Source organism: Panicum hallii, chromosome 2 (assembly GCF_002211085.1).
Source record: "Panicum hallii strain FIL2 chromosome 2, PHallii_v3.1, whole genome shotgun sequence".
NCBI classification, from domain to species: Eukaryota; Viridiplantae; Streptophyta; class Magnoliopsida; order Poales; family Poaceae; genus Panicum; species Panicum hallii.
The window spans coordinates 36,707,628-36,776,140 of record NC_038043.1 but is presented as its reverse complement, the minus strand read 5'-3'; the positions used below and the strand labels follow the sequence as shown (position 1 = coordinate 36,776,140).

General features: G+C 43.7%; 7 protein-coding genes across 22 annotated transcripts; 4 read left to right on the top strand and 3 right to left on the bottom strand.

Moving 5' to 3' along the window:
• The first annotated feature begins 10,946 nt into the window (after nt 1-10,946).
• LOC112879706 (E3 ubiquitin-protein ligase WAV3-like) lies at nt 10,947-15,874 on the top strand. The gene is made up of 3 exons (XM_025944080.1): nt 10,947-11,264; nt 12,668-12,760; nt 14,169-15,874. The coding sequence occupies exons 1-3, from the start codon at nt 11,121-11,123 to the stop codon at nt 15,516-15,518; spliced, it is 1,587 nt and encodes a 528-aa protein (XP_025799865.1). The 5' UTR covers nt 10,947-11,120; the 3' UTR covers nt 15,519-15,874.
• A 2,169-nt stretch (nt 15,875-18,043) lies between these two features.
• LOC112883570 (THO complex subunit 3) lies at nt 18,044-23,322 on the bottom strand. Its single transcript, XM_025948886.1, has 11 exons — nt 23,130-23,322; nt 22,193-22,288; nt 21,622-21,751; nt 21,239-21,327; nt 20,607-20,675; nt 20,373-20,430; nt 20,115-20,214; nt 19,247-19,333; nt 18,727-18,805; nt 18,498-18,630; nt 18,044-18,258 (listed from the first exon to the last, which is right to left on the bottom strand). Exons 1-11 carry the CDS (start codon nt 23,244-23,246, stop codon nt 18,221-18,223), a joined length of 996 nt encoding a protein of 331 aa, XP_025804671.1. The 5' UTR covers nt 23,247-23,322; the 3' UTR covers nt 18,044-18,220.
• A 2,933-nt stretch (nt 23,323-26,255) lies between these two features.
• LOC112881833 (glucose-1-phosphate adenylyltransferase small subunit 1, chloroplastic/amyloplastic) lies at nt 26,256-30,754 on the top strand. The gene is made up of 10 exons (XM_025946718.1): nt 26,256-26,632; nt 27,249-27,545; nt 27,950-28,219; nt 28,332-28,511; nt 28,729-28,832; nt 28,925-29,036; nt 29,200-29,298; nt 29,375-29,494; nt 29,818-29,959; nt 30,406-30,754. Exons 1-9 carry the CDS (start codon nt 26,399-26,401, stop codon nt 29,932-29,934), a joined length of 1,533 nt encoding a protein of 510 aa, XP_025802503.1. The 5' UTR covers nt 26,256-26,398; the 3' UTR covers nt 29,935-29,959; nt 30,406-30,754.
• A 529-nt stretch (nt 30,755-31,283) lies between these two features.
• LOC112881832 (pyrophosphate--fructose 6-phosphate 1-phosphotransferase subunit alpha-like) lies at nt 31,284-36,754 on the bottom strand. Of its 3 annotated transcripts, XM_025946716.1 has the most exons (19): nt 36,413-36,754; nt 35,374-35,546; nt 35,149-35,261; nt 34,724-34,798; nt 34,521-34,634; nt 34,195-34,262; nt 34,027-34,110; nt 33,861-33,914; nt 33,637-33,717; nt 33,466-33,559; nt 33,270-33,343; nt 33,076-33,186; nt 32,943-32,987; nt 32,817-32,873; nt 32,610-32,717; nt 32,395-32,511; nt 32,195-32,298; nt 31,721-31,886; nt 31,284-31,545 (listed from the first exon to the last, which is right to left on the bottom strand). In XM_025946716.1, exons 1-19 carry the CDS (start codon nt 36,503-36,505, stop codon nt 31,408-31,410), a joined length of 1,869 nt encoding a protein of 622 aa, XP_025802501.1. In that variant the 5' UTR covers nt 36,506-36,754; the 3' UTR covers nt 31,284-31,407. The 3 variants fall into 3 exon arrangements, with proteins under 3 accessions (XP_025802501.1, XP_025802500.1, XP_025802502.1); XM_025946715.1 differs by having other exon boundaries at nt 34,027-34,262; XM_025946717.1 differs by lacking the exons at nt 35,149-35,261; nt 35,374-35,546 and having other exon boundaries at nt 34,027-34,262.
• An 11,814-nt stretch (nt 36,755-48,568) lies between these two features.
• LOC112883533 (putative methyltransferase C9orf114 homolog) lies at nt 48,569-56,291 on the top strand. 2 transcript variants are annotated; one of them, XM_025948838.1, is made up of 11 exons: nt 48,569-48,868; nt 49,728-50,101; nt 50,185-50,391; nt 50,478-50,544; nt 51,239-51,297; nt 52,260-52,338; nt 54,057-54,175; nt 54,280-54,359; nt 55,387-55,456; nt 55,705-55,782; nt 55,862-56,291. In XM_025948838.1, the coding sequence occupies exons 2-11, from the start codon at nt 49,847-49,849 to the stop codon at nt 55,925-55,927; spliced, it is 1,080 nt and encodes a 359-aa protein (XP_025804623.1). In that variant the 5' UTR covers nt 48,569-48,868; nt 49,728-49,846; the 3' UTR covers nt 55,928-56,291. The 2 variants fall into 2 exon arrangements, with proteins under 2 accessions (XP_025804623.1, XP_025804622.1); XM_025948837.1 differs by having other exon boundaries at nt 48,569-48,875.
• Nucleotides 56,292-57,809: 1,518 nt separating this feature from the next.
• Nucleotides 57,810-64,080, bottom strand: LOC112883294 (putative pre-16S rRNA nuclease). 3 transcript variants are annotated; one of them, XM_025948577.1, is made up of 7 exons: nt 63,908-64,080; nt 60,435-60,664; nt 59,262-59,319; nt 58,700-58,771; nt 58,528-58,623; nt 58,228-58,320; nt 57,810-58,097 (listed from the first exon to the last, which is right to left on the bottom strand). In XM_025948577.1, exons 2-7 carry the CDS (start codon nt 60,584-60,586, stop codon nt 58,041-58,043), a joined length of 528 nt encoding a protein of 175 aa, XP_025804362.1. In that variant the 5' UTR covers nt 60,587-60,664; nt 63,908-64,080; the 3' UTR covers nt 57,810-58,040. The 3 variants fall into 3 exon arrangements, with proteins under 3 accessions (XP_025804362.1, XP_025804361.1, XP_025804363.1); XM_025948576.1 differs by having other exon boundaries at nt 60,435-60,624; nt 63,908-64,079; XM_025948578.1 differs by lacking the exon at nt 63,908-64,080 and adding an exon at nt 60,733-61,225 and having other exon boundaries at nt 60,435-60,624.
• Nucleotides 61,323-63,503, top strand: LOC112883295 (isopentenyl phosphate kinase-like). Of its 11 annotated transcripts, XR_003226793.1 has the most exons (7): nt 61,323-61,373; nt 61,656-61,753; nt 61,853-61,895; nt 62,000-62,038; nt 62,298-62,359; nt 62,944-63,116; nt 63,219-63,503. XR_003226793.1 is itself a non-coding variant. In XM_025948580.1 (4 exons), the coding sequence occupies exons 1-4, from the start codon at nt 61,424-61,426 to the stop codon at nt 62,417-62,419; spliced, it is 402 nt and encodes a 133-aa protein (XP_025804365.1). In that variant the 5' UTR covers nt 61,328-61,423; the 3' UTR covers nt 62,420-62,519. The 11 variants fall into 11 exon arrangements, 1 of the variants encoding a protein (XP_025804365.1); XR_003226789.1 differs by lacking the exon at nt 62,000-62,038; XR_003226788.1 differs by having other exon boundaries at nt 62,298-63,116.
• Nucleotides 64,081-68,513: the final 4,433 nt, after the last annotated feature.

The following is a 68,513-nucleotide window of genomic DNA, read 5'->3' as shown; positions in this document are numbered from 1 at the left end:
AGGATGGAGCTCAGAGAGTCAGTCAGAGAGACCAGAGAGTGTGCTGGGCTTGCACCATTTCCACCTGCTCCTGTCCCACCTCAGTTTGAGTTGCCTGACCTTTCTGGGACAGAGCAGAGCAGTGACTCAGGACAGCATTCCAGTGACGGAGGACGTGCAGTTGTATCTTCTGATGATGAGTGATTTCTCTACTTTCTCTTCTCTTTTTGGTACTTGATGCCAAAGGGGGAGAAAATTAGAGGGGTCAAACTTTTGTCGACGCCGTGTCCCTGTCCCTGCTGCGTTTCATGTCAGATCCGATGACAGTATATGTTAGGTTGTGAGTTTGAGAGTCGATCAAAACTCTATTTGTTTAATATTGCTACCTATGTGACTCTATCTATATCGGTTTGTGTGCTGTAGCATACTTCATATTTATGCTAGAGATATTATCTTTCATATATGTCTTGCTGTGAAATTTTCATGTTGATCTGACTGATGCAAATGAGTGCGGCAGTGCTGCACTCTTGTTCAGCAGTACTGCACCCCATTGCAACAGCCAGATCCTGTTATTCTCTGAACTGTCACATGCATCACGTATTATTATTTTGACACTGTGTTCAGCACCCCACAGCAGGCATGGATGTAGGGGGAGGCCCCAAATCACATCTAAATATATGAACTTTGACCTTTATGTCAAAATTGGAATTCAAATCCAACTCATATATTTAGGGGGAGGCTCCTACATCCATTTCTCGAAAAATTCTCAGTTATAATTTATACCTTTTGTAAGCTCTAATTGGGTTGTCATCAGTCACCAAAAAGGGGGAGATTGTAAGTGCAATCAAGCTCTTTGTGGGTTTTGGTGTTGATGACTACCTAATTAGGGAACTAATGAGATTCATCGAGATGATATGCAGGTAATTTAAAAGGAGGAGGATGTACAGGTTGGAGGATTCCCCAAATCGATATGATGGCTATCTTGACTCATGAAGGCTTAATTTATTTTATATTTTGAATATTGAGTTTAAGAAAAGCCGTACTATAAAGAGGGATCCAAGAACAACTGTCCAATTGTTGAACCAAATGCTCAAATCCTGAAAACCACATCCTCATACTCAACCAAAACAGCCAGCAAAATTTCACATCCAGCAGAGTCGTTTTGATGGGTGCGGCAGTGCCACACCTTGGTGCGGCAGTGCTGCACTTAATGTACTGTTGGAACCAGAGGGTTATAAATTCCCCAACGGTAACAGACCTCCACACAGTGCTCCCAAACGTTCAGATTCACAGAAGAAAGAACCAGAGCTCTTCTCTCTCTCCTCCATTGCTCCCAACTCTCCCCCTCAAGCGGATCTCCACATCCAACCACCAAATCTTGAGGGAAAGGGCAGCAAACTTCGATTGGAGAGCGGATCTACTGATTCCCCCACTCAAAAGAGCATTTGGTTCACGTTTGGCTGGCGGTTCTAGGATTTGTTACTCTTGGAGCTTGCACCTAGCCGGCTAGGCGTCGCCCTTGAGCTTGCCCCTTCGTGTGGCATCCTTAGGAGGTCTGTAACCTTCTCTTGCAGCTAGTAATATCTCCCCTCATCTCAAGAGTTCACTCTCTTGACTTGAGAACGAGGAAGGGCCGACCTGTGTGGTGAAGCTCAAGCCTTTTGTGGCAGCCTCAACAACATGGACTTAGGCCAGCCTTTGTGGCGACGCCGAACCACGGGATAAATCTTTGTCTCGCGTGCTGATTTGCTTTATTGCAAGATACTTTCTTGTTCTAGGTTTGAGGCCGATCTACTTATCTACTATGGTGTTCTCTGTTCTAGTTCCATATATGTGTTGCTGACACCTGCAGGAAACTTAGAAATTAACTCGATCTACTTTTGGTTCGTCAGATTTTGAATTCTGTAATTTGTGTTCTGGTTGAGCACGGCAGTGCCACACTCACCTCTAACGAGAATTTGGAGTTGATTTTTTGCAGGCCTATTCACCCCCCCCCCCTCTAGGCCTCTTTACTGGTCCAGTGATCCTACACTGTGACTTGATGGCTATCTGGAGCTTGAAGTTGAGTGTGAGGGCTCCCAGCTCCATTGCCCACTTGCAGATGCGCCCAGTAGCATCTCGATTGTGGAGAATATCTACCAATGGGAAGTCGGAAACCACCAGGATATTGTATGCATTGAAGTAGTAGCGAAGCTTCCTGGAAGTGATGAGTATACCGTAAAGTATTTTCTAAATCGTTGGGTAATGAACCTTAGATTCACAGAGGACTTTGCTGATGAAGTAGACTGGTCGCTGCACCCCAAAGGCGTGGCCTTCCTCCTAGCATTCCACCACGATTGGCGTGCTGACGATGTGAGTAGTCGCGGCGATGTAGAGTAGCAGATTCTCGCCTGGTTGGGGAGCCGTCGGGATGGGTGGCGATTGCAGATGGTGCTTGAGATCTTGCAGTGCCTAGTTTGCCTCCTCGGTCCACTTGAACTTGTCGTGGAGCTTGAGCAATTTGAAGAAGGGTAGTCCCCTTTCTCCAAGTTGGGAGATGAATGGATTCAACGCTGCCATGCAGCCTGTGAGCTTCTAGACATCGTTGATCTTTCTTGGAGCATCCATGGCTATGATGGCATTGATCTTCTCCGAGTTTGCTTCAATTCCTCGGTGACTAATAATGAACCCGAGTAGTTTTCCTTGTGGCACACCAAAGACGCACTTCGTCGGGTTAAGCTTCCATTGAAACCATGGGTTCTTCCCCGGATCTTCCTCTCGTGGTACCTGCAAAGGGTTTGCTGGTAGCGAGCAGAGCGGACCAAGGCCGTCTCCCATGCCTCTTCCAACAAGCCGACTATGTCCTGTTGAGCCTCCACGACTCAGTCGGGGTCAAAGGCTTTGACCCTTGGGGCACCATAGTCTAGGTTGGAGGGTAGCACCGCTTCTGCCCAATATATTAAGAAGAACGGAGTGAATCCTGTGGATCGATTGGGAGTGGTCCTCAGGCTCCAGAGAACAGCTGGGAGTTCCTGGACCTAGCGTCCAGCAAACTTTTTGAGTTGGTCGAAGATGCGAGGCTTGAGTCCCTGGAGGACCATTCCATTCTTCCTTTGAACCTGCCCGTTGGTGCGTGGTGTCTGACCGATGCCCAGTCAATCCTGATCCTATATCCGCAAGCTAACTCCAAGAACCTCCTTCCTGTGAAGTTGGTCACGTTGTCTGTGATGATGGTGTTGGGCACACCGAACCGGTAGACAATGTCAAGGAAGAACTTGACAGCCTCCTGGGAGTTGGTTTTGTCGATGGGTTTCACCTCGATCCACTTGGCGAACTTGTCCACCACAACAAGCAGGTGAGTGAAACTACTCTGGGCCTTCTTGAGAGTCCCAACCATTACCAGACCCTAGACCGCGAACGGCAAAGTGAGGAGGATGGTCTGAAGCGCCTGCGCTGGCAAGTGGGTCCATCGAGCATAGAACTGACACCCCTTGCATGTGTGGACAACTTCCTCTGCGTCGGCGCAGTGTCGTAGGCCAGTAGAAACCTTGGCGGAAAGCTTTGCCGACCAGCAACCATAGGGCCGCGTGGTGCCCACAGATGCTACCATGGATCTCCAGGAGGAGTTCCTTACCTTGTTGGGTCGGGATGCATTTCATGAGCATTTCTATCCCCGATGGGCTGCGTTTGTAAAGGTCACCGTCAATGGCAACAAACATCTGGGTGCTTCGAGCAATCCTTTGTGCCTTGGTTCTGTCAGCTGGGAGGACCTCATCGAGGAGATAGGCCAAAAGAGGCGCCCTCCAGTCGGAGTCAATGGCAATGTGGAGGCCATTGATAAGGCCCATGTATTCAGCAATGTTGTTCGAGGCTGGGAACTGGAGGCGGATCGCGTAGCAGAGCTTGTTCCCCTCGAGCGAGATCAGCACCACACCGGCCCCCGCGCCGAGTCCCAAGACCGATCCGTCAAACTACAGGGTCCAGTATTCATGGGCGATGTCCGGAGTCGGGGTTTGGACCTCCGTCCAATCGGCCAAGAACTCGGCGAAGGCCTATGACTTGACGGCAGTGCGAGGGGCGTACTTCATGTCATAGCCCATGAGCTCGAGTGCCCATTTGGAGATCCGTCCCGTAGCATCGTGGCTGTGGATGACCTCGCCGAGCGGGAATGAGGTGACGACGGTGATCTCATGGTCGGTGAAATAGTGCTGCAGCTTCTTAGTCACCATAAGAGCTTCCGTACTTGTGTGTAGCGGGCCTTGGTCTCAGTGAGTACCTTGCTGACAAAGTACACTGGTCGTTGAACCTTCAGCGCACAGCCGGTTCCTCCCTTTTGACTACAAGAATGGTGCTGACCACGTGGGTAGTTGCTGCGAGTTAGATTAGGAGAGGTTCATGTCACTCGGGAGCAACGAGGATTGGGGCCGAGGTTAGGAACGCTTTAAGGCTATCCGGACTTTTTGAGGAGCTTGTAGAGGGGCATCCCCCACTCGCCCAGTCAGGATATGAACCGACTGAGGGCAGCCAAACAACTGGTAAGCCGTTGTACGCCTTTCACGTTGCGTATGGGACCCATTCTGGTGATAGCCGTGATTTTTCAGGGTTGGCTTTGATGCCACGCTCGGACACTATGTATCCGAGTAGCTTCCCCTTTGGATCCCCGAAAGTGCATTTTTCAGGATCCAATTTGATGCTGAACCTTCGGAGGTTAGCAAATGTGGCGTCCAGCGTGGCGATCAAATCACCCGCGCGAGGCGCTTTCACCACTACGTCGTGCACGTAGACAGCGACTACAGGTTTTGGCGGTTCGAGGTGGTCGGGCTGCTCAGGCAGATTGATCTGATCGGCGAAACATTTCTACATGCAATGCTGGTAGGTGGCGCCAGCATTTTTTAGGCCAAACGGCATGGTGATGTAGCGGTACGTGCCAAATAGGGTGATGAAAGAAGTCGCGAGTTGGTCGCACTCTTTCTGTCGTGATCTGGTGATAGCCCGAGTAGGCATCCAGAAAAGAGAGGATTCCGCACCCCGATGTGAAATCAACTATCTGGTCTATGCGCGGCAAAGGGAAAGGATCCTTAGGACACGCCTTGTTAAGGTTAGTATAGTCAACACACATTCTCCATTTCCCATTCTTATTTTTTACAAGGACGAGATTGGAAAGCTAGTCGGAGTGATACACTTCCTTGATGAAACTAGCTGCCAAGAGCTTGGCGATCTCCTCGCATATGGCCCTGCACCTCTCCTCATCAAAATAGCGCAAGCGTTGGTGCACGGGCTTGGAACCCGGCCTGATGCGGAGCTCGTGCTCAGCGACCTCCCTCGGGATGCCTGGCATGTCAGAGGGCTTCCATGCGAAGTCATCACGATTGGCGTGCAGGAAGTGGATGAGCGCACTTTCCTATTTGGTCAGGAACTAGGTCTCGATCCGCAATGTCTTGGTCAGGTCGTTGGGGTCGACCTCGATCACCTTGGTATCCTTGGTCAGGTGAAAGGCGCTGGACGAGGTTGGCTCATTACGGTCGGGAGCGTCCTCCACCATCGTCTCGCGAAGCCTCTTAAGCTCGGTGGAATTGGCAATGATGGTGGCGAGCTCGAAGTGCTGGTGGCTACAGTCATATGCCTGTTTGATGGAGCCGCTCACCATGACGACATCGTTCAATCCTGGCATCTTCAGCTTGAGGTAGGTGTAGTTGGGGACCACAATGAACTTGGCGTAGCACGGATGCCCGAGGATGGCGTGGTATGACACCTCAAAATCCACCACCTCAAAGATCAGGGTCTCGGTGCGGAAGTTGATGTGGTCACCGAACATGACCAGTAGGTCTATGTTCCCTAGGGGGTACGCCCTCATGCCCGGGACGATACCGAGGAAGGGGAAAACGGAGGCGCGGAGCTTGGACCACGAGTTGCCCATGGTGTCGAGGGTCTCAACATACAAAATGTTGAGGCTGCTTCCCCCGTCCATCAGCACCTTGGGCAGGCGCTTATTGCCGACGATGGGGTCGACAACGAGCGGGTAGCTCCCCAATCGGGGAATGCTGGGAGCGTGGTCGCCCCGATCGAAGGTGATTGTAGTGCTCGACCAACAGAGGAACTTGAGGACGGCGCTCTTGGCAGTGCAAACCTCTCGAAGTCAGATGTTGTGTTGACGCTTGGAGCAGTCGTCCTCAGGACCTCCGAAGATCATGAGGCACCATCCGGCTTGGGGAAGCTGCTCCCTTCCTTGGCTGCGCTCCCTGATTTTTGGGTGCCTCCTCGTTGCGGTCCCCGACCTTACGCTTGCTAGGCTGACCCAGCATGCGTTTGAGGAGCTCACAGTCCTTGAGCTTGTGCTTGATGGGATAGCCGTGATTGATGCACAGCTTTTCTAGGAGCTGCTCGAAGTGGTCAGTGTTGCCCTATCGCTTGCTCGCATGGTCTACCACCGCGACCTTGTTGGGGTTGGGATGACACCGGTCCTTCTTCTTCCTTTTCCCCTGCCTTGAGGAGGGGCCCTCATCCTGGTCCTCCCACTTGGCCTTGCCTTTGGCCCAACCATCGGTGAAGATCGCCCCGACTGCCTCCTCACCGGAGGCGTGGTTCGTGGTGATGTCCAGGAGCTTGCAAGTGGTGCGCGGCTTCCGGCAGCTGTGCTTGTGAACGAGGGACTTGCAGGTGGTCCTAGAGAGGAACGCACTAACAACGTTTGTGTCAACGACGTTAGGGAGGGAATTGCATTGCTTGGAGAACCGGCGGATGTAGTCCTGCAAGGACTCGCCAGGCTACTGTTTGCAGCTCTTGAGGTCCCAGGACTTTCCACGGCGCATGTACGTCCCCTGGAAATTCCCAATGAAGACTTGTTTGAGCTCTGCCCAGCTACAAATGCTGTTGGGTGGCAAGAATTCGAGCCACGCTCGAATGTACTCCCCGACACAAATAGGGAGGTACTGGATGATGAAGTAATCATCATCCGCTCCTCCGGCCCGACAAGCAAGCCGGAAGTCTTCCAGCCATACAGCGGGGTTCGTCTCCCCAGTGTACTTGGTGATGTCAGTGGGCGGTCGGAAGCGTGACAGGAATGGCGCCTTCCGGATGTGACGACCGAAGGCCCGCGGGCCCGGGCCATCTGGACTGGGGCTCCAGTCGCCATCCTGATCGGCAGGTCGGCCACCACGCCTGGGGGGGCGCCTCCTCGTTCTCCCCCTCGGGTTGGTTGGCATCACCTGCGTCCGCGGCAGCCGGTTGACATGGGCGTCGCGACGGGCCAATTGCCACAAGTGGATGATGCTGCGTGCGTCCTAGTTGGGCCTGAGCTGGCCAGACACCGGCGGGCGCTGCGAGGCGGGTGCCGGGTCGGGGCGCGGCCCAGCCGCGGCGTCGCGACCTGCCTGGGGTGGACGCCCTTGCTGCTGGTGGCGTGACGCGGAGCTTTCCGCTGCTGCACGGCGGCACGCTCCACCAACATCTGGATGTTGCGGTGGAGCTCCTGCTGCTGAGGGTCTGCAGGGCAGGTTGCACAGGAGCAACGCTGCAATGGCAATGTTCTGCCCGGCCCGCGCAAACTATGGGGGGCCATTGGCGTCTGCGATGATGGCATGTTGGACTTGATGGGTACGTGCCCGCGCGCCGCCTGTAGCGTTACAAGCATTCGGCTCGGAGTTGCGTCGGGGGTGCACCGACGCGGGTGGCGGCTGGTGCTGCGCCGCTGGTGTAAGTCCTCATCGCGCTCCTAGGCGTTAGCCACGGCCTGCGTGCGCGGGTCTAGCGGGGTGTGCATATCCTCGGTCTCCACCGGGACCTGCAGTCGCCCCTGCACATCCATCATGGCGCATTCCTGCAGTGCGGGACAGCTAAGGGGTGACAGGTCGTCGACACTGGACCCTTCACTCAGGAGGTTGTCATCAGAGAAGAGATTGTGGAATGAGGCAGGACCATACCCCGTCATGCCCACGAACTCGATCGCGAGCGGGGGCAGTGGTATAGTCCTCCGGTGCTCCCTGGCGTAGCTGCTCGTGGCGTTTGTGAGGCCAAACGGGAACCAACCGCGCGGTGAGCGCGGTGGGGACAGCGGGGTCCCTCCGGAGAGCTGGTGGAAGACATTGCGCAGTGAGAATAGGAGCAATCCCATGTCATTCGCCGAGGGGTTGGCACCGAGCTTGAGCTCAATGTGACGCACAAACGCCTCAGTGTTGAGGTCAGCCAGCGGCTCGGTCGAGGGAGTGTCTTCCTCGAGCGAGGTCAATGGAGTGGCCTCCTTGCGGAGGCGAAGCGTGCCGAGACGATCGGTAACAAAGTCCAAGCTTCCAAAACGAAAGGCTTGGAAGGGCGTGAAGATGGGAGGTGCCCACAGCCCAGCGCGCGGGGCCATGGGAAACTCCAAGGAGCTGAAGTGAATCGTATCGCCTAGACTCGTAAAGCTAAAGGTATCGAAGACGAAGGCCATCCGATCGCTGAGATGGTGAACGCACAACGTCTATCCCCACGGACGGTGTCAAACTGTCGGTTCCAGAAATGGCCGGCAGCTAAATCTACTCAAAGTGTATGTCGCGCGTTGTGATCGGAGATGGCCTAGCACACAATGACTCAAGATTTATACCGGTTCAGGCAATCTTGCCCTACGTCCAGTCGGGGGTCGGTCGGATGTATTGCTTGAGCCCGGGTGCTCGTGAGAGTTTGGGGAGTTACAAGTTTTCGAGTGGAGGATGAATCTTTTGGATTTCGGTTCCCTTTCCTAAGTGGCTGACCCTTCCTTTTATAGTTAAAGGGGGCCCTCCTTACAGGGGGACTGGTATATCGAGAGAGAGAGAGGGGGGGGTTTCCTTGCCCCATCGGTCGGGGTCATCAGCTCTGTCAGTCGGGACCACCAACTCCGTCAATCGGAGTCCTTGGACGGCCAACGCCCAACTCTTGTGTCGCTGAGTGGCCGTCTTGTTCTGTCCTTGTGCGTCGTACTTTGTCGGCCGGGGAGCGGGCGTGCGCCCATAAGGACATCATGGCAGTCACACTCCGTCCCCGGCGCTACGCCGTGTCACTCCGTCATAATGGAGGCGTGTTCGCCGTATCATGATGACGTTGCGCCCTGTCCCTTCGCGAGGACGGGTAGGTGGAATAGTATCCTCCTGCTGTGGCAGCATGGGGGACTGTAACCCTTTGTGGATGGAGTGGTTGGCCCCATACGACAAGTTAACTTTGGCATGCATCTTTATCCGCCACATCTGCTCCCGGGCCCTCCAGTATGCAGGGTCCAGTTGGCCTCGGCCTTGCCGTTCAGAGACAGGGATGCGTGTAAGGCGGAGCCTGGTCGGGGATCTGAGTTGGAGCCGTGGTACGGACCCAGTCCCCGAACGTCCCCTCGGTCAAGGATGCAAGCCATGTTTTTTCCCGACCAGGTGGTCGGTCGGGATCACAGGCCTAGGCGTCTGGACAAAGTCACGGCCCACGAGGATGGTCGTTCGTTCCAGGCGCGGTCTTGAGCTTGCCAGAATGACAGCAGGAAGTGGGCCCATTAGGATCCCTGAATCCGTGGACCGATCACTATGGTTTCTAGCGGTGATTGATCAGTTTACATTTTACTATCACATTATACATAAATCATTTACCATTGCGAAGACATGTTGAAGTTAAAACATAATCAAAGACATGTTGAAGTTAAAACATAGTTGAAGATTTGTTGCTTTCTTTCTTGTCTTTTTTTTGTGAAGAAAGATACGTTGCTTCTTTGTTCACAGTTGCGCAACAAACGTGCATTAATCTCTACACCTCACGTAACCTACACGGTCAAGCATTGCTAACACCTTACAGCAATTTTAACAAACGACCTTGCATTAGCTGGGATGACAACAACACTTTCTTCCCGCAGGCATCACCCACTCTGGAAAAAGATCACCCAGCGGTTTCATAGAAAGATCAAACATAACATACACGTCTCCCTGCTAAAGCCATTTATTTCTAAACTGAACCCACCTACTAAATACTAACCAGGAGTCCTATCACCTTTTGGGTTAGTAGTGCTAATCCACACTTTTGGTAACCGGTTGCAACTAATCCAACAACTGCTGCTGATACACACGCACCAATGCCGATGCACATATACTGCCATGCCATCATCTACATCTGCTCCTGTTGTCTCCTTCCTCTTCTTTCTCACACCACTGGGTTCAATGCAAGGTGAGCTCTTGAAATGAAACAAAGAAAAAAAAGCAAAGAAACAAAAGACGTAGCAAAACAAAAGAAAAGGTCTCAACTGAACATTTTGGGCATTGTGCCGCTGTACTCTGACTGACTGATGACTGACCGGCTGACTGACCGCTGGCCAGTCACTTTCTCACAGTCACAGGCCGTTGTGGTGAGATGGGCGGCTGTGATTTGGCCTTGCCTGCCTGGGCAGCCGGGCAGTCGACGGCTGAGATGAGGCGTCCGGTGTGGTCTGGTGTGAGTGCGAGTCCAAGGCAGTCACGGCAGGCACCAAAAGGTTTTTAAATGCCGTTCCCGTGCCCAAAGGGCAAAAGGTTGGCAGAGGAGTGGGACCGCGGTGAATAGCAGCTCAGCAGTTTCAGCAAGCAAGGTCTCTTTGCATACAGATCCAAGAAATGTTCAGAATTATATCTGCATAGCATTCTATATACTTGCAATTGCAAATGGATGGAACATTAGTTAGGTACACAGTACTCCAAGTATTTGTTTTGAAAATAATATTCAAAGTGATGGCCACAAGTATTACGAAAAAAACAATTGTTGAGGCCCCGAAACTGGGATTAGTCTCGATCAATGGATTTACTGATTTATTTGGAAAACTGATGTCAGTTAGCGTTAACCCCTCTATTTTAAAACATGGGCTGACCCAGTATGAATCACCAGTTCACCACTTGTTTTCATTTGAAGAGTAGGTCCAAAATCCAAATGAGAAAATGACAAGTTGCAATTGCCAACTCTGCTCACCTCAACAGTAGCAGAGAGAGAGAGAGAGAGAGGAGAGAGAGAGAGAGAGGCGTCATCTTTCTTGCACAGCTTGCTCCTTGTACAAAAGCCCACAAGGCAGCCAGAGGGTAGCGTTTACACCTCCACCTAGGTGAGTCTGGGACAGCAGCAAGACCAGAGGAGAGAGAAGCAGAGTAGAGTGAGGAAGAGGTTATGGTGGTGTAGGCAGCTGAGTGGGTAGGGGAGGAGCGAGAGAGAGAGCAATGGTGGGGGGATGCGCCGGCGGTGACGGCGCCGCCGAGGGGACGCTCGCGAGGTGGCGAAAGGCGGCGGCTAAGCGGATCGGCCTCTCCTGCGCCTCCTTCTTCTCCTACACCACCACTCCCTCCTCACCTTCCTCCAAGACTGTATGCGCCCTTCTCTGTCTCCATCTCCTATCCTCTTGCCTCCAAGAAGTGGCTCATCTTTGCTGCATTGTTCACAATCTCATCAGACTTTCTCTGTTTTTTTTTGGTTCCCGTTGTTTTGTCCTCAAGAAAACAAGATTCTATGTCTATTTGTGCAAGTTCCTAGTTGACTGCAGTTGTGTTATACAAAAAAAAAGGGGCCTCCACTTCATTGGATTCAATTAATTTTGATTTTCCACCCGCAAAATCAATGCATCTGTCTCCTGTCCCGTTCTGGCTTCTAGTTTCTAGCTCTTTTCCCTCTGTCCCTTTCAGCCCTTTCTTAACTGCATTTTGGTTTTTTGCACCCTCTTCAGTTTTAGGTGTGGTTGTTGCGGCGTGTTTCCATCGAAAGCAGAAGTTCTTATGCCTCTTTTAGATTCATCTCATCCGACAGAAAGAGTGCCCCAAATGCCTTACTTGTTGGTTGGTTTTGGCATTTTCTTTACTGTAAAAAAATGCAAATACTGACTAGATATGGATTTCAACAAGAATCACCATCCTCAGCCCACATTGATTTTTTGGACTTGCACACTTTTGCCTTCGTTTTATTCTTAGGTGTCACCAGTAATCGTTTGTCAACCTAGCTGGTTTGCAGTTCTAGGTACTATTCATCCATTAAAGGGAATTATTGCTCTGGCTTTCTGACCATCTTATCTTGTACTGGTACCCTGGGAGAAATATTAGGACTAAATTTGAAATTCTGATGCACCCTCCACAACGTCCAACCATACCAAGTTACGGTTACCTTGTTCTCTTCAAATTTTGACTCTTGATCCAGCCATCTAAATAAGGTTGAAAAATCTGGACATGTAGCATTCTGGATCCATTATCATTCATGTGAGGGGCCACGCATTGTCTTGGGTACTGTTGGTACCTTTTCCCTTATTTGAGGATCGGTGGCGATTGTTGCAAGTTGCTGTGCATAGGCCACATATTTTTATTAGAGCAGTAGCTGTTCCCTAGAAATTTCCCTCCTTTCTTTAAAAAGGGCATTCTTTTCTTCCGTTCTTTTGCAACATTCACCTTCCTTAGGAGTTAGGACTATAGACCAACATGTTATCCAGTAACTTGGCTGTTAGCGGTTAACAGTGCAAATGTTTCAGCAGTGTAAGCAATGACTATATGATGGGTATGTGTGTCTAGAATTTCTTTTTGAACTCACATGTGTCCTTGATATCATTGATAGATAAATAGTATATGAAAGTACACAAATATGCAACAGGACAACCTTGCCTGTCTTTTTTTTTCCTGTTTTTCGTATTTATTGTCCAAGCAATCTGAACAGTATCTTGAATGCAGCTGTATTGCAGCGTACATGTATATCCTACTCCATAACTCATTGTGGGTTGTGATATATGCAGATCTCATGCTCGGCACTGAATGCGCCTGCAGACAGCAGTGATGGAGAGCAGCAAAAGATGGAGGAACCCACAAGTACCAGAGTGGCTGACAAGGTACCAGCTATATGTCCACTTACATCCCCCTTTTTTCTATTCCCCCTTTTTTCTATTTTTTACCTAAATGTTCGATTTTTTATTTGGACAATCTCAATAATGGAGATTTTTTTATTAAAAAAGAAACTTTTCTCTAACTAATGAACTAGTGAAGAGATCGGGATCATATTTTCCTAAGAATGATTACCATAGCAAGAGACAAGCTAATGGTTTAGATAACAAGAAACAAACTGATTAGTTGTGGTAACTGTGACAAGCTAAAAGGTAAATTGCTGGTAAGTGGTGATTATAATATCTCGATGTTGTGCGCTTCACTCTAGCCCCCCTCTAGAATGCTCAAGAGTGAAGGTTCTCTCCAATACAATCTGTTTTTTGAAAGAAAATAATTTATGAGGTCATTACGTTGAGGATTAAGGCTCTTCAAACAGAACAAATATGGTAATAATCTTTCAAATATTGATGATCAAGACATCTGTAGTTTCTATCTTCATTCTCAATGGTTTGAAAGGATGACAGTTGCAATTCCCGGGTGTATAAAAAGGCTGCATACATTCATTTAGTGCACATAATAAGTCTCAGGATCATCCACACTTGCATCAAATAGTGGCTCCTATAATTGTGTTCGCCTTTTGTAAGTTTCAATAATTTGGTAATATGGTGTTGTGGTACTTTTCAGCTACTGTTCATGGACACTTATGTGGTCTTACTGCTGCATAAAAGTAAGAGCAGTCACTTATGAGCACCTTGTCATAGTAGCAACAGTGACCAACAGGGGATATCTTGACAAAAAAAACTAGTGCCTTTTTTAATTATTTGAAAAGCAATATCATTTCAATTAGGTAGGCCTTTTGCGATTTAATACTAATATTTTGGTGTGTTTTTTTATAATTTAAGATCAGAAAGGACATTTACTGATCTATGTTCTTGCAATGTACACCTCTTCACCAGCTTGGTTGCAGTGGCATTACACAATTTGTGTTAAAGATAAATTTTGAATCGCAAAATGTTCCTAGGACAAGATGTGTCTGAGTTAACAAGTAATTTGGATTCTGGTGAACTCTTTTTTCTTTTTCGTGATGAGTAGTCCTATTTATTCAACATAGGCCAGCTTGCAATGTATGCGGTATTGCCATATATTGCCCTGCCAGCATCTCTATCAAAGTAATTAGTGATGAAGGCTGGTTAGTTTTGGAGGTTATGGAAGTAGGCCTTAGAGCTAAATGATGCATTGAATGAAGTGCGCACAAACAAAAGATTCTAGAATGAGAATTTTTATTATTTTAGATTAATCCTAAGTTTTTGCACTTATTTGTTTGTGGCCTTTCATAGACATACAGTTTACTTTCTAATAATTCTCATGTGTATTCTGATCGCATCCAATTGCAATATGTTGTGATTTTAATTTCAGAATCTTTGCGCAATATGTTTGGAGCTCCTCAGCACCAGCAGCAGTGATGTTGACAATGTTGAGAGTCCAGCAATCTTCACAGCACAATGCTCCCACTCTTTCCACTTTCTATGCATTGCCTCCAACATCCGGCATGGCAATATCACCTGCCCTATCTGCCGTGCACAATGGTCTGAGCTGCCACGTGATCTGAAGGTTCCACCATTGCTGCACAACCAGTCGGATCCAATCCTTCGAATCCTTGATGACAGCATTGCATCATCCCGTGTTAACAGAAGGTCTTCCATACGTGCTGCCCGCTACAACGATGATGACCCGGTTGAGCCTTACACTTTGACTGAGCATGTGGACCCATGTCTTCGCTTTGCCCTTATCCCAGCTCCGGTGGCAGCACATCATCATCTCCTCGGGCATTATCCCTGTGGACATATGTTGCCACTACAACAGCACTGCCAATACAGCAGTTCCTTCATGCTTTCACCACCACAGATAGCTTCACCAAGTGGGCAAAGGCGTGCTTACCTCTCTGTCAGTCTTGCTCCGCAGCCAGCCATGGACTTGGTCCTGGTTGCCAGTCCTAATGGACCACATCTAAGGCTCTTGAAGCAGGCAATGGCACTTGTTGTTTTCTCCATGAGGGCAATCGACCGGTTAGCCATTGTCACAAATGCTACCACCGCAACCCGTGCCTTCCCCTTGCGTCGGATGACATCCCATGGAAAAAGAATGGCATTGCAGGTCATTGAACACCTCTGTTGTGTTGGCGGAACTGATCCTGTAGGAGCTATACATAAAGGCCTGAAGATTTTGGAGGACCGGGCGCATCAGAACCCAAGCAACTGCATCCTTCACCTGTCTGACCATCCAGTCCGCAGCTGTGTTGGGGTGGACATGAACCATTCCAGCATCCCGGTTCACCAGTTCCATGTTGGGCTCGGTTTCGGGGTGCAGAGTGGCTTTATCATGCATGAGTTTGAGGAACTCCTGGCGCGGTTGCTTGGTGGTGTGATAGGTGACACCCAGCTGAGGATAGGGGAGCATGGGGGAATGGTGAGGCTAGGCGAGCTGAGAGGTGGCGAAGAGCGAAGGATCCCGCTCGACCTTGTGGCAGACTGTGGCTTCATACTGGTTGGCTACAGTTACCTGGAGGGTGGAAGAGAGGATCAGCTGAGGACGGGTGAAACTGCAGTTGGATTTGAAGAGAAAGGTGACAACCGGTACTGCGGAACGAGGGATATGGGACTGAGCATCGGCGGCGAGAGGAGGAGCTGCTGCGCAGAGAGGCGGGACTACCATGACCCATTCATGGCGCGGCGATGGGCAAAGCATTTCAATGTGTACAGGGCCTGAGTAAAAGAGCTTGGCGATCAGCTGCACAATATGATTCTTGTTGGTTTCTTTTTTGAATTCCTGCAAGCATCTGAAGGCGGTGTGTGCTTTTGGATTCTTTTGTTGTGAATCTGAATCCCTGTAAGATGCCTGTCCCCGTGAAATGTGTGCAGAGTTTTTTCTGTTGACATGTTCTGTTTGAGTGAATCAGAATGTGAAAGAGACGGTACTGGAAGGCAAATGGTACTGTTTGAGTGATTTTGATAATTATGAACGTCAGGAAGTTGAATTGTTGTTCTTCGGAGGCGCTGCCATTGTATTTGCATTATTGAATTAGAATGTGTTCTCTCTTCATTTCTGCCTGTTGGCAGAGTAAATTTCTAGCAAATATTACATGAAATTACCACCAAGTCAGGTTGCGTTGTACCTGTACCACACAGCTACAGTTCCCACTTTGACCCTTGAGGTTAAAAAACGTGAAGTCTTGTTTTACTTTTTCCCCTTTTTTTAATGGTTATGGTTTGGGTAAACTGGATACAAAGATAAATGAAACCCCCTCCCCCCACACCCCCCCCCCCCCACCCACACACACACAACACTCACCCACCCACGCCGTAGGGAGAGTTCTAGCTACGCGCCGTACATAGAACTTACATTTGTATGCCTTTCAAAATATAACATTGAATTCGTACGGCTGACTTCTTTTAACACTCAATTTGCATGCCTTTTAAAATATAACGTTGAGCATGCGAGTTCAAAGGTTTTCTACTCTATTTCTCTTTTCTATTCCTTTTCCTTTTCATTTTCAAGGGCTAGCAAATGGAAAGGAATGGTCCTGCCTTATCATCTACACCGATTGAATAAGGCCCGACCGTACTTTCCTCCATTCTTCTCCGACGCCGGCCGGCTGCTCGAGCAGCACTCCAGGCTGCGGAACACCATGCGCCCAGATGCGCTCACGCGGCGCCGAGCATGCCTGACAGATTAAGGGAGCAGGCGCCGCCGGTATCAAGCGCCCCAACTAACTTGAGTGGGAACTGCAGGGAGCAGGCGCCGCCGGTATGTTCGGCCTCGTGATCGGTAGCCTCCCCTGCGTCGACGACCACGCCACTCTGTGCTCCCCTCAGCTCTCGTTGCAGCTCCGTTGCTTGACTGCCCATCCGGTGATGGACAAGCAGCTGCAGCATGCCCCGCCGACGAGCAACTACAACTTCAGCACATCGACGGGAAGAAATTTCTTAAAAGAGGGAAATGCTATTTCGACTACCTGCTATTGGAATGAGCTGTGCTATTTGCATACGTTTCCTTGCTTGTTGAAGAATACGACCATTTGCGCCAGCGTCCTGCCGTGACAAGAGTCCCATGCAGTCCGCCCCGCGTTGCCTCGCTCTCGTCTCCGAGTGGAGCCGCACCGAGCTCCGGAACCGCCGGATCGACCTCCGCCGGCACAAAATCGACACTTGCAGCAACCAAACCGGCCTTCTCCTTCCTTGAATCGACCTCTGCCGCCGCCGGAAGAGAGACGAGGCCGACTGCAGCAACGGAGCCAAACAATATCGCTCCAGCTCGAGGAGAGCTGCTATTCTCTCCACCGGCGGCGAGGAGGAGTTCCACTACCGCCGGCGAATCTGCTTCATCCGCTTCGGTTCTTGCAAAGGGCAAAATGGGTCTTGAAAATGAAAAGATAAAAAAAGAAAAGAAGAGGCATAGAAAAAAGGAGTGGAAAACTCCTAAATTGAAAGAATTCGCACGCTTAGTGATATATTTTAAAAGATTTGTGAATTGAGTGTTAAAAGAAGCGAGGCGTGCAACTTCGATGTCAAATACCGAAATATCTCCCCTATAAGAATGTAATTCTCGCTTCCTAAGAAGTCAAATAAGTTCAAATTTGATCAAATCTATATAAAATAATATTAATATTTACATTACAAAGTACCATTAGATTAATCATGTAATATATTTTCATACTAAATCTATTTGGAGACATAAACGTTAGTAATGTTTTGTATAAATTTGATCGAATTTAAAATCCGAACGGAGGGAGTAGCTCACACAATATCAAATTCTATCGTCGACAGGTGAGGCTTGTCTTCCGTTGAGGACGCAATGTTGATTTTTTTTTTTGCCCCCTCTTCCAGTGACACCTTCACATAACTTTACTTTTATTATTACAGAAATACATTTCAGTTGGATTCCCATATGATGAAATTAGTGCCCTGGGTATCATACTATCTTCTTCTGAGAATAACATGTACTCCCTCTTCTTCTGTGTAAGGCGTATTGGCATTTGAAAATGTCTTTGAAAGTCTTTGGAAACAAACTTTAACCATTAATTTTTCTTAGAATACATGATTGATTATTACAAAAATAACATTATATTAAAGATATGTAAAATATTAATATATTGGTACAACTTTTAGACACTAAAAATGCCTACAATTTAACTAAGTGTTATTCAAAGTTACAAAGGTTGACCTTTTTTTAAAAAAATCTAATGTTTCCCAAGTAAAGAAAAAGGAGTGAGTAGTATGAATCCTATTAACACAAAAGAAAAATGACAAAAGTCACATGGTATTTCTATGGTACAATGAAGCAATACTGATCAGTTTAAGCTAGCATAACATTAATTAACATCAAGGTTGCATTGAACGCCCAAAAATGTATCAACGCAAATAGATCCCAAGTAAATCTACGAGAACTACATGATGGGAGTCGAGTCAGTATCAGTTATGCGTTTCAAAGCCGAATATCCGGAAAATACCTGCAAAAAAATTCAAATGTAAATACCTACTAAAAACTTTGGATCATCACCACCAAAGCCTTATCAGCTGAAACAGGTGCATATCAGTAAAAAAAAAAGTTACTAGAATCCCTTGGACAAGATAATTCTCCACAATAAGATGGCCCAACAGATATAGCTGTTAACAGGTGGAGTTTTAACATGTTTCCATCATTTCTTTCTACATGCCAAACTAAAGGATTGAACTGCAGCAACCATACCTTCATCAGCTTGGTATTTGTTCTTGTCGTCCCCTGCATAGGCCAGGAGGTTGTACTTAGGATTCCATTCAACACTATTCATAGCTGCTTTACATGGAATCTGATGAACCGATCGTCCAGTCTCAACATTGGCCTGATGGAAGGAGAAAATGTTAAAAGAACTATACTTTTGAATAAAAAGTATTTGTTCTCAAATTAAAAGGAAATCTCGCTGAGTGTAACCACTCACAATATCAATGAAAGGGTCCTCACTGGCATATGCAATGAATTCTCCAGTATGATTGAAGCTAACTGTTCTTACTGGCCACCTAAGAGAAAAGGAAATTAAAAACATAGACAAATATTTGTGAGCTCATCAAAACTAAAAACATAAATATTGTGTAGTTTGCAGTAAGAAAACTACTGAAATTGATGCAAAACCGCAAGCCATAAACACCCACAAATTTCGTCACTTAACACCCCACCCTAACCCCCAGAAAAAAATCATTAACAACCAATGAATACAATGCCAAAATACCCCCACTGTCGCACCTTACCACCATTTCATTATCCTGGATAGGCAGGGCTGCTGCTTTCCCACAAAAATTCTCAAATCCTAACTCATATCTTACTAAAAAAATACAATATTCCATCGAATGAATAATTATGAACACTGAGAAAGTGAGAATTCATGTACAGAATTATAAAATATTCAAAAATATTGTTATGACGTCATGCAATATTGCAAGGTAAGCTGAAGGAAAACATACTCAAGTTTTGTGAAGGTTCTAATGCATAGCAACTCCTTGACATTCCAAAGACTGACAAGTGAATCTGCACTTCCAACAGCGAAGTACCTACATTAGAACAATTTGTAACTGTCATCAGCAAAACACCTATAATAATATCTTTAAATATCAGAGCAAAAGTAAACCAGACAACTGGCAGAACTGGGTACAAAACTCTGGCAGCTACAGAAATGCTTGAGAACTATTTCCATATCCTTGTGGATCAAAAATAACTAGAAATAGAAGCTTTATAAATTAAGTAGTTGAGTACCATCACAGAGATGGCAAAACTGGAAAGTAACATCAAATATAAAGCTGCCAGACAGGACCTGGTATACCAGATACATTAGGCTGTTTCTACAAGTCAATCTATGTGATAGTTTGTTGAACCTCACAGTAAGGTCACCATATATAGAGCATAGACAAATAATCTAGGTCAATTGGCATGCTAATTTGCACCTTCGTTATGCAAATTCTGAATTCATTATTGTACATGGGCCTAGCAATCCTATCCTTTAAAACTCACTTACAAGTAAGTAATATCCTAGTAAATCAATCACTCCAAGAGTCCAAGATTGCTACAATATACAATTTCAAAAATTATTATATTATGATAGCCAGATTATAAGCTGAATAGGTTAACTTGGGCTGGTCATAATCGGAATTAAAGTCACTAACAATGCAAGCATCTGTGTAAAGCATTTATAGTGCTCATTTGACAATGTTAAGTCAAACAGCAGACTAGACAACCCAACTAATCTAGTGTAAATTACAAGTACCCCAGATATAGCGGGTAGGCATATCACATGGATAGTAAGAAATGAATGAAGAACCTTGAGAAAACAAATACCTATCAAGGGGATCCATTGCAATGCAATAACACCCTGCTGTATGAGCATTCAATTTGCAGGGCTTCAAAAACTCAAGATCTTTAACCACCTCAATGTGTCCTGCATGAACAACAAACCATGTGGAAACATCGATATTATTCACTGGTCTGATTTAGTGCACATGAAACCTGCCAATATGTAAATACACTGTTTATTTATTCAGTATTATTGTGATCTTATTGATGCAGAGTGAAGGAAAAAGTGTCTTAGTATCCTACCTAGCCCAGTAGTGATGAAGAATAGATCTCCAGCTTTATTCCATGCAATCTCATTCATCTTGAGGAAAGCAATATTGTAATTCAGAAATGTTAAATGACTGAAGCAACAATTGATCCATGGAAACACATTACAAAAAGTAAACAAAAATGTGAATCGCAAGAAATTGAAAAGGCAAAGCTCAGAAAGGTATATAAATCAGCAATGTCTAAATTAAAAAATCAAGTCAAATTTACCTCATAATTAGCCTTGTGTTTTTTAACAACTTTTAACGTTCGAACGTCCAATATCGTCAGATCATCCTCCTACACATTAAAACAGCTGTTACTGTAGATGTATAATTTGATAAAATTAGAAATTTATAAACACAGAGTGGACAATTTAAAGAATAATGCATGCAGCTTATTATACAAGCTTTTTTTCCCAAAACAATGTCTGATTTCCACAAGTATCTTAAATCATTCACAATCTCAGGATATTTATCATCTATGAATAACAAAAACAAGCAAAACACATTATGATTCCATCTAATAGATAGATTAATATGTATACATGTATATCTTCAGGCACATAGTTACATTTTATATTGCAATGGCACAGGTGCAGGATTCAGCAACGCAAAAATTGCGGCGCTTACAGAAATGAAAAAAATGCAAGTTATTAATAGGTGCACAAAATTAAAAAATAAAAAACTATTTAGTGTTGCAGAATTGGTCATGGTATGGTACTTACTGAACTTGCACAGGTTATAAACCCAAAGAATGTGACCATAGAATAACCCATCTTTTGTTATTGCATAAGCAGATTAATGCAGTTCAGTTTTCTTATAAATGTGTGCCAATCCTGGTGTTACCAGAAATATACGAACCTTATTTCCAACAGCTATCTGAGAACCATCATGTTTATATGTGATGTTGATGTTTTCTCCACTTAGTTCAATAACTTGACATTTTCCACCTGAAAAAACACAAAGTGTGAGGAAAGCAGGATAAAAACAATATAATATGATTGACAGGTAAACATCCACCACAACAGACCATCATAACAAGAGAAAAGAAAGTACAATTTATCATCATACGCCAGATATCAAGTAATGCAATGCATTATATTTACCATGTAGCTTCCGCATAATAAATTTATTACATAAGAGATTTTTCCACATAATATTCCTTGTGAACAAATTCAAAAATAGATTTCATCAACTTAAGACTCTGCATTTTAGCACCATCAAGGATGAAGTGTGCTACTTACTTCGAGCATCCCAAAGACGAATAGACTTGTCAGCAGCTGCAGTAGCAACTGTATCAGGATGATTTGGATCCCAGCACAGCTGATCTACACTATCTGTGTGGCCTTTCAGTTCAATATCTTTAACCTTCGACTGTGCAATAAAATTCAATGATTTAGCACAGGTTGCAGTGAAGAAAATTTCGATGGTATAAAAATTAAGATAAAAATCCACTCCGATGCACAAATAAAGAAAAGTAATGTCATTCTTACAGGTGATGATAAAATTTCTGCAATACTCAAGTTGTAAAAATAGGATTGTAAAAAATAGTAGCATTCACCCTTCTTGGGCATATCACACCAAAAATCGACATGACTACGTGAATAGAGAACCGTCATACTACCAATGCTTTCTTAAGGTTAAGGTCACAAATTGCTGTCATTTTGATAAGATGGGAAATATACAAATAATATAGATCTTTTAAATTTATCAATATGACTTGTAACAAAAAGAGGGACATTGTGTATGACAACAAAAAGGGGTATCCCATTCTGTAAAAAGAAATTTTGTGGTGATGAAAGGAGAGAAAGTTACATGGCCATGAGGATCAATGCTCCAAACACGTGCAGTATGATCAATCGATCCTGAAGCAAGCTTTGTGCCTAGGCAGTTCCATGCTACAGAGTGCACCTAACAACAAAAATACCAGAATATTAAAATCCACACTGATAAGATTACCAAATAAATGCAAAAGAAAAGAGTAAGAAAAGAGAAACCACCACGTACTCAGCTAAACTTTCTACTGCCAGGTACTAGGTAGAGGAGTTTTTCTTTGAAGATCATTATGAGGACGGTTTAGCAACACAATCAACAATATGCTAGAACAAACCAAGAAATCCCACCACACTATCTTTTTCTTGTGAATGGAAAGCTAGCCGTTTCTATTTCTCCTCATTGCAACTTTGCAAAGCTAGATAAGCACTGGAAGTCAATATTTGAGCAACTGCTCCTTTGCTGCAACAGAGTTCAACCAAAAGACAGGCAATACTGCCTATTACATCCAAACTCCTTGGCAAGCATTTGTGGCTGCAGCTAAGATCTTTTTTTTTCCAGCATGCCTCAACATTATTACTCCTTTCAAGTTTCTAAGGAGAAGAGCGAGACCAATGTCCGCGCAAATTTCGTCACAACTTCTTCTTTCGGTCCCATGACAAGAGAAACCATACGCAACAAAAATAAAAAAATAAAAAAACAGGATAGGGCCACCATGATCCCGCTTAGATCCTTATTAGAAAAAAAGCTAGAAACCAAACCGGAGGACCCAAGGATTGCAAATTTCGCATCTTTGTTCCTCATTCTGCTTGTGATATTGGGCACTAGGGCCTTTCCCTACGAACTGGAACCGAAAGATGCAAAAGGTTGGAACTTGGATTCCTTTTCTTCTTGCGAGACTTTGGGTTTTAGGGGCTCCCGAAGAAACTGCGATGGCTTCTCTTTTTGGGGGATATTGCGGGGGCGTGAGAGGCCTTACCTTCTTCTTGTGGCCGTAGTATTCCCTCGACACGAGGTCCTTCAGGTTCGCCCCCGGGGTCAAGACGGCGGCGGCGGCGCCACCGCTGCCCTTCCGCTCCTCTTCCCTGCCCTCCATCCTCTCTCTCTCTCTCTCTCTCTCTCTCTCTCTCTCTCTCCCTCTCTCCCCCTCTCCCCCTGCTGTTCTCTGTCAGGCCTTCTCCGTCTTTGATTGGGGAGTAGAAAGAGAATCCAAAGTAACAGTAGTCCATGGTGGACTTGATTTGGGCTTGATGGGCTGGGCTGCATTAGGACTTTGGGCAACTTTACCATGCAAGTTCTTATTCCAGCGTATCTCTTAATATGATTCGTGCACCGAAGGCTGGCCGGCCAGCGTGGCCGCATCGCCGGTTCATTCCCGACCGTTGGATTGGCCAGACGGATGGTTCAGATCTAGGTTCAGATCCTGCGAGTCTAGATCATTTTGCAGAAAAAACTCTCGATTTTTAGATAATAAATCAACCCATAGTCCGACTTCTTCTCTCAGGTAATTTTACGAAAAAATCCACAATTTTTCTCAAAATCAATCTACAATCTGACCTTCCCAGTTCAAGGATATTTGCACAAAAAAATCTTAAATTTTTATAAAATCAATCCGTTGTTCTAGTCCTCTCTGATGTTTTAGAAAAACTCTCGGATTTTAATTAAATCAAACCACAAATCGTTCCATTCGTTACTTCTACACGAGCAATATTATACGTACAATTTGAACACAAAACGCGTTGAAATAAAAAATTGTTCAATATAGAATTTGATTAAAAATTCAAAAACTACAACTTCACTATAGAGCAAATTTTAAAATTCAAAACGCTTTCGCAATTCATTTGCACAAATAATTGTATGTGATCCGTCGTACCTATAATATGGACACCAAAACTTCTTTAAATTTTAAAATTCAAAACGTATCTCTTAATACGATTCATTCACCAAAAGTTGGCCGGCCAGCGTGGCCACGTTGCCAGTCATTCCCGACCGTCGGATGGGCCAGGCGAACGGTCCTGATCTTGCGAGTCTAGGTCATTTTGCAAAAAATTTCCTTGGCCTTTAGATAAATTAACCCGTAGTGTGGCCTCCTCTCAGGTAATTTTGCAAAAAAGCTTATAATTTTTCTTAAAATCAATCCGCAGTCCAACCTTCCCAGTTCAAGGAAATTTGTAAAGAAAACCTTAAGTTTTTAGAAAATCAACCTGCTGACCTGATCCTCTCTCAGGAATATTTTCAGAAAAATCCTCGGAATTTAATTAAATCAAACCACGACTCGTTTCATCTGTTACTTCTAGACGAGCAATATTATATGTACAATTTGAATACAAAAATGCGTTAAAATTAAAAGTTGTTCAATATAGAATTTGATCAAAAATTCAAAAACTACAACTTCATTATAGAGTAAATTTTAAAACTCAAAACGCTTTCGCAATTCGTTTGCACAAATTCTTGCATGCGATCCGTCGTACCTACAATATAGATAGCAAAACGTCTTCAAATTTAAAAGTGTTCAATACAAAAGTTGCTCAGAATTTCAAAATATACAGCTTTATTATATAGTATAATTTTAAATTCAAACCGCTTTTATAATTCATCCGCATAAATAGTTACGTAAGATCCATTCTATCTACGGTTCGAACACCAAAACGTCTTTACATAAAAAAGTTTTAAGTATAAAGATTTCTCAAAATTTCAAAACCAAAAGCTTTGCTACACAACAAATTTTTAAAATAAATGATGACCAAAAATACATAATTAAAAACACTAAATATAACAAAAAAAATAGTTTCATTTCATACCAAAAATAATATCCTACTTAAATAGTAGTATCACGATAATAGAGAGTCCAAAATATACACTAAGTACAACAACGGGCTGCAGATCATGACATCTATATATACAATAATTACTAATCTGTGTATGTATTTAAAGTTTGTATCAATTATAATCCGACGATACGAAATATGGGCCCTACGCGGCAAAGCCGCGCGGCTTTCTAGTTACAATATAAGCTTGCTCCTGTGTCTAAGTCTGTCACGCACCATACTTTTTATAGAAACTACTTGATTGTAGATCATTTTGCTAAATTTAGATATATAACTTATTTATTAAAACGATCTATAATTTAAAACGAACGCAAGAAATATAAAACATCATATTAAAGATCAGACACCATTCCAACAATATATCATAAATGAATAAGAGTGGAAGGAATATCTATTAATAATGAATCTAGTAATGATAATATTGTGTTGTAAATCTATAGAAACCTTTTAAATACTTTGTTAAAGTTAAAAAGTTCGACTTTGAAAAATCTAAATAAAATTATATTTCTGGTCGGAGGAAGTACTACTGTTATATTGAATTAAACCGAGTAGTTAGCGAAAAAACGTGCCCAACTTAGCTTACAAAATATTCTGTCTCGGTACTATATACACCGTCACTTTTCACTTTTCCTTTTTCCCGGTCCACAATGTTGTTTGCTTTGACGAGGACAATTTTTCACCAACCAACCATAACAGAAAAGGTTCTTATACAGAAAGTTAAAGTTGCAACAAACACCATATATAGACAAATATGAGGTGTCACTAAACTTGCACACCACACATGATGATAAACATAAACTAAACGCAACCTCTTATATAGACGAAGTCAGTTAGGACACGTGCCCCCCGTCCATGTGGGCTCCAACAGTACTCACACGTATTACCATGCTACGAAGCAAACACACACACACCCCACTCAACCAGTACTTATTCATAATCTTTAGTTCTTTTAAATGAGCATTAAATCCATCAGTTATATATGCTACTCTCAAGTCTCAACCCTATGATTACAAGAAGGGCATCTGCAAAATTAGTTGTGACTGGCTTTTTTTATTTTCAATTACAAGTATATATGCCTCTAGAATGATGTGAGAAAACGATAGCAAATTTCCGGTTGTTGCATAAAAAGGGAGTTCATGTTACATGTATACCCTTGCCAAAGAAAGCAGAGTGAAAGGGAATTCGAGCAGAAACTCGCAAGGGCGTTTTGGTCATCTCACGATCTGTGCTCTATAAATGCAGGGAAATCATTCTCCGCCGATCGCCGCGAGAGGAGAGAAAGCAAAACGCCAAACAGTCTCTGTGTGAAACTCGCAGCGCCGGGCAAAGGACACAACACTCCACAGTGTCAGTCACTGCACCCCATCACGCCACCCTCCCTTCTCGGCCGTTGCCGCGAGCGAGCTCGGACCCACCGCCGATGGCGACGGCGACGGGCGCGATGGCCGCCACCTCCCAGGCCCCGATCCCTGCTGCCGCCGCGTTCCCGGGTGGTCTCGGCCTCGGACGCCGCCGGGCGGCCGCGCCAGGGTGGCGCGCCGGCGGGAGGCGCCTGCGTGCGTCGCCGTCCGCCCGGAGGCCGTTCGTGTTCTCGCCGAGGGGCGTGTCGGACTCGCGGAGCTCGCAGACGTGCCTCGATCCGGACGCTAGCACGGTACGCGATCAAAAATGCGATCTTGCCTCTTAGAATACGTCTTTTCGCGTCGGCCATCCCTTTATTTTTCTCGCCTTTTGATCTTCCGGTAGTACTTGCTGCGATTTCGAGGTGTACTTTGCGCGTTTACGTGGCAAGAGGCTGAATCTTTCTGCGTGATTTGGCGAGAATAGTTAGGCAATCGAAGGGTCGTTCTTGGAAATCGTATGGGGTAGTTGACGTCTCTTTATTTTGTTTCAGATGGGTAAAAATGTTCGGTTATACTGACTGTTCATGGCGTTTTTCTAAACATAGTTTTCTTGAAATTTTTATGATCCAAGAAATGTTCGAAAGATGATGGGGATACTTGCCTATGTTTGTTGTTGGATGACACACCTCATCGATGATAGTTGTTGGGAGGCCTTTAATTTATTAATCTAAGATCTGGTGCGTGGTCCATGGATGTCATTTAATAATCAGGCCGAGATCTAGAGACTGTACCTTGCCGTTCAATTTATAAGATTTCCTGACAAAAATATGATGTGTTACTGCCGGATCAGTCCATCTGTACTCGGTTACTGAATGTTCTGTCACATTTTCGTCCCCTGTAATTCATGTGATCCTTGTGTTCTGGCAGAGTGTTCTTGGGATTATCCTTGGAGGTGGTGCTGGGACAAGGCTATATCCACTGACGAAGAAGAGGGCAAAGCCGGCAGTACCGCTGGGCGCCAACTACAGGCTCATAGATATCCCAGTCAGCAACTGTCTGAACAGCAACGTGTCAAAGATCTATGTACTGACGCAGTTCAACTCTGCTTCGCTCAACCGCCACCTCTCGAGGGCCTATGGGAACAACATTGGTGGGTACAAGAACGAGGGATTTGTTGAGGTCCTTGCAGCACAACAGAGCCCAGAGAATCCTAACTGGTTTCAGGTATCTTTGTTCATTTGTTGACTTGTCATCAGTTTATCATCATGGAATATTGTTCATGCTGACAACTGGAGTGCTAATGTCTGATACCAAGGACATCTTTAATCTGCTGCCTTTCCAACTTCTGTCCAATATTACTCTCTTAGATGTCTCACCTTAATTCTCTTTTTTTTTTGACCTTTTGCAAAACAAGATACAAAATCCTTTTTGTCTAATTACTGCAGTTTGCCACATGGGCATTTGATGTTTAATAAGTGGAATTGTCTTTAGAAATTTTAATGAATATAGAGGTTCTCATAGTTACACTGGCTGGAAATCATACAAACCGCAACAATAAACTTTAAATTGACAGAAATACAAAAATCACACAAACCTAAACAATTGATTTGTTTTGCTTCCCATCTCAGGGTACTGCAGATGCTGTACGTCAATACATGTGGCTATTCGAGGAGCACAACGTCATGGAGTTCCTTATTCTGGCTGGAGATCACCTGTACCGTATGGACTACCAAAAGTTCATTCAAGCACATAGAGAAACAGATGCTGATATAACTGTTGCTGCACTACCAATGGATGAACAACGTGCAACTGCATTTGGCCTTATGAAAATTGATGATGAAGGGAGGATAGTTGAGTTTGCTGAGAAACCGAAAGGAGAGAAGTTGAAATCAATGATGGTACAAACATAAGTCCTTTTCACCTCAATACTTCATCCTGACTGCAAGAGCTATTTACTTCTGTGATTATGCTTTGTTAATCTTCTGCTTTTTCTAATTTTTGCACTTGTAGGTTGACACCACTATACTGGGTCTTGATCCAGAGAGGGCCAAGGAATTACCTTATATTGCTAGTATGGGAATCTATGTTTTTAGCAAAGATGTGATGCTTAGGCTTCTCCGAGAAAACTTTCCTGCAGCAAATGATTTTGGGAGTGAGGTTATTCCTGGAGCAACAGAAATTGGAATGAGGGTATGCTACGCTGTTGAACGTTTTTTTGGTTTCTTTACTCATTTTAAAGTTTATTGTTGCGGTTTGTATGATTTTTGTATTTCTGTCAATTTAAAGATTGTTGTTACATCATTTATTGAGACATTTTACTTTGCAGACTTAGTAGTCATGTTTCTTTGCTCTTATATCCATATATGCAAATTATTATATTTGCTTATGATGGTATTTTGTGTCATAGGTGCAAGCTTACTTATATGATGGTTACTGGGAAGATATCGGCACTATTGAGGCATTTTATAATGCCAACTTGGGAATAACCAAGAAGCCTGTACCGGATTTTAGGTATGGTTTGCACATGTGCACAAAAGAAATTAGGAGGGTGTATTTTTTCTAGATCCACTACCTACATCTTCTGATCAAACTTCTTTGTGCAGCTTCTATGACCGTTCTGCTCCAATTTATACGCAACCTAGATACTTGCCTCCTTCAAAGGTTCTTGATGCTGATGTAACAGACAGTGTCATTGGCGAAGGCTGTGTTATTAAAGTAAGAAGCTTTTTCACATTTTCGTTTATGCAATGCATTTTGGCATCTTCTAAGTTGATTTAAGTATCTATTTGTCATTGCATCTTTGTAGCTTCTCACATTTCAATGAATAGATTTCCTAAATTTGTCATCTTATTTGTGCACCTCATCTTCCTTTGGCTAGCATTGCACAATCAACCATTCTGTGGTTGGACTCCGTTCCTGCATTTCTGAAGGTGCAGTTATAGAGGACTCTTTGCTAATGGGTGCAGACTATTACGAGGTAAGATAAAGTGAAACAGAACTCTAATAGTGTGCCATGGAACTACTGTGAGACTTTGTCATGCTTTTCTGTTCAGACTGAAGATGATAAGAAAGTCCTTTCGGAGACTGGTGGTATTCCCATTGGTATTGGGAAGAATGCACATATCAGAAAAGCAATAATTGACAAGAATGCTCGTATTGGAGAAAATGTGAAGGTATTCTGCTGATATCCTGTATCTATTTGCTATTTCTACTATTCATTATTATGGAGGAAAAAAAGAGGAAACAAGCAAACATCTTGATTTACGCAAACAGGTTTCTCTTGGTCTTTTTTACCATTACTAGTAGATAATGATCTTGTTTGCTAGTGATAATGCCCTCTGTTACTGAAATAAAATTGACATATCCAGTGAATTCCTATGCCTTGTTGTAAAAACCTGTTTCTGACTTCTCCAGAGATGATAATGGGCAAAAAACTTTGTGCACTGTTGTTTTTGTTATGTATGGATTATTCTTAAATGGTTTGTTACTTTTACAGATAATCAATTTTGATAATGTCCAAGAAGCAGTAAGGGAGACAGAAGGATACTTTATCAAAAGTGGCATAGTCACGGTGATTAAGGATGCCTTGATCCCTAGTGGAACAGTCATATAGAGTCAACGGTCACCATGTACATAAGGTTATATCTCCTACAGAAACCAAAGTTTCTTATGTTGGTGCTACATGGAAGTCCCTATAAATCAAAACAAGCACTTTTGCAGCTTTTACCAAACTTCATACTGTAACTGGATTGACTGCACTGCTTAGTGCCTCCATGTAGTTTAGTAGTTGGGTAATTGTTTGAATCTTTTTTGCAGTATGCTCAATTGTCACTTATTTCTTGTATCTGATATACTTTGCAAATAGTTCACGCTGTCTGCATTGTGATTAATTATATTCATAGACAGACTTGTGTGGGCACCAAATGATTCCATTTAGCTAGTGCATAAAAGTTTTATGTGCACTTGTGCAGCCCATCCCAGTCCACTAGGGACCGTGCACTATGGGACAGAAGCATCTGCTAGGCATGGAACAATATGTTCTGCAACTGTTATTTTAACCCTTTCTTGCTGTGTTGCCCTGCAGGTTGGTTTGCAGCAGATGGTGATCACCGATGCACATTAAGTCGTTTCCATCCCTTCCAGACCATTTTCCATGTTGCAAAATCACCAAGTTCCGCATCAACTTGCGAGGATATAATGAAATAATAGAACGGAGTTACTCAAAGGCGCCAGTTTCCAATCACTAGCATGAGGCTCTGTTCAAAATGTATTGTTGAGTGGAATTTGGATATCTTGATATGTATAATGTATCCTTTTGCGTTTTCAGACTTCAAAATACAATGTTCTTAGACTCTTTGTTACCTTAATATGCTCCCTGCATTGCCCTGGGAATGAGGATTAAATATGCCATACATAATATGATTTTTGTCTGAGATTTCTGTAGAGCTTACTGTGAAAATGATCATCTTGGTCGGTTGTGTGACTTGCCTGTCTTTTTCTTACCTTCTAACAACAACTACTCCGGTGCTTAGGTAGCATGTTAGTCTATATAGTATGTCTTTCCTTCAATTTGGCAAAAATACATGACAAGGTTTAAATCAAAATGCCAAGTCTTGTTGTACATACAGAATAACACAATACCGATGGGCCTGCACCTGAGAAATCTGATAAACAACCATCTCCCAAGTGCTGGTTACACTGAAGAATGGCACTTGGATGTGTAATTAAAACCTGTACGGATAGAAACATAGTTGCATTCATATTGATTTTTCAAGATCATATTTACTGGAGAACATGTTGCTCAGACATGGTCGATTCTGCAGGCAAATTCCTTGTAAAAAGTTCAAATTATGTGAGTGGAATGTTCCGTGTAGCTTAGGCACAGAAGCTATCCTATGTAAATTGTTTATTGATATGAATGGTAAGGTTCTATCACTCGCCGAAAAGGAAGATGTCGCAACAAAAAGAAGCTACCAAAGAACGGTAGCCATAGAAGGTACTCTGGATTCAGCGTTCATGACTGGACTGATGTCATGTGGCAGCCAGATTTTCCTGACTAAAGCCGCACATGTGACAGATTCGAAAATCAGTTGAAGTGGTAGAGAGGAAGCTCAGCATTGAGGGGAGCCGACATGACCTTGAGCACATCGTTTACTGACGCCATCGAGCTTATTGCTGCCTTCAGAATCTCCCGTGAGCATCCAGGCTTCAGAATGATCCTCACCTGTGCCATCAGGTTTGACAAGTAAATATGATCTTGAAAATATGAGATACGTATCATGTATGAGATACATATCAGAATGATCCTCATCTGATCTGGAGAACATGTTACTCAGGAGAATCTCTTCTTCTGAAGCTAGATACATATCAGATGAATGCTTTTTCATAAATGCACAAACCTTTTCCAAGTAGTCTTGCAGTATCTCGATATCGCCCAGGTAGTCTTGACCTTCAATTGTCAACGTGATAGGCTTGGTGTCTGCGCCAGATCCTTCGAATTGAATGCCTCCTGGAGTTCTGTAGAAATCATCTAGCAGAAAGCTTGAGGCTTTCTCTCTCAGGACCCTGAGTAGTATGAGAGAAAGAAGAGTTTGTTTATACTTTTCCTGTTTTTTGAATTTGAATTCAACGATGTTAACACCAACGAATGTAGTTATGATTTCTGTTGCCCTAAAAGTTAAGAAAAAAATCAATCTTTCCTTTTATCTGCCATCGTCTATTTCTGTCCATGAACATTTTTTTTCTTAATAAATTATGCATTTTAGTGGAGGAATGGATGCAGCACTATTTTTGCAGATCTTTAATAGGGTTAAAACATTTCAAGGTGCAGCTTTTAGGTGATCAAGTAAAGAAAGAGGAAATTCCTGACTTACCCATATGATTCCGCTTTCAGGTCAATTGGTGAAGGATGAATAACTGGCCTCCCTATGGGAACAGCTCCAGGACCACGCAAGTGCCTCCTCACACTCATCATTGCCTGTTAAGAATGGGAAATCATCACATTGCTGTCTTAAACCTTGTTACTAGACCATATTTCACAAATAAAACAAAGCAAAAGGCTAAAGGACAATACTGTTAGAGGAACAGCAGCGCATCGCCACTTGTTTATTGAGTCCTTCAAATTTGTTACAGTAGCCATGTAACCATTCAATCCAGTTGCTACTATTTGCACACAAATATGGCCAAGAACCTGCATTCTTTAATGTTTAGATGTGTGCCATACCTATTTTTGTTCTATAAAAAACGACATTGTTCGAGAGAATGACTTCGTTTATATTTGCTTCTTACATAAGCATAGTTGCAGTCAAAGTTTGATGGTAGTGATCCTCGAGCTTGAGAACCAAAGAAGTGGCACACTGAACTGAATTTTCTTCCCTTGTAATAATTTCCTTCTTTCTGAAAATCACGGAACAACATTAGAACAAATATAAACTTACCGTTCATCAGAAAAAATGTAAATATGTATGTACAATCTCATAATGCAGTGGAACTTACTGTTCTTTTGTTCATTTGTGCTTCTACTAAATGAGCTAAGAGCTGCTCCGTATCAATCTGTAAAAGGAAATGTCGTCAATAATTGCGCAAGATAAATTTTGATGAAGAGCTGAGCATTTCTTAGACCTGGGATAGCTGTGCCGAGTTATCAGATTCTTGATGCAGGACCAACTGGACACAAAATGTTTGAGATCTTCAGACCAGCATTTTCAAAGTGACCTATTACTGAGTAAATTCAATTAAACAAGTCATGCAAGACCTCTCTCCTGATGAACGGTGGCAAGAACTTGAACAAGGCAGCAGCCCACGGAGACAGTTGAGATGGAATCTCGTCCTCAGGAACATTATTACTGTGGAGATTATTGATTTCCTAACATTTTTAGAATGAAAACTGATGAGATTTAACAGAACCACATTGTTCGTCTTGTCCTTAGTGTAGGAATTAAGATGTACCTGAATGAGTGCATACATTTCTGGTATGCTTTCGATTAGTCCCTCAGGAATAAGTAGCACTCCATGGTACTTCCCTGAGAATTAATATCTCATATACCAGATTATCGTAAAGTATAAATGCTTGTGTTAATTTAGATATAAAATAAAATATTCTTTAACAAGTTTCAACTCAAAATAGCCAATGAATTGTGCACACCTTGTGCCGCCCGTGCTTCTACTCCCTCGCATATCTTGTTTGTAATTTCCATCAATGTGAGCTTTGACAATGCCACCTCCTCTCCTAAGATAACCTGAATGCAGACAATTAGCAACGATGCAAAGACAGCGCTAACATATTATGGAGTAGTATCAGTTGATCAAACCAGACCATGTTAGGGTGCGACTGAAGCGCACATTCGAAGGCAACATGAGATGCTTTGCCACCCATCAAGCGAACAAAATAGTAGTACTGAAAGAGAAGAAATCGGTTGACTGAGATGCTTTGCCACCCATCAAGCGCGTATTAACAAACAATCAGTTGTGCACTACTGACTCTGAAAAATAAATGAACATAAATTTTCAACGCATTATGAATGAGATATCACAATATACCTTCCCTGCTGAGACCGCATCGAGGCAAATATTGCTTATTAGCTGAGAGTTCACCTGAAAGCAAATTATGATGATATAAAGTTTTCACTTTTCGGGATATGACATCTGTATACTGCATTTGGAATTTGGGATTTCTGCATTGCAAGTAATATGCCACAGGATTCACCTTGCACACGGTATCGAAACCAACAGTTGTTTCCACAAACTGATTCTTGAGATCACCACTCAGGGTTACAGGTACACCTATAACCTGTAAAATTTGTGTGCTCTCTGAAAATTTATTTCGGATTGCAAGATAAGGATCGGAGGATGTCTGCGAGTAATGACTCCATAGTTTTGTTTTGCAGTTATGCGTCGCAAAGGTCTCTGCAAGCTGAGCAGCATCTGAATTGGAGGTCACCCCTGGGAATTAAAAACCTTTGTGAATCACATTATTTATCGTGGAAACCGTGATGGTATTATGATACATGCAGTCAATAGTATTTTTTTTTCCAAATTTATCTAGATCCGAGGCTAAAATTGAAGTGGTCTCATGCATTTTATTTTGATATCATGGAAGTCACATCTATCTATCAATATTGAATTCCATTACCAACCAACATATGGCTACATTTTAAGGAAGAACAGATTTTTTTTTTGTGTGTTATCTGCTTGTAGCACCTCCAATGATGATTAGGCCATCCAAGCTAAGATCACAGCATGTTGACATAGCAGCATTCACTTGCTCTGTCGTGCGGATTTGATCAACAGTTCTGCCGAGCAAATCAAAACCACCTTCAAGAAGGCAAAAATTTCCCAGTTATCAACAAGTGTATCATTATATAAGGGATAATGGCTTCATAAATGTTAAATGTATATATAACCTTGGTTTTTGTACGACAAAAGTACATCGTCTGTGATCTCTAACGTCTTCTTTGCAAATAGGCCTTCTGTGCCACCTATACAGAAATACAAAAAGATTCAACCAAGTCATGCTCTTATATCTTTATGTTTCTTCTAGAAATTAAACTATGGTCTAATGGCTTCATCAAAGTATCTCAGATATTAACGACGGATTCATGAGGAAATATGAACTATGTACCATGCGACTGTGTCATAAGCACGATTGCAAGAACAGAACATCCAAGGGGATAGTTTTTAGATTTCGCGTTATGGCGTTTTTAGTGGATTTTGACAGCCCATCTGAAATTTCTAGATTCCTTTTTATTCCTGAACCATGAGTTCCTTAACATAGAAAACTTGCTTCTTGACTAGTAGTTTAAAATTCTATCATGTTGACTATTCTCACCTACAAACCCAAGCAGAACATTGTGTGGATTCTGAACTTTCAAAGCATCATAGGTACCCCATATGACATTGTGCCCTCCAGGTGATTGTCTTCCAGAAAACAACACACCCACCCTACACATAATAACTACATAAGTTCAGATATGCTGATAAGATTATGCATAATATTCTGACATGAAGATGCAAGTTCTAGTTGTCAGCACAGTAATTTGGATCCAAATCAGACCTAATTGGTGGGTGTTCTTCTAAGACCTGTGCATCGGAGACCATCGTGTTGGGTTCTAGAAAGTGCACCAGCTTCTGACCAAAGGTGTGTGGGAATGCCTGTGCCACAATATCTGCGCATTTCGGATCGACGCTTGTTGTTGAGTCACCCAACTCCACTCTGACTCTGGTTCCCTGGTCATAATTGTTGAAATTTGTAATATACAGTTTTCAGAGACATGAAAGAATAATACTTTCAAGGTAACGTTGTGTATCTGAAATTGCCATACAACGTAAACTCTAAGCATGTGGCTAGTGGCTGGTGCCAATTGAAACATTTCCTTATGGATTTATCAGTACTAGTTGAAACTTCAAATTAAAGTAGCATCGCCTCTCATAAAAGGTAAATCTATCAATCTGGTCAAAAGTTTCATAGTTGGAATTCTAGAATCAATGATTCCAACACGTTGACTGGTGTCAAAAATAAATTATTTTTTATTCTCTTCCTTTTTCTAAGGAAAAATAATAATTCTGTTGAAAGAAAGGGGCCTGTGAGGAAAAAGAAGTTTCTGAACCAAGAAGTCTGCTTCCTCTAGAAGAAGCAAAATTGTCATACACCGGTCAGAGGCTCAGAAATTTGTTATCTACAGGAGCTGTACTGATAAATGACCCAACGATCTCGTGACTCTAATAATCACCAAGGCACCCATGTCTCAGGTATCATCAGAGCTACTTGTGAAAATTTTGTCACCTAGACCCAAGATGAAGTGGCATGAAGCCTACGTGGCGGAGGTTCTTCCTATGCAGCAAGGCGACAAAAGTTCCTCGGTTCATCCAAAATTGAGCTGTTTTGAGCTTTCCATGTGACAGTGAAAGTAAGTGCTTCACATCAAGAACACAACAAAGAACTTGCAATTTGCAAACATTAACAAACACTCCAAAACATCAAAGGTGTAAGATGCAGACGCAGTCACGCAACCCAGATGGCATCATGAACTGCTGGCCGATTTGTCGTTTTTAGGAGTGCATCATGCAGCAGGGGAGGAGAGTGGTATGCAAACCTGGAGACATGGAGGAAGGTCCGGTTGGTACAGCGCCCTCCTCTGCTGCAGACCGGTGAGCTCCCTCGGCGAGCCCAGGTCGGCGTTCATCATCCTTAACAATCTCCTCCTCCTCCAAGAGAAGTTAGTAACCGTTAACAATTCTTCCTGGGTGCAGTTGTTGTGCTCTTCCGATCCTCCCTTTTTGTAAGGGGCAAGACAAGAGCGGATGAACGGAAGAGGAGTAAAAGTTTGCAGCTGAGGCTGCTGTTTGTTGGCCCGGCCCCTGATGCTACCGACATGAATTTGACCCCAGTTCCCTTGTTAACCTGTTTTCTGTGTGTTGGTATTCAAAGGTGTGATTGTGATAGGTCAGGCGGAGTGACCTTCTAGGCGACAAGCTGCAGCCTCGCTCCATGGCCTGCCACATGTTTGGACCAAAAAAATGGAAGTACTATTCTCTCTTTTGTTTTTGATAAATTCCTCCATGTGAAATGGGGCCTAAGACCGGCAACAACTACAAAAAGAAAAAGGTAAGGAGAATTCTTCTATCCATTGAATCATTAACAACAATTCTTTTTTAGGTGAACAAGAAATCTTGTCGTAACATCGATTTTTTCATGCACTTTTTATAGTACCTGAAACCTGATGATAGGGTTGACTGCTACAGCTTCTAACAATTGAAGGGACCCTTCCCATTGGATCACAGATGGAGCCAAGCAAAAGTGATTGAAAAGAATGAAATAAAGAGCCAAGCGAAAGTGTTGTTCTGCAATAACTAAAATGCTCCTGAGCTATCATCCGTTCGATCGTTGTTGTGTCTGTCAGCATCAACTGAATCAATACTCAACGTCGTTGTCAGACCCAAGAAAAGCAACCTCTGTTTTTGTTTACTGTCATGTGGAATGATGTTTCATTCGATTCGTCCGTGTTTGTCGCCGGCCTTGAGATCGAAGCTACGCGCAGATAAAAACAGATGGAGATGCAGTTCGCTAAGGACCAATAATTCAGATTCTTTGTTTCCAGCCCTAGGTTTCATCAGCTCCCAGTTTCCTAGACATTTGTAGTTTCCCATGGATTTGGATGCCCTTACAAACTTCCGCAGACCGTCATGGAAATTTAACATCACACTTTTATGGTTATCTTTTTTACAGAACTTTAGTCAAAATGACAGTCGAAAACAAGGACTTCAAACTTATATTACAGCGAACTTTATGGGCCGGGTATCTTTTTACAGAGACAGGGACCACATGTACAGCAAGCCCAACATTTTCAGAATTTTTCATTTGGGTTTCAGAATTTTTCAGAACTTGATAAGTAATGACTTTACAACTTACAAGAAAATGAGATATAGCTGGTCATTTTTTTCTACCGGATTGTAAGTCGTAATAACAGACCATCTATTCTCTACCTTCTGTTTCCTCCTTCAGTCATGCAATGCACGTGCTAGTGGTGGACGTACCGAAGGTTAGCCATCCCAAAACACATGGATTTAGACTCTCCCAGGCCCCAGCTGAACAACGGGCCATGGTTTTTGAAAGGCATGCATGCTGCTAGATTATCATATTAAATAACTAGATATTTTCTTCTGGTTGTCAAGGTTAATGTGACTGTAGTATCCTGGTCGTTTCAAAAAGGTGCAGTATACTGGCACAGTGATAATTTCCTTTTGAGGTACCAAACCCATGCAAACAAATTCAAAGAATTAAAAGGATAGATATGCAAATATCTGAAGCAAAAACCGGGGGATCAAGCGATCAACTTCCTGCTGTAGCGGCAGCGGGCAAGACATGTAGGGATGGAAACGAATTTCCACGGTTTCGAATTCGGATTCGATAGGAATAGTGTTAAATGTGCTGGATCGCATATCATATATGATTATATTATTCGGAGGGTATTGAATATCCGGTTACCGGTTACAGATACGGTATATTTTATTCAGTATCTAAACCCTTTCGGTCGGATGGATGGACGGATGGAAAATATCCGTATCGTGTTCATCCCGATAACAGCACGACGTCGCCCCATCATCGCAATTCGTGCACCCTACTGTACACTTCAGCTTGCAGGCCATCCAGCCCACCACGCCGCCGCTTGCGTTGGCACCCCAGTGGAGACCACTCAGCTCCTGAAGGTGGCTAAGAAGCATGGTGTAGTTGGTGATGTGTCCAAAAGATGTCTATAAATTCGGGAATGCTATAGTCACGACGTCCAATAGAGCAGCTGGAATCGGACGGCGCGCGTCGACGTCAAAAGCACCCCTAATTAAAAAAAGGAATCATCCTTATCTGCACGCCGCTTCTCCATGCTACAACCATTCATTTTGCAAGCGCAGCCCCCTCTCCCCTTGCTCCCTGTGGCAGGCTGGCGGCGACAAGCGCGGCGCCCTCTCATCCTCGCCGTCCTTCTCCGCGGTGGGCAGCACGCCGTTGTCCCCGTCACCGAGGAAGGCCTTGTCATCATCTTCGGCGCCAGCGACCCCATTGCCAGCGGAGACGAAGAACGAGATGGAGCCCGTGTTCCGCAAGTTCGACTCGAACGACGACGATCGGAGCTGGCGGCGCTGTTCGAGAGCGTGGGCCACGCGGCCACCGGCGACAAGGTGTTGCGCGTAATGGAGGAGGCCGACGCCGACGCCGTCGAGGAGGACCTCGCTCGGGCTGCGCGCGAGGAGGACCTCGCTCGGGCGGGCGGCGGCGCGCGTGGGCGATCGCGGGATCTCCGAGGTGGCAGTGCACGAGGCCGGTAGCATGCCCCGCGCGGGCGGCGGCGAGCTCCAAGCCGGCGGTGAGAGATCCGGGGGCGGCGAGCCCATGATGTTGTATTAGAATTTTTTGAATATTACAATGGTTGATTCGAGATGTTGAGGTTGAAATTCATGTTGCTATGGGGGTATTCTTCTTAGTTGATTCGAGATGTTGAGGTCAAAATTCACGTTGCTATGGTTGATTTCGTGGAGGTAGCCTTTTTTGCATGTTGCACATGTATGAATTTGATGTTGCAGTAGTGTTGTTTTGATGTTGCGTAAATTTAAATGGATGTTACATGAAGCAGAGCTATAATGCTGCAGCGCGGATTTTACTCTTTGCATCCAGATATTTTGTTTTAGTACGTATTTTTTGATGTTGCAAATATTAATATTTTATATTACAAACGTGTATTCTTAATATTGCAATAAATTTATCAGACGTCTGTATGCTAGCAACTCTGTTATAAATACGGTAAATACGCCTCGAGCTGGACGGACACAACCGTGCTGACACATGCTCGTACTTACTCTCCCATTTTTCCAAATCTCCAATCCACGCTGCCGCCACGCGGCAGGCATATGCGAGCGGGCAGCTTGCAGGCCACGCGCATGACGCCCGTTTGGCTTGCTGCTTCCAGGGCAAGCTAGCGCTCGACGCCGCCGGGAGCATGGCTCACCAGCCAACTGCAGCGCAGGTGCCTCTCCGATCGATTCAGGCGTGACTGCGTGACGATGCGCCTATCAAGTAGCAACTGGACCGGCTGTTGTTCGCCGCCCGCTGCCCGCCGCTGGCGGAGATGATTCTCTCGCGGCTACGCCGTAACGCCGATATTTCTGCTTTATTTTTTTCAAATATACAGGAGTGCTGCGCATCATTGTATTAAGAAGAGAAAATGGATAGTTTCAAATATGCAGGAATATCGGCCTGCACAGGGCCTTCTGGATCAGTAGTAGTGGACCAGTCAACTGTCGCAGCAAGTATTGCCCCTGCTATCTTTCAGGAAGATTTTTTTTCTTCCCTACCTTTTATTGTGTTGAGATGTGCGCAGAGTATCTTGAATGGACGAGATTAAAGCGGGTGGGAGAGCATGCAAACCGTGAGTAAGTGAATTTTGAATTCCGTTTGAACCACTGCGCTATTTAGAATTTATGCAACAAAATGAGATCCAATATGAATATATTTTTAATTTTTTAAATATTTTTTAGAAATCAACATTCGAAATATAGTGCTTCAACACTCTGGAAGCATATGTTCAATAATTTGGATGTACTCCTCCAACATTTTCGAATAAAATGTTTGACTAGTTTCTTAAATTGTTGAACTAAGTTTGGGTAAGTGTTGAATATAGTAGTTTAAAATGTTGAACTTATTGGTTTAATATTTTTATAGTTACGGACTAGAGAGAAAAAGAAACCCACACGTTGGTTGTCCTGTGCTCGTGCTGAACTCCTGTTTTGCTTGCTGCTGTGCATACGCAGATGAGCTGACTGGCGGCAGAGCGCTGCATGTGATTGGACGATGGGCCAAATAACGGGTCTGGTTGATGGGCCGTGGCGGGCTGTGCGATTTCAACGATTTCTATCACAAGGAAGATGTATAGGAGCCCCCCGGTCGCTGGTCATCTGGAACCCTCCGCAGGGCTGGGTCCACTTGAACAGGAGCTGGCCGGTTTGTCACGATCACAAGACCCGCCTCAAGCATCGGATCCTTCCCATGCGGGGGGCCAGGAATCCCTGTCGCGGCTCAGCTCAAAGCTGATCGCCTCCGCAACCACGGTAGCTGGGCACCACAACCACGTCCGACCCAGCAGCCAAGGTTGGCGCAACGGCTAAGGAAGCGGTGCCCGAAGGGCACTCCTTTGGCTGTCTCCAACGGGAGACTCTAAACCGTTCTTTACGCTGTATATAGAGAAGATTCCGTTCTCTATATACTCCAGCAGCGTTTCCTAAATGGTCCTCTAAAATAGAGAACGCTACAGGTTTCCTCTATATATAGAGATTCTCTCTCCTCTTCTTTATTTTTTCTTTACGTTTTAAACACTGGATTAAATAAAAATAAAATATGTCTATAGCATTTGAGGATGATAAATACGTACGTATAAAAATTTGGAACAAAATACGTTTCTAATATAGGGTTTAATGTATAGAGAACGAGATTTAGAGAACGTTGTTGGAGAGAAATGAGATATAGAGGAGAGAATCTTGAAGAGAATTCTGTAAATGAAGGATATAGAAAAGGATATAGAGAACGACGGTTGGAGATAGCCTCAGGCCGGTCGTCTGTCCAGATCCTCCTGTTTGAAACCTCTTTTGGAAAGTGCTTTTCCAGCGCTTTGCCAGGGGAGGCAACGGGCAGCTGCGGCAGACCCACGGCCCCAGCTGCCGTCGCCGACGCCCCACCATTGCCACCGCTAAGGCTGGAAGCGCCGGCCCACGCCGACCTTCCAGCACCACTGTTGCGAGTGTTCCATCCGTCACGGCGTGGATAAGCGGTTGAAGGAGAGGCATTTCAAGCACCTGCCGTGAAGCTCCGGTGGGATGCGTCGCGAGGAGGAGAGCTCCGCCAAGTTCTCAGCGCGCCGCAGTCTCCTGTGAGTAGACCGCGACACAACCTCCTAGAAGCCGTCAGCGTCAACACGAGCGCGGCGGCGACCTGCGTCCGTCCGCCGAGCCTCGATAGGGTGTGGCTGCAGCGGTTGATGTCCGCGTTCCCTGACAGGCGGGTCCTCACGCCGCTAGGGGTCAGCCACACGGATAGGCGGCAGGGCCCGGCACCTCCTCACTCGATGGGAAGGGCGCCGTCGGTGCCGCTGCACCACCGCCTCCACCGGCCGGCGCAGGGGAAGGCACGGGGGGAGCCACCGCGCATAGCATCACAGTAGCTCATCAGCTGTAGAGGGGTGAAGGCGTGAACTCATAGTTCACGGGCTCCAGTTCGTCGTCGGTGCCATCCATGGTGTCTTCCGACCAACGCAGCGCCCTGATCTATCCTGTGGGTGCACTAGGGAAGAACGGGCGTGCATCAGGGGATAGCCCAGGGCAGGTGGGAGCACCCCCCCGCCGCCGGAGCACAGGTAGAGGGAGAAGGCGGGATCTTGGAGGGTGAGGTGGCTGCCAACCTCGGGGTAAGCGCTGGCGTGGGGGTGCGTGAGGCCGGAGAGGTCGCCGAGGCCGGGGTAACCGTCGACGGGAGGAGGTTGGGGGAAGGATCCGTAGAGGGGGTGTCCACAGGGACCGGAGAGGCCGTCGACGCAGAGGGGCTCGTGGCGGTGGAGGAGGAGGGGGCCGTGGCGGCGGTGACCGCCGGGGCCGCAGTGGCCATCGGCGCGGAGTCCTTCATCTCTATGATGAAGTTGGAGCTTGGAACTCCGCCAATATTCCTGCTATCCGTCTAGGGTACAGAAATATCATGAGACCGCGGAGGTGCCGCCACCGGCACCATCATGGGTCACCGTCGTGGCTCTCCGTTGATCACTCTGCTTAGTGCATATGTGATGTGAGGATATTTAGATTTTTTTTAATATTGCAAAAGATGATTTGAGATGTTCAAATTAGCGTAGGTTGATGTTACACTAGAGCAGATGATTTTTATGTTGCAAGATCATTTTGACATGTTTTGTTATGTGTTAGATTTTCCAATGTTACAATAGTTACAATGGGATGTTGAAAAAAGTAAGTATCGTAGTTGCAAATTTTCTTTTCATGTTGCCGGTCTTGGTGAGTTGAAGTTAAATGTGAGGAATAAAGCTTGTCCAGAGGGATGCATTGCTGAATCAGTTTTAACAAAAGAGGCTATGGCACTTTGTTCATAATTTCTTGATGGTTTTCAAAGCTTACTTAATAAGGTCTCAAGGAATGATGATAATGATGAAACACTTGGATGTAATGGCAGGCATCAGCTCTTTTTCCTTATGCTGGAACGACACTTGGAAAGCCATGTAGCTATGTTATAAGAGGTTTGGAAAAACTATAAGCACATAGATATATGCTATTCAATTGTTCCGATACCAATCCATACCTTAGATAATAATCTCAAACTCATAAATATAAATTTTTTTTCATGACACAAGTTTCCTTACAAGGCACATTACAGGCTCACGCTGAACAGATCACGGCTAAACATAATAGACGTCGTGTGAGCCATAGAGATGTCGAGAAAATGCAAAATGAGAAGTTTCATCAATGGTTTAGAGGCCATGTAAGTGTCATATCTCACATCCTTTAAATCTAGCACTAAATTACAAAACTAAACTTTTATGGTTGTTCAGATTATGCAGATCGAGAGGGAAAATGGCATTGATGCTATGAAAGATGACATTAGATGGCATGAAAGATGACATTAGATGGCTAGCCCGTGGCCCTGTTGAAGCAGAAAAAGGTACCATGCTTTCAATAGTTGAGGTTTTCGATTTAGGCCCAAACGGTTGGATGGGGTGACACAAAATAGTGGAGTAGTGCTAACTGCGAAAATTTCCAGTTATGCTAGTGCAAGTGATGATAGACCAGTTTTAGGCGATGTGACATACTACGGGAGGATAATTGATATTATTGAGTTGAACTACTCTGGTAACTTTTCAGTGGTTCTTTTCAAATGTGAATGGGTTGATATTCTATCTGGAAGAGGAATACAAAGGGATAAATATGGTTACAGACTTGTCAACTTTTCACACCTGATACATACCGGAGAAAAGATTGGGCATGAACCTTTCATTTTTCCTAACCAAGCTGACCAGGTGCTTTACGTTGAAGATAAATTAAACCCTGGGTAGTTCGTAGTCATGAAGATGAAACCAAGAGATATATATGATACTGGTTGTGATAAATGGGAAGATAATATCGAAACTGAGCCGTTCTATGTCACACACCTTGGAGAGATGTTTAATAATTAATAATGCAAAAAACAGACATCAATGGTTTAGAACGGACATTGAGGGAACAACAGTGGATGTTAGCACTGGTGGATTGAATGACCAATCATAGTTTGTTTCTTCAATGGTTTGTGTTTCTATAATTTGTCCTCTTTATTTAAATATAGAAGTTATTCTCATTCTTAATGATGCCATAAAAATATACTAGGATCTGAATATAGCTGCATTATTTAAAAATATTAGTATCTCCAGAATTTAGTTTCGTATAGAAAATAAATGATTGTATCAATACAAAGGTAAAAAGTCATTCGTATAAAAAAAATGTGAGGTTCCTCTATGACTTTTTCCTAGCTAGTTATCTCTACCAATAATGTAGAGTTTTTAAGCTAGTGTTCATCTTTTACAGATTTTGCAAATTTTATAGTTCATCTGCTACAATTCATATTCTTCCGTCACCAGGTTTCCTTCATGTGTGACACTTGGAGTTACTAATATTTCTTTTTTATTGCAGAACTATCAAACTTGGAGATAGCTATGAGTTGCAGATATATCATAGTTTGTTTTCATGACAGTGCAAAAGCTACATTTGTAATAAAAACTAGTATAATATACTTTATTGTCATATTTTGAATGAGTTTTGTTTGTAAACGTACTCCTTACCTTATCATCATCTATCGAGCTGACCTCATATCAAATATTGTTGTATCTTGCTGCCAACAAACGAGTCTTTTTTCTTACTAATACTTCTGTTTTTGTAATTTCTTCGACATTCCCAATTGTCTACTCGCGATACTATCTAATGTCATCACATTCATAGCACTTAATAAAAGGAAATAAATCTAAGGGCTTCTTCGTAACACTTAAATTCCAACATTATTTTGTATTTGTTACAAAATACTACTATCTTTGTAACATTTTAGGTGTAACATACTTTTATGTTACTATAAATATTTTCTATGTAATACAATTTTACATAACAAGTGTTATGTGTTAGAACACTCATCTGTAACACATAATTTTGTATTCCTATTAAACTTCCTGTAACATAATGATGAATACACAATAATGAATGTGTTATAAGAGTGTGTTACAATATCTATATTATATAGTAGTGCTCCTATACGTAGGTCACCACCGCAACTTGACTTGGTACGGTTGTGCATTTCTCTTATGATAGCCCGTCGATGGCCATGAGCGAGGTGGGCGACCGCTCCGGGCCCCAAAAAGGAAGGGCCCCCCCCCCCCCAACCAAAACTTGACAGTCCATGGCCTATTAACCCATCAATGACACTCTATTAGTTGTTCGGTGCATTACGGCAACTGAATCATCACAGCGAGTGTCGTCCGCATCAAGTACTGTGTCCCTTTCTCATTCGGCGTCGTCGTTGGCTGTCACGAACGTGCGAGTCGCGATTGTCGATTGTCAATCCCATAGGCCGTCGCCGCTGCCTATGATGAGTCCCCTCCCATCCAGGCATCCAGCCCCTGGGCCCCTGTCTTGACGTAGTCCATGCAGCCATGTAGACGCTAGGCGATTTACTGATCTTTGATCTCAGACCTCAGCATTTCATAGACTCACGGACACAATTTGCAACAGCGGCTGCAGTCAACAACACTTCAAGAGACCCAACATAAATACGTGAGGTACTGAGGTGAGTTGAAAAATATGATTCGAGCTGAAATTTGACCATACCTAGTTCTAAATAGCACAGCTAATTTTTGTACATATACATGTGCTACTCGAATGAATTCAAAATACTCTTGTTTAGTTTATGAAATTAATTATGAAGACTGCTAGTTCTTTAATTACTTGAGTTATATAATTGTGCAAAGTACGTACTTGTATTAAGCATAGGGCTCCATATTCTATTTCGCACTGGGGTCCCAAATTCCTGGAGACGGACCTGCTTATGATTCTATCCTTATCCATTTTACTAGTAATCCCGAGTAGCTCCTCACACTCTAGCCCTACCACACTGTGGCTGTGCTTGGGCTGGGCAATTCGCCTTGGGTCATGATATGGGCCCGCAGCCCATCCTTTCTGCTTTGTTGAATTGCGTTCTGCAGAACATGTCACATAGGTATTTAGGTACATTTCATGTTTAGGTACGTATATGAAAATAAGATTAGGATGTATGGTGAATGAAATTTACATGCACAACAAATCTGTCAATGTATATAACAGCTGCGTACATGTATATATATATTTTATACTGGACCAAAAGATATTTTCTCAGCAGCTCAGCGCCTCATCCCAACGCCGACACACTCTTCCTTTGTAGAAGAACAGGTTTAGGTGCTCATGAGTGTTAGCATGTTGGTTAGCTAGTTACCCATTCTATTGGCTCAAACCATGCATCCTATTACTACCCAGAACGTGATATGCTATTGCTCACAATAATCTGGCCTACAACCTCCAGTGCATTTATGTACACGTTCTTTAGATGAAAAAAAATTGCACCTTGTTAGCATTTGCTTCTACATGGTGACAGAAAAAATAGATAATTTAATCACTCCTTCCATTGCTTTTCCTTTGTTTGCCGATCATAGCATCGTAATCCACAATGACATGGTGCTCACTCTACAATAAATTGGCCAGGACACGTAAACGATGGACCTGAGCCATTTCTTGCTGTCGTCCATGTGTACCACTGGTAGATGGACCTAGTGATTTTCCATGCACGGACCCTTTTTAGTGCCCGCGTCGGTAGGAATGATGTGACGATGATGTCTTTTGGGTGCCAAGCCTATCGATCAAGACCTTCGGTTTGAGTGGAACCGCACAGACAAGCTCCAAGTTGTGCCATGATACTTTGGCTGCATGTAACCCTATAGAATCAGTTCACGATGTCTCCCAGCCCTACATGCATCGTCGTTTATGTACCTGTATACTGCTATCAGTATTGTCACAACAGGCGTTAGCGTAACTCATTGGTCTTAAGATGGTCTGTGCTTTGGTAGGAATTTCTATTACACCTCCTGTTGACCCTTTTCCTTTTGCCAGGACCTATACGCCTTGCTATTTAGAGGGGATGTTGATCTTGTTTGGTGCCATGAATATAATAAGGATCACATTATGTTATGTCAGAGGCTCATAACTTTGCACCAAGTCCTCCTAATTACTCTGGTCCCAAATCGTCCTAAGTGATGATATAGATTATAGTGTCCAAGATTTGAAGATTCACTAAGCTCTATACATGTAAAAAAAATAACTTCAGCATGTGCATGCACTTATTATCATCTAGATATCACCTTATGTTGTTATTTGTCTTTTCAAAAATTTGGGAATACACGAAATATCAAGATGGTTAGTAGTATGCAATCATTTGTATTGTTTTTATATTGCTACCAAAATCTTATTTTCTATTATAAAGATAATTTAAATGTGAAATCTAATTGTGTAACTTCCAGACTTTCACATGATGGGGCGGGAAAGCATATAACAGTAACTATTTAACATATCATCCATGATAAAGAACACGAAAAATTGAAGACTAAATCAGGCATGTACAATGTTGCAATGATTTAGGGCTTGTACACAAAGATTGAGGGCTCCATCATGCATGATTGCTCCATTAGACAAGAGATTGAATGCTTGGTTGTATATTTTCTCGGTGAACTATTGATGCACATATAAGCATTTGATACATACGTTTGAATGTCGATATAGGAGGGGCATGGAATTGAATTGAGTTCAATACTAAATCAAATGAGGGATTGAAATAGGCAACAATTCATTTCTATTGTTTGGATGACCATTGAATTAGAGTTTGGAACCCTAGGAAGCACACCAATTCGATTAATGTTTGGCTGAACAAAAACATGAAATTGATATTTGTTATGTTGTCCTCCGCCATCATGGCCGACAACCCCTCACCGCCACCGCAAGTCATGGGGTTCTCTTCCGGCCTACCGCCCGCCTCGCCGTCGTCTAGCCGCCCGTTGAGCAACAGTCGCCCCATGCAAGAAGAAGGGAAGGGGCAGGCACACCAGCCATGAGGAAGAAGGGAAGGGTCGCTGACCGCGAGCTCGAAGCGGAAGATGAAGACGAAGACGAAGACGACGTGCGCGGGCGGGGCTGCGGCAGTGATGGCGCCAGGGGATGTAGTGCGCAAGCCAGGGGATGTAGTGCTGCGCACGAGGATGGCGAAGGTTGGGAGGGAGCGGGGGTGTACGTGCAGAAAAGGTGCGGAAAAAGTGGAGGGACCTAGAAGACATAGGTAATTCAACCCAATATGAAAGGGGTATGGTTCGGTATCGGAGGGTTGAGTACTGTGAATACCGGTTGGTATTGAGGCTGAATTACAATTTTAAATTTTAAAACATCCAAACAGAGGCTGCAATTGAAGCTCATAAATGATAATTCTATATCTACGTCCAAACGGGATGCAAGGGTTTTGGCTATAAAAACGTTAGTACAGGTAGACCCCTGCGTTTCGGCCCAAAAGTTTTTAAGTAGTTCGCTTTGATAGCCCAGAACGAAGAATTGGCCCAACAGGCCGACGCATAGAGGGGCCTGCTCTCAACCCTAGCACGGCCTCGCGCCTGTCCGCGCCCACGCCGTCCGTCCGCGCCTCTGCGTTCCGCCACTCTGCAGTCCTCTCGCCCGTTCTCCATCTCCGGTCCAGGCGCCGCCGCCTGCACTCGACGCCACACCCCACGACGTCCGAGCGGCCGAGCCCCTAGCACCACTGGCCGCCGGCGTCTTGCCGCTGTCGTGCAACCGGCCGACGCCCGGCGCCTCGAGCCCGGTCAGGTCCTACGCTGCTGCGCAACGCCCAGGGACCCGCGCCTCGACGGCGGCGCCAGCACCGCGGCACTGGAGCCATCCCCTATCGGCAAATTCCTTCGCGAAGACAGGTGACCAGTACGTGCAAATTCTCCAATCTCAGTCCCACTTTCATGTCGCAAACTGCAAGTGTAGATTCACTGATTGATTGGTGTGTCCATAGGCCATTGGCATGTGGTTCAGTTGTTAGGGATTGCTTAGCCTGGCCTAGAAACTGAAATCAGGCCTTGCTGTAAAGCAAAAGTCCTAGACTAGTATTGCACTCTTCTAGTAAGACCTTACCTATGTTCAAACTCTTATATTGTAAAAGTTGTGCAAATTTCGAACTTATTTATTTTGTTTTAAGGTATTATGCGACCTTTTAAATATATTATTGTACTTTTAGTTATTTTATACTTGTATGTACCAAATTGTTGGTGAAACTTTGTAGTTGTGTTACCGAATTGTGTATTGGATTATACCATATTGCTTATTGGGACTTTTGGCTAGGCATACCCTAAGTTCAAATCCTGGGTCCGCCACTGGTGATGGGAGGGAGGGAGGGAGGGTAAATGGATGTTACACAGTCAGGAAGACAAGGCAATGCCATTAGTTTTCTTTTATCAGTTTTATGTTTTCATCAAATTTATCATATGATTACGCGTGGAATTAAAATATCATACGAACTATGCATTTATGTGGCTGTATGTGAGCTGATGTGGGTGGTTTGGGCTCTTAGATACGGCCCTAGTCTTGTGGAGTCATAGGCTCCGCCAATGGAACACATACTGACGAAAATCTTTTGACCATTCTGACTTGTCCTTGCCCTGCGGCCCTGCCTCATGTAATCTGGATGAATAAGATTGTAGTAGCTTTGATCTTTTAGTTTGATAGTGATTTTCTCATAACAATGATTCATTTTGCACCTAATGGATGATGTCTTTCTTTCAGGTTTAGGGGCATACAGGTCAATTTACATTCAGGATCTCCAGACAGCTGCCTTTTGGAAAAGTGAGTCCAGAACAGTTATTCCACACAGGGCCTATCCATATTCCTCCCTGTCCGCCACCATGAACCCTGCCAACAGTGAGGCAGCACGGCACAAGGACAAGAAGCAGAAAAGGAAGAAGCACAAGGATGCCATTGAGGACGACTGCGGCGCTGCAACAGCTGAGGAAAGCGCACCCCACGAGAAGAAGAAGCAGAAGCAGAGGAAGGATGGAGGTGAGGGGGAGGAGAAGACGAAGAGGCTGAAGCCGACTGTGAGCATTGCTGTTGCCGGCTCCATCATTGACAACGCCCAGTCCCTCGAGCTCGCCACCATGGTCTGAACCCTACCTATTATGGTGGACCAGTGATTATGATTCTCGCAGCACAAAAGCTTAAAAGGGAATCTCTTCTGTTTCAGCTGGCTGGTCAGATCGCCCGCGCCGCAACCGTCTTCCGCATAGATGAGGTCGTCGTCTTTGACAGCACTCCCGCTTCAGAGAATGGCGACACGGGTGATGGTGAAGAAAGCGGCGCACGTTTCCTTGTTCGGATATTGGAGTATCTGGAGACTCCGCAGTACCTACGCCGGCGCCTTTTCCCAATGCACAAGAACCTGAAGTTTGTGGTGAGATGTCAAGCAATGTTGTTCTGTTGGCATTTGACGAATGATGATTTCTGCTGGTGCTAATTTCGCTGTGCTATTTCTCGCAGGGATTGCTTCCACCACTTGATGCGCCACACCACGTGCGCAAGCACGAATGGTCCGAGTTTCGTGAAGGTGACATCTCTCCTGATACTGCTGGTATCAATTTTTAATTGCTGAACTCACAAGGCATGCTGAACATTTGGAATGATGTACTAAATCTTTAGGCTTCTTGGACACAGACCATAAATGTGTATTTTCTATACTAAATTATGGTCATGTAGTGCTCCTTCACTTCTAGCTTGCACATCTTCATTCAATTGTTATCATTTCTGTTGTTCTGGCATTTGGAAGGGCTAATCAAACTGGGTTGGTATATCAATATGGTGATGCCAAGGGGTGTTCCCCTTCGTAGGTACTGAATTATCCTGTTCGTTCAAAGGAGACACTTGAAGGGTGGGATCTTTTTGACACTGCTAAACTGTTGAAAGTAAACTGACTATTAGTAGAATGGTGGGGAGATATGTAATTCAAATGTACAATTAGGTGGAGAAGTGCAAAAGAATTTGGTTACACCGAATTAACATTTAAAATATATAGGAGCAATGATATAACTTGCTCTGTACTGATAAATATGAAACGAAAAGGAAGTATTACATTGCATCTAATTGTGTGTATTACATTGCATTATGTATCTCTGCTAGCATAAGGTGTTTGTTTCACTTATTTATAATCATGTCCAACTAATTCATGTTGGATAATCTTCAGCTATCACACATTTTGGCATTTTTGATTCAACAGATGCTTACATGTTACTGAATTTAGACAGGTGTAACATTGGAGGGTGATCGCTCAAAGGGGACCCTTGTTGATGTGGGATTAAGCAAGGTATGTATGGTACTTTTAGCGTCCTTTTCCTGTTCTCCACAACAGTTGTCTGGGGAAAGATTTTTGCTGAGTTAGAAGATATGCTGAATAAGTTTTTGTGCAACCCTGGATCCCTGCATCTAACAAAACTATGCTAGCAAAATCTGATGCAAATGGTCCATTGTAAATGTTGTTTGTAGGGTCAAGAGGTTAAGACTATTAAAATACCTATTCAGTTCTTAATTGTTTTGAAACTGGGTTATGTTTGAGATAGACTATGATAGAAGTCAATGTGCCTTCATGGTTTGGATCATCTTATAGTTATAGTGAGGATGGGTGTAACTTTTGCAATAGCAATAGGTTGCAATGTAAGTAAATATTTTTATACTTGACATAACAGTCTAGAAAACCCATGTGTTCTACTTTGATAATGCATGTCTTCAGTAAATTAGAATGTTCCAAGTTCGTAAGGCAGCAACATGTTACCATGGAAAAAGTGGAAAGTGTATATTTGACTTTACTTATGCTTTGAAGCAGCTTGAATCAGGTGAGGAACTGATTGATCAGCGTAATCTTTTATTCCTTAGTGTCCCAAAAAGAGCCTTGTAGTAGTTGCGTTTCAGCTTGTTCCGGGGCTGTTTATGAGCTTAGGCAACTTTTAAGTGAGGAGGCTATCAGACTTGACAACCTATGGGAATACTTAAACTGAGCAAGCCCTTAAATATATCCTGCTTTGGTTAGTTGGTTCTTTTCTCTAGCCCCCCCGTTAATGCTTTTTAAGACATATGCTGAAGCTAGGCAAAATAGAAGCCCTAACATTCTGACTGGTCTCAATTTATCATTTATAGATAAAACAAGATTTCACAATGTATATTATCCATCCACACTTAAATGACTTTATATATATTATATAAAATATAAAATAAATTAACACTTCGATGCAAAGGATTTAGCACTGATTCTAGTTTATCATGATTCTGTAGAATGTTCTAGTTGAGCAAACACTAGAACCAGGGAAGAGAGTAACTGTAGCCATGGGAACCAATCGTGACCTAACAACAGGTAAACAACTTATTTCATGGATTACTATAAATACTACCATATTGATATTTCTTTGTTGGTTCTATTGTCTGAAGAATTTATAATCTTGAGTAAGCTAGACAACCCTCATGAGGACAATTCCTAAGCATTTACATTTGTTGGTTCTATTGTTATAGCAAATTTTCAAGAGAAGTGTTATGGTGCTTGGAAGGTACCTTAGGTTCCTCCCCTATAAAATAATCGAACAATTTATCTTCATAAGAGCAGTTCAGGAACACAAATGTTTATAATCATCAATGGGACTGATGTCACGTGGGTTGCGGGGATGGAAAAGGCTGAGGCATGGCGTGAGAAGTGTTTGCATGTTCCTTCTTTCTGTTGCTGGCAAATAAATAGAAGAGAACACCCTGAGAAGCTGCAGCTTCATCGCAGCACAAAATCCTCTGTGTTCACTCATGTCGTGTGAGTTCATCGTCGTGTTCTTGAGTTGATGGTGTTCCAGCCAGAGAGCTCTATCAGTCTTTCCCTTCTTCAGCCTATCCATCATTGACCTTTTGCCAAGAAGAGGGAAAGGCCGTGCTGTGCCTGACACCATGCTGCTTCACACCCACAATTCTATCCTGGTCGGCGAACTCCAGCTGTAAGCAATAGTGCCTTTTCTTCCTCCCTTCAACCATCAGATTGGTTGCCTTAATGATTCACTGTTAATCCTTGTGAGAACAGTGCAAGAAACACAGCCAAGGTGCTTGAAGGATAGCATACCACATGATCACATACAATAATTTCTTTAATTTGGAGTTTTTCTACATAATTTCCATCCCAAATGAGGTGGTGCAATCTCATCAGAAAAGTATAAAATCAAGTGTGGTTGCATGACATTTCAGTTATGGCAATGGGAAGGTGGATCATATGCACTGAAGAAATGGCTGTACTATAGAAAATTGCTTAAATACTCTCCTGTAGAACAATTGCTTTACTCTCCTGTTGATGGTGATGCAAACCTGACCTATAGGAATAGGTATGAAGTTACTAATATTTACTAGATTTTGTGATGAGAAAACTATTTTGGATAGGCAGCTGATAAGGGCTGAACCAAAAGGCCCCTCCCTCTATCAGAGGAAGAAGGGCATAGAAACTTATAGTTCGTCAGAGGAAGAAAGTCACGGGGCACTCACGCATCGGTCCAGGCAGCGAACAGGGACAGGTGCACGATGGGCATGGCTGCCAGACTGGCCAGGGCCAGGGGCACTTAGTTGCTGTTGAAGTTCTATGAATTTTATTCGGCTGTGATACTCAGAAGGAAGATCTGTTGTACTGGAACAAAGATATTTGAGAAGTACTAAACTACCCTCTGCTCTAATTTTGATGAGAGAATGAAATTGTTTTTCTACCCTTCCACCTAATCATCTGATTGGTACCTGGTATCCTATTTTGTTGTACCGTCCCATGACTTAAGTAGAGCTACATTTCAGTTTTGATCGTTGCACCTGAACTAACAATAGAGGGAAGGTACCTAAGGTTACCTTCAAGCATGTAACACCTAATTTTTCAAATGATATGCATTCATTCACGATATGTACTGTGGTTGTTGCTTCCTCTTCCAATTTTTGATGTTTCTCATTTCAGCTCAAAGCTCATAAGTCTGGTTGTTCCCAATTTATTCTTCTGATGTATGTTTTGAACTATGTACTGTGTTATTTTGCCATTGATACTGTAACTGCATTTGTACTTGCATGCAGCTTGCGTAAGGAAAGTTGTTCCCCCCTCCACCCCAAGGGAAGAGATGGGATCTTATTGGGGCTATAAAGTGCGTTATGCTTCAAGTTTAAGTGGTGTTTTCAAAAATTCCCCATACAAGGTACAGTTTTCGCATTCTCAATTTGTTGTTCAGAAAAAATGAGTTATTATTACTCACTTCTACCCTCCCTTGATTTATTCATTTAATATTTTCACCATCTCTAGGAAGAATATGACCATATCATTGGCACTTCGGAGCATGGACAAATAATTAATTCTTCGGAGCTGACCTTACCTTCTTTTAGGTATGCCATCTGTGATCCTCATGGACCACCTTGAGAGACCAATTTGGATTTGATCCCTTCTATTATTCAGTTTTGTGTGTTCAATTTTGCAAGGGTGCTTCAGCTTTATTGAAGTACACAAATCTGTATAAAAAAAGCCTTTAGTCCTAGCAAGTTGGGGTAGGCTATAGTTGGAACCCAACAAGAGCCACCAACAAGCGGACAGAACGAGAAAAAGAAGGAAATACAGTTTTCGTTAAATAGTGGTGGGACGTTGGGAATGGGCCATAGCTCCTGAAAGAGGTCAGGATGATCAGAAAGTATGACTCGGTGTTGGGAAACACCACGACCCCCTCCAGCTGCATCACAGCGCACTGCCATGAAGAGGAGGCTCTAACCGGGGGAAATATAGTCCATAATGCTCTCAAATATCCCCAGCCAATGCCTTCTGTACTGACCGTACCGGGGGCAGAAACGTAACCTTGACGATCCCTTAATGGCCCCAATGTCTATAAATACCCACCCTGGGGCACTAACCAAACAGACAACTTCAAGGAGTTAGACACTTGAACTCGCCGTTCCCCTAGAAGCCCTACGGGACCTCGCCTTCCTGCTCCAGGGCCCCAAAATACTTGTTTGGGCTTTGTAACCAGGAACACTTTATATTTCATCAAATAATCAAATAGTTACATTAATGTGTGGTTTTTGTTTACTAAAATAGGAACCAGATCTCTACCATTCTTAAATCCAACTGCAATTTGTGAACATGACCAAAGTTCTTGTTAATCGCAGTAGCTGCTGCCATATTCTTTGTTTTAACTTGTCGTGAGTGGATAAATTTTAAATCAAGGAATTATACACTTAATTAATGAACTGATACATTGTAGTAAAATTCGTTCTGTATTGGGGTAAGTATTTGTACTATTTCCATAATATGAAGGTGTGCATAGTACACTGTAACCATGCGTCCTATGAGAAAAACTCACGCCATGTATGTAGGTACCATTGTTAGAGTCTATCTAGCAACTTATGAGGCTTCATTTGACAGGCATCTTCTGATTGCATTTGGTGGACTTGCTGGTTTGGAAGAAAGCATTGAAGAAGATACAAACTTGAAAGTATGGCTGTTCTCTTTCTTCAATACTTCCAATTTCTAGTGCAACCTGATACTTGCACGAAAATTAGGAGTTAAGAAAGTATTATCTATGGTTGAATTAAGAGCACTTAGACTGTTAACATTGCATGAAAACCTAAGCTAATTTGGTAGCTGAAAATGTTCATCTTTCATTTGGGGGCTCTTACATTTGATTAATGATTGTCATACTATTACTTCGTTTGGTGTTAAATTCGCATACTTCTCTGACAGGGTAAACATGCGAATGATGTATTCACATCTTATTTGAATACGTGCCCCAACCAAGGAAGCAGAACAATAAGAACAGAGGTACCTGCTTTTTAAGCTTTAAAAAGTCCATTTGTTATAAAATCTGCTTATGCTAACAATAATAGCCAACTTTTCCCAGGAGGCCCTTCTCATTTCCCTCCAATACTTCCAAGATCCCATCAGACGAGTAGAACAACAAATGTAGGTTGTGATACAGACGCATGCAAATCTATTCTTGGGCAACAAAAGTGAAGCTGCTTGCTATAGAGCTCCAGTGGTGACATTGGAGTTTGCTCACAGAAAGTTTTGGCCTGTTGCCTATGTGTCAGTGAATTTTATTCAAGAGGTCGCTGTTGTGAACATCTTAGCACACTTACTGAAGCGGTGAAAATTTGTAGTGGAACTGATTTCACCAAAAGGGCTTCGGTGTTAGGTGGCCGTCTCAATGTATCCAGTGGTTGGCCACGGTACATCTGTATCGTTGTTAACGCCGAAGGTCATGCCTTGGTAAAGATTGACTTGTTTCCGTTTTCCCTCCTTCCTTTCAACCAAGCTGCAGTTATCCATGAGTTCTACCGAGTCAATATTTAGGGAGAAATTAAAAAACCTACGATTATTTTGACATGGTTTGCAAAAACCTACAACTTTTGGTACCTTTTGCGAAAACTTGTAACTATTTTGACAAGATTTAAGACAAGCCATAACTTTACATGGTGGCAAAATAGCTAGAGTTTGGATTAAAAAAGGAGAAATTTTAAGTTGTTTGGAGATTTTAGGAGCCGTTGAGGGCTCCAGATCCAATGGTTAAAAGGGAGGAGGAGCTAGTTAGTTACGAAGAAATAAAGACGTGGATCAGAACCTATTATTTTTTGGAGCAGGAAACCCCTGATTAGAGAAAAAAAGCTTCTAATACCTTAAAAAGATCAACGGCTCAGATTTTTCAGAGGGAGGAACAAGCACCGTAACAACTCTAAAAAAAGGTATAGTTTTGGCAAAGTTATAGGCTTGCAATGTCTCAAGTTATGGTTTTGTGCATAACTATGTTATTACAATAGTTGTTTGTTTGGCGTCATTCTGCTTATTTGGAGCGAATGATGCATCACTTTATTACTGATCACCATGTACATTGATGTTTCTGATTCCTCCATTCGTTTTGGTTCAAGGATTGCTGTTTCTGGTTTCTCCATTCATTGCGGTTCTTCGATTTCCATCTTAAAGAGGCTATTCTGGTTTTTCCTATAACCTAAATTTCTAATAACTCTATTTCTAAGATATGTCATTAAGGATAACTAATTAACTTATCATAAAAATAGAATTTCTAGAATTTAAAAATATATGTACTTTTAAAAAATGAACTAATTCCGTTATTTTAAATGCTGTACATTTAAAAACGCTGGGAGCAAGAAATTTTTAAGGGCCTTAGTGATCGATCCACCCTTTCACCGAAGTTATGATAATTTATCCTTTTTAGAAAATATGCAGGGGAGTTGTGTGTCTTTGTATTAAGAAGAAAAATATGATTTACAATGTAGCCAGCTAGCTGTCTTGCTTTGGTAACGTGTATGCCGGCAAGGCCAACTGCTGTAACGTGACAATTTCTTGCAGCAGTGACAAATATGATTTACAATAGCCAATGGAGCCAATCACTGTCCCGTCGGCAAGGCCAGAGTTCCAAGGCTTCCCATGCTGCCGAAATCATGTCGATCGACCGGAGCATGCGTGCTCTGAGCAGGCGTCGCGGCGTCGCTCTCAGGGCATGGGAAGGGCTAGACAAGTATATAATGTACTGGTAGTGGTACAGAACTGGAGATGGCTACCACAGGCTGAAAATGGGTCAGAGACGTACACAATGGCATGGTCCGAATTCCGTAAAAAATCAACATGGTATACACCTCCAGCATTTGTATTTGCATTTTTTTCAAACGAGAAATTTCATAACGGCATGGATACTTTTTTTACTGAGAGCCAGCACGGAGTTCGACACACTCAGGATTCAGAAAAGAAAGGGAAAATCACATAACAGAAATCTCATGCTCTCAACCCTTGCTCTATAGCCACCATCTGTGTTTAGGGTCGGCACCAAACAATGCAAATAAGCATATAAACCTGCATAATTTCTCAAAGATGGAAGTGCTCTCATGACCACACATCAAAGAAAGCGAGCAAGGATACAGAATATTTGAGTGGCAAAAGCACATCGAAACCATGTAAATAACCAAAATGACAAGAACAAGCTCCCAAAACTCTGAACAAATCAGACCTACCAGAAGATGACCCCCTGCTCTTTTGGTTTAGTTCGCGGGAGATTAGGTGCCACCTTATGCTTCAGACTTGTCAGCAGGTCTGAATTTTCTGTTCATGTTATCAAGATAACCCTGCTTGCAAAAGGATCATTGTCCATGTCACGAAAGCTGATTAAGAAAACTTCAACTGAATGAGCTATATATCACCCTTAATGAATCAACTGAAAACATGAAAAGTCACCCTGATATCTGGATTATGTACCTGGAGTATGCAAACTGCAGCAAATTTATCTGTAATTGTTTTGGCCTCATCTCGATTTTTTAGATTGAGAGGATGTAAGAGGGCTTCAACACACTGTAGAGAACACAACAACAAGATCAATCAAATCGCTCCACTAACAGAGAAATTCAAAAAGGAGATGGGAAGAGAGTACAAAGGTGCGCCATAGATTAAGGAGCAACACTAATGAATCCAATTATCAGCCTAGTGTATTACAACAAATGCAATTTACTATCCCAATATGTTTGATCAAGAATGCTCAGAGAAGAAAACGGAATTCACCTTTGAGGTGAAATTTTCATCCCAATATGTGTAGCACAGATCATCAAGTTTCCCTGTTTTACAAAGTTCTCCAGCAAGAAGCCTTACTTGAACTGCCTGATTTACAGAAAAGACAACATTAGAAAACATAAAGTGGAACAGGGTGAACTGTACAAGAGCATGAGAACTTTACATTTGGACTGTGTTGACCATGAAGGTTGAATGGATAGCCCACAACAAACCCAGCTAGGGAATATTTCAAAGCCTATCCAGTAAACAAAGTTGAAATCAGAGATAACATCTTTCATGTCTATTAGAATAAGGTCAAAACTGCAGAAGAACGAATAGGTTCAACAAGAGAAGTTGAAAATTTACAGCTTAGTCAATTAAAAAATACTGCAAAATGATTGACAATATTCTGCTTTAAATCTCTTCTGGCATTTTTGTGGAAAGTGTCAAACCTAAATATTTTGGGAAAATTCATGATAAAATAAAACCAAATTGGTAAAGAAGCCTGAGTACCCAACATCTTACAGTCACTGGGATCCCTCATTCCTCTTGGGCAGAGGTAAATTTGAATTTAGTTTACAAACTGCGAAAATAAGCTCAACCAAATACTTAAAAAGAATGGTGGGATGTGCCATCACTCATTATACCATAATGCTGTTTAGCACACTGAGTACTCAATCTTTCACTAAAGACTAACTTTTGATATATCCGCAGTAGATATGATGTTAACAGGATATTCAACATACCAATGTTTTGAAATCATCTGCCATCAAGTTGATGTTTGTCTTTGTCCGACTCAAGACACTGCAAGAATCATTCAGTACAAGTACAACCAACTGATCAACTCGAGAATAGAAAACAACAGAAAAATCTTTGGTAAATAAGGAAATAGATTGAAATTATCTCCTGCATGGAGATTGTTCTCTTTTTCACAAGACACATCAGTGACTATAATGGAAGCAAGTCAATTGGTCAGTACTCACTAGCCAAGAAAATAAGGCGCTATCTTGTCAAGCTTGTAGTTAAAGTCTTTTCAGACTCCTTTATTTTTTTTGCAAGGAGAATCTTCTCAGATTTGACAAATAAATTTATGACAACAACAGACAATTATTGCAAAAACCCTTGATCAGCATACACTGAAGCAAATTTGATACCGCCGGCCCAGCCAGGAAGGGGAAAAACAGTTTAGGCCCACCAAATTCTAGTTTGACGAGCTTGGCTCAGACTGACTGAGCATAGTACATACTGCTCTAAGTCTGGGCGGAACATGCCCACAAAGTTTACCACCATGAAGATCTGCCAATTGGTACACAGACAGTTTACTAACCACACATCTTTATTGCTAAATAATTGGCACAATTTTCTGTGTATCTGTCCATCTAGATTTAGACTACATACAGAGATGGGCGGATGCATAGTCTTTTCCATTTTTCTTTTTACCATCTGGTAAGGCTAAAACCACATAACTGCTCAGCATTTGATACCGCCTGTTCTTAAAAGAACTTTTTTTTGGTGGGGTCAGTACGAATTAGAAAGAATTGATGTTGTTTCAAAATGCAGAACACAAATATATCGGCATTGATTCAATCATAGAACATTACTGTCTTGCATAGAGCAAGTCGGTTTCCAATTGGCACTGGAATACAATGCCAGCGGATCAATGGTTTTGGTGTCCTACAGCAAAACTTGACGACTGAAAGAATTCACAAGCGGGGCCATTCATGCACAAACATTCCTATGGAGAACTTCATCTGCATCCTTATATCAAAAAAAGAAGTCTACGCTAGAACTAGAGTACAATGAAATCAGTTATTTGTGTTTATGCCAGTTAACATAGGGATAAAAGCAAACCCTCGAGACATAGCATTAATAGTATCGAATACATTATGCGGCGGGGAGCAATTGTCGGAGGCGCTTACCTCAGAGGCAAAGCAATCCTGTTCTTCTCATCGGAGACGGCCAGCCCAACGTACTTGCTGCCAACGTCGAGCCCGAGCAGCCGAGCCACCTTCGTCTTCGATCCACCCTCCAGAACCTTCTGGAATAGCTCTTCCGCCTGCAGCAGCCTCATTGTATACCTCAACGTGGCCGGCGATGGGTTCGGGGCGACTGCAGCACAGCCGCGCAGGCGGAGTTAGGGGAACGGGGACTACAGACAAGAGGAAGTAAAAGGAACTGAAGTGCCCAGTTTGGACGGCCCAGATTAATAGAAATAACCATCCGACGGCAGATGGGGCAACGGTGCTCAAGGCAGGTCTGAACTGGATGCCCCGCTAGGCCCCCACCACCAGTCCACTGTCCACCACACTACGCGGCGCGGCGCGGCTCTCAGATTCCCGTGTCGCTCTGGGACCCCCTCCGCTTCGGCTGTTGCAGACTGCAGGAGTGAAGCATCCATGGCAGAAGAGGCGGTGCAGGAGCAGCCGAGCCCCACGACGCCCCACCGTCCGCTGCATCGTCAAGCTAGGTACACTCTTTCGCTGTCCGCCACGACATGCCTCCTTTCCATGTGTGCCTCTACGCCTCTCTTGCATTGGTTGATCTCAAAAGCTCCGGTGGGTACCGCAGGTGGAGCGGCGATGACGAACAAGGGCGAGCTGGAGAGCATCAACGAGGAGAGCCTGCGGTCGGCGTGCGCGCAGCTGCGGCTGGCCATGTCCGAATCCGAGGGCGGTGGCGCCCCGGAGAAGGTTCTGGGGATGGACTGGAGCAAGAGGCACGGCGATCCGGCCGACTCAGCTGTGGACGCGGAGTGGATCGCCGGGATGGCTGCGCTGGGGCTCGACACCAATTTCATCGTACTCCTGCTAAGCTGAAGTCGATCCCACATGATGGTCCATATTTTTGCTCTGGAATTTGTAAGCTCAAAATTCTATGTTAATGTGTGCATTATTGATTCGCAAGTAACATGGCACAATTCGTCTTAGTGGAAGAGCAACACTGTGCACATTGGATTGCATGGCTCGGCTCGACACTGTATGCTCTAGGATATTCCTTCCTGAGAGATATTTTTAAGCAACTGGTCTTAATCAGTTACCTTGGCGTATGTAAGCCTTACGAACTATTGATAGACTAGTAGGTTTTATGAAGCTAAACTCCGAAAAATTGCAGATAAAATTAGTTTTATAATTCTGGTTCAGGGTCTTTTGGCCACTTCCCAGCAAGTAGATCTGGAGTTCATAAAGGAGGGCTGCATTGGACACTTGTGAAGGCTAGCTTTGTCGCTACAAGAATTTCAGTGAGGCCCCTTTCGATGTCTAATATCTTGTCAAAATGTTTCTCCTTTTCTTTTGATATTCTGAAAGCATGTGGTAATGCAATAAAATTTGTAATTTAGGTCACTTCTCTTAACCAGGAAATTGTTAGAGCCTTGGCAAGAGGTATGCATTTTTGGGATCCTTTTATTTATGTTTGTTTCTATGTGGTATTATGCCTCATGCCAAGGATGGTCTGTATGATGTTATTTCTCATATCAATATTGCAGGTATTTAGAATCCATGATAATGTTTCCTTCTTGTCCATAGTAAGATATGTTTATGTTTCCTTTGTTTAGTTTTATATCGTATACTGAAGTTCTTATTTAACCCATATACCATGCAAGGATGTATCCTCGTTTGTTAGGAACAATTTCTGCCTTTTATCTGCAAATCTTAATGAGCCTTAATAAATTGACAGTCATATTACTTGTCCATTTTGAAATAGACCTTCAATAGTTATTATTAGATTGTCAGTTAGAATCAGTGGTGAGTAGAAGACTTATGGAAATGCATATTCTTTTGCAGAAGGAATACCATATGTTGGGATGTCACCATTTGCTTGTGGGTGGTCTACCAGTCAAAGAAAAGTGAACAAACTTGAAAACTATTGCTTTCCTACCACAGACATCTTCTTGGATTTTTTTTAATTGTTCTGACCTCTTAATAAATGGATTAGAGACCTAACCCTCAGTCAACAATCGAGAAGCACAGCTCAATAATAAATCAAACAGAGACTTTTCACATTTAGTTTCTTATCCTGATTATTATTCTATATAAGCATGGAATAGAAGTTGAACATTGGTACTACCTCATTCACAAATAGTATGTTTTAATTACATTACAGAACAATTCAAACACTTGCAAGTTAGAATAAAAGACAAACAGAATGTTTTGATCACAAACTCAAAGGACACTGTTGCTGCCAAATTTTGAACCTCTTTATTGGGTCCAGTACAAGTTCCAGTACGATAATATCAGATGTAGTCCTATTTGACATGTGCATACCAGAGATACATAATAATTTTCACCGCAATCTTTGATTTTCCTAATCCTAGCAAACCCAGAAAAATGGACAGCTTGGATATTTATTGCTGCTACAGGAAAAAATGGCATTTCAGACAGAGCAAATTTAATGCATTGGACCTCTACTGACATGTCCTGTCTTTTGTAGGAGTGTAGAGATTAGCTCAAAATGATATGAAAGTTAAAAGAACTTCAGCATGGATGCAGAAACATGGATTTTACATGAAGCCTAAATAGATATATGTATCACTCATCACTTCATCAGCAGTGACGCATAAGAGAACAATCAAGGCCCTGAAGTCCCAGCACACAGGCATATGGGTACATGTAAAATATTGCATCTGAAATTCTTAAAATTTTCTTTACACTAACCGAGCATAGTGAACCAAGCATGGTGTAGACATTAATACATTATTATTGCAGGGGACATCATAGCAGCAAGATTCATCATTCCACTGGGCGTCTACTCAAATTAAGAATGTATACATAGCAAGTTCAAAATCGTATGAAAAATTCAGAGAAGCTTCTTCAGCATTATTACAGTGATATAGATTTTACTATCAAGTCTACATTAATATCAGCACCAGCAGGCCAGCAGTAACACCGAACAAGAAAAATAAAGAATCCACCTCCCAAGTCCTGTGATGTCAATAGATAGTCATACATGTTCTTTAAAACACAATATCTAGAATTCCTCACTTTTTTTTTTTGACGGGGACTTCCTCACATTATCGATAACGATCTAAAACATTACTACTACAGGAAACATATCGGAAGCAAATCTTGGCACGCTATTGGATTTGGGGGGAAAGCACTCTTCCAAACCCTAAGCTTGAGAAATTAAAACACGCAGTCGTATCCAAGAAACGCTAAACGCAGTCGTTCTTCTAGCCGAATCGATCGGTTCGGCGGCGTCAAGAACAAGGGCCGGCCACCAGATCACCTAATTCAATCACCAAATGGAAGCAACATCGTCCACAACGACCAAAGAACCGCAAGAAAGCAAGCACCTTTTGTAGGTAAACGAAGAGCAGGCCGAGCATAACATTGCAAATCGACGCAAGAACCCGAGTTAAAGCTACAGAGATTCGAAAACGGAATCGCGCGGGTACCTTGCTGCTTCCAAGAGGCAAGGACGGGCGGCTGCTCGGTGGCGGCGACAACTGGGAGGGAGGGAAGGATGGGCGAAACGGTGGCGGCGGCGTCGCCCGCTGAGAGGGGAGGCCTCGAATTCGAGCGAGTCTGCTCGGGGGCGCGCGGCGGCCGGCGGGGTTGCGTTTTGAGAGAAGCCGTCGCCTGTCAAGTCGCCGTGCCGCAGCGACCTGGGCCGGGGAAAACCCAGCGCGGCCCAGGGTGCGATTGGCCCGGGGAAAGCCTAGCTCCCCGAGTGAATCTGTTCACCCAATCCATTTCCTACGGCTGCGAATTGGCCCTGCGCGGGAGGACACACTTTTTCCGTGAAAGAAGTGGGAGCGACCGAACCGCCGCAGCGTTGTATTCATAATAAATCGTGCCCGGCATGCGTGTTTTCACGTTTCGAATATATATACTAACGGTCACTGCATGTGGGCCCCTCGCACGTGGATACTTGTGTTGCCATGCGGGTTGGTCGGTAGAAAAGAATCGTGCCAATTGAGAAATGAGACTGCCCGTTTGAAAGTGAACGGCTCATAGGAAACGCCGTCTGGGCTGGTTCAGAGCTGGGCTAGGATGGCCTAATGACAAAGTATGTGTTTGGTTGCAGGGTCCAACTGGATTGGGATAGGTTCGATCAGTGGCGGAGGGCCCCATGTGGCGAGGTGTGGCGCTCGCCATACCTCGGCCCGGCCCATAGTGGGAATACTTCGGCTCGGCCCATCCCAACTAAAAAAAATCTAACCCTATCCGGCTATCCCCAGTTCCCCACTGGCCCACTCCGCAGCTTGCTCCCGCGCCCGCCGCCCCGCAGGCCCCGCGCGCCGCCGCGCGGCCCCGCCCCCGCCCGCAGCCCCGCCCGCCGCCCGCAGCCCCGCGCGCCGCCAGCCGCCGCCCGCAGCCCCGCGCCCCCGCGGCCCCGCCCCTGCCCCCGCCCGCCCACCGCCCGCAGCCCCGCCCCCGCCTGCCCGCCTCGGCGCCTCCCGCAGGCCACAGCCCCGCGTGCCGCCGCTGCCGCCCGCACCCCCGCCCGCCCCGGATCAGAAAGTAATTAGCATGTTGCCACTCGACGGTGATGCTTCTAATCCAAGCTCTAGTAGAAAAGGGAAAAGAAAGGCACAAGAAAGAGGTGAGAGGAGTAGTATTTTTTGGGTGTTGTATAGGATTGGAAACTTAAGCTAATTTACTTTAATGTGAATTTGACTATTTATTTCAGATCTAAAGAGCTATTTTAGTCCATTCGTATCCAGTAGCACAAACCCAAGCACTCATGGAAGTGAAGTTGGTAATGCCATAATAGAGGAGGAAGAGGTGGTGGAAACTCATTTGGAGGACACCAATACCATAGGCCAACAGCCAGGTAGCAATGAAAATGATCAAGGTACAATAACTGAGTTCAATCCGGATTATATCATTTCTGATCCAGGGCTTCGGATTCCAATTGAGCAATTTAGTCCTAATATTAGAGATGAAATTAGGAGGGCTTTCATGGAACGAGGTCCAACTCAACCTAGTAGTCATATTTTTTCCTAGAGGAGAAGATAAAAGGCGCTTTCGAAAAGAATGGTTTGAGAAATATAATTGGCTGGAATATAGCTTGGTGAATGATAAGGCTTATTGCTTTTGTTGTTATCTTTTTAGAAGAGTGGTGTAGATGATGACAAATTTGGTTATGAGGCCTTTACAAAAGAAGGCTTTAGGCAATGGAAGAATGCCTACTTAGCACTCCCTAGACATGTTGGTGGCCCTAATAGTGCTCATAATAGATCAAGAGCGGCATTTGATGATTTTGATAATCAAAGGGCAAGTGTAAAGGAGAAAATTGTAGTTCATACCAAAGAGGCAGAAAAGAAGTATGAAACCCGTGTAGATACATCTTTGGCTATTGTAAGTTATATTGCCTTACAAGGTGAACCGTTTTGTGGACATGATGAATCAGAAACTTCATTGAACAAAGGCAACTTTCTAGAATTTCTTGATTGGTACAAACTAAGAAATGAGGAAGTGAGGTAGGCATTTGAATTTGCTTGTCCTAAAAATGCTAAAAATGACTTCTGGAACAATTTAGAAAGAACTTGCCGAGTGTTGTGCTCAAGCGGTTACCAAAGTCATAAAAGAAGAGATGAGTGGTTGTTTATTCTCTATTCTTGTTGATGATCTCGTGATATATCAGTCAAAGAGCAAATGGCCATAATAGTCAGGTAAACATCCACTTTTATATCTTATTTTCTTGTTGAATATTGATGAATCTTGTTATATATTCTAAATATTGTGAGTTTCCTCGTATAGGTATGTGAATAAAAAAGGGCAAGTAGTTGAAAGATTTTTGGGATATCAAGCATGTCAAGCTAACTACATCAGAAGCATTAAAGAGAGCAATAGTGGAGGTTCTTAGTGCCCATGGTTTAACTATTGCAAAAATACGAGGCCAAGGGTATGATGGAGCTTCTAATATGAGAGGTGAATTCAATGATGTTCAAAAACTAATTCGTGATGAGAACCATATGCTTTTCTATATCCATTGTTTTGCTCACCAATTGCAGTTGGTAGTTGTTTCGGGTTCAAAGTGTTGTTCATCTATAGAGGATTTCTTTGACTATGTGAACATGATTGTGAGCAGCACTAGTACATCTTGTAAGAGGAAGGATTTATTGATTGATAGTCATCATACAATTGTTTTGAATAAGTTGGAGAGTGGAGATATTCCATCAGGTAGAGGACAAACGTCAAGAAACATCATTGCCTAGGCCTGGAGATACAAGACGGGGATCTCACTACAGGACATTGCTTCGTATTGAAACAATGTGGGACTCAACAATAGAAGTTCTGCAAGTGGTGCATGATGAGGAACGTAATCCATCAAGGGCAAGGGGGTTGGTGCCTACTATGGAGTCTTTTAGCTTTGTGTTTACCATGAAGATGATGTTACAGATCCTTCGCATAACAAATGAGCTATATCATCTGTTGCAGAAGAAGGATCAAATTATTGTTGAGGCCATGTCTTTGGTTATTGACGTAAAACACGTTTGAACAATTTGAGAAGCGAAGGTTATGAGCCACTACTTGAAGAAGTCAAAACATTTTGCCAAGAAATGATATCCAATACCAAATATGGAAGATAGTGTACCAAGATTTGGTAGATCAAGGAAAGGAGGGAGAAACAACATCACTCAAGATCATTACTTTCGTGTTGATACCTTCTTTGCTACCATAGATGCTATCACAACAGAGTTTGATCATCGATTCATGAGGTATCATCGGAATTACTTACTTGCTTTGCTTGCCTTGATCCTAGAGATTCGTTCTCTAACTTTGATGTGAATAAACTGCTCGCCTCACGGATATATATTTGGATGATTTTTCTTTTGATGACCGGAAAAGAATAAGAGACCAGTTAGAAACCTTCATTATCATTTAGAAGAGTTGAGGCATTCAGAGCTTGTTATGACCTTGCAAGCCTAGCAATGAAAATGGTTGAACTTAAGAGGCATGAATATTTCCCTTGGTTTATCGCCTAATTGAGCTGGCATTGCTGTACCAGTAGCAACTGCATCAGTTGAAAGAGCATTTTCAGCCATGAAGATTATTAAACTGAGTTGCGGAACAAGATGTCTGATGGTTGGCTTAATGACTTGATGGTGGTGTATATTGAGCGGGAGATATTTAAAGGAATTGATCTTGAATCTATCAAGAAGGCTTTTCAGAAGAAAAAAAGATAGAAATATGCAATTGCCAAAGTCTCCTAGACGCAACTAATAATAAATATACCGGTATAACTCTATACTCTAATGTGTATCTTGTATTACATTTAATATTTTAACTCGAATATTTCGTTACTAATTTATGTTGTCTCTTGTTTGACAGCTTCTTTGGTCCAATTGTTGATTTGATGCGTACTTTACGTTTTTTCTTCATTTGAGGTACTTCTGAACCATATTTTTATCGTGAACCTTTATTTCCGTATAATATTTGAACATAATCTAGTAATCCACCGCCAGTCCGCCAGTCCGCAGCCGTAGGCTCCCGCCCCGCAGCCCCGCAGGCCCCGCGCCCGCCGCCCCGCAGCCCCGTCCGCCACACCTAAAATTTTCGGCGTCCTCCGCCACTGGGTGGAGGGGTGGCGGGAGTAGGCGGTGGGCGGCGGCACGGGCAGACCGGTTCCACGCCAGAGGACACGCTGGCGAAGACCGCGGCGCGGGGCACTCGAGCAGCGGTGTCGTCGCGGTGCAGGGCGCGAGCGGCGGCGGCGCCGGGTCGAGCTCGTCCTCGCGGCGCTCGTACCGGAGCCACGCGGCGAGCACGACGCGCCGGTGCGGGTCGTCCGCGTGGACGCGTGCGGCCCGCAGCGACCGCCGGAGCAGCCGTGCGTCGCCGATCGACTGGAACAGCGCGTGCTGCTCCAGGTACGCGTCGCAGAGGTCGTCGTCGCCCCCCGCCGTGGCGGCCGAAACCCGCCGGAACGACGCGGCGAGCGCGCCGACGTGGTCGACGGGGCGCAGGCACGCGTCCAGGGTCGGCTCGAGCGCGTCGGCCACCGGGAGGCCGCAAGGCAGGTGGTGCTCGGGCGTGAAGGCCCCCGACGTG

Bases quoted from the DNA above. Each gene is read 5' to 3' on its own strand.
- LOC112879706 (XM_025944080.1), top strand. From the start codon at position 11,121: ATGGTGGGGGGATGCGCCGGCGGTGACGGCGCCGCCGAGGGGACGCTC. The intron at 11,265-12,667 runs GTATGCGCCCTT...TGATATATGCAG, and splicing joins CCTCACCTTCCTCCAAGACT to ATCTCATGCTCGGCACTGAA. The intron at 12,761-14,168 runs GTACCAGCTATA...TTTTAATTTCAG, and splicing joins GTACCAGAGTGGCTGACAAG to AATCTTTGCGCAATATGTTT.
- LOC112883570 (XM_025948886.1), bottom strand. From the start codon at position 23,246: ATGGAGGGCAGGGAAGAGGAGCGGAAGGGCAGCGGTGGCGCCGCCGCC. The intron at 22,289-23,129 runs GTAAGGCCTCTC...TTTTGTTGTTAG, and splicing joins ACTACGGCCACAAGAAGAAG to GTGCACTCTGTAGCATGGAA. The intron at 20,215-20,372 runs GTAGGATACTAA...TTGTTCATGCAG, and splicing joins CTTCATCACTACTGGGCTAG to GACACATTGAGGTGGTTAAA.
- LOC112881833 (XM_025946718.1), top strand. From the start codon at position 26,399: ATGGCGACGGCGACGGGCGCGATGGCCGCCACCTCCCAGGCCCCGATC. The intron at 26,633-27,248 runs GTACGCGATCAA...GTGTTCTGGCAG, and splicing joins TCGATCCGGACGCTAGCACG to AGTGTTCTTGGGATTATCCT. The intron at 29,299-29,374 runs GTAAGATAAAGT...TTTTCTGTTCAG, and splicing joins TGGGTGCAGACTATTACGAG to ACTGAAGATGATAAGAAAGT.
- LOC112881832 (XM_025946715.1), bottom strand. From the start codon at position 36,505: ATGATGAACGCCGACCTGGGCTCGCCGAGGGAGCTCACCGGTCTGCAG. The intron at 32,718-32,816 runs GTAAGTTCCACT...CGTGATTTTCAG, and splicing joins CACAAATGAACAAAAGAACA to AAAGAAGGAAATTATTACAA. The intron at 31,887-32,194 runs GTAAGTCAGGAA...CATACTACTCAG, and splicing joins CTGAAAGCGGAATCATATGG to GGTCCTGAGAGAGAAAGCCT.
- LOC112883533 (XM_025948838.1), top strand. From the start codon at position 49,847: ATGAACCCTGCCAACAGTGAGGCAGCACGGCACAAGGACAAGAAGCAG. The intron at 50,102-50,184 runs GTCTGAACCCTA...CTTCTGTTTCAG, and splicing joins CCCTCGAGCTCGCCACCATG to CTGGCTGGTCAGATCGCCCG. The intron at 54,360-55,386 runs GTATGCCATCTG...TTCATTTGACAG, and splicing joins CTGACCTTACCTTCTTTTAG to GCATCTTCTGATTGCATTTG.
- LOC112883294 (XM_025948577.1), bottom strand. From the start codon at position 60,586: ATGAGGCTGCTGCAGGCGGAAGAGCTATTCCAGAAGGTTCTGGAGGGT. The intron at 58,321-58,527 runs GTGAATTCCGTT...TGTTCTCTACAG, and splicing joins ATGAAAATTTCACCTCAAAG to TGTGTTGAAGCCCTCTTACA. The intron at 58,098-58,227 runs GTACATAATCCA...TTTTGCAAGCAG, and splicing joins CTGCAGTTTGCATACTCCAG to GGTTATCTTGATAACATGAA.
- LOC112883295 (XM_025948580.1), top strand. From the start codon at position 61,424: ATGGCACAATTCGTCTTAGTGGAAGAGCAACACTGTGCACATTGGATT. The intron at 61,563-61,655 runs GTAAGCCTTACG...ATTCTGGTTCAG, and splicing joins AATCAGTTACCTTGGCGTAT to GGTCTTTTGGCCACTTCCCA. The intron at 61,754-61,852 runs GTGAGGCCCCTT...TTTGTAATTTAG, and splicing joins TTGTCGCTACAAGAATTTCA to GTCACTTCTCTTAACCAGGA.